The sequence below is a fragment of the Babylonia areolata genome, chromosome 28 (assembly GCF_041734735.1).
Source record: "Babylonia areolata isolate BAREFJ2019XMU chromosome 28, ASM4173473v1, whole genome shotgun sequence".
Lineage (NCBI taxonomy): Eukaryota > Metazoa > Mollusca > Gastropoda > Neogastropoda > Buccinidae > Babylonia > Babylonia areolata.
Genome location: NC_134903.1, coordinates 21490798 through 21562886, shown reverse-complemented (window position 1 = coordinate 21562886; position 72089 = coordinate 21490798). Strand labels below are relative to the sequence as shown.

Below are 72089 nucleotides of genomic sequence, written 5' to 3'. Positions count from 1 at the left end.
ACTTACGACACAAATAGTTCCAGAAGTTAAAGGTTTAAGGAGAAGACTTATGACACAAATGATTCTGGAAGTGAAAGGTTTAGGGAGGAGATTTATGTCACAAATAGTTCCAGAAGTGAAAGGGTTGAGGAGGAGACTTATGACACAAATAGTTCTGAAAGTGAAAGGGGTTGAGGAGGAGGAGAGAGGGTTCCTTGACTGAGGACACAGATCCTACTGCCCCTGTTCAGCGCCAACTTCATCGGCATGTGCTTCAGTCGCTCACTGCACTACCAGTTCTACGTCTGGTACTTCCACAGCCTGCACCTGCTGCTGTGGTGCACCTCCCTGCCAGTCGTGTCCAGGTGAGGGTGGCAGAGGGATTTCAGGAGGGTGTGGGGGTGGGAGGGATGGGGGTTGGTTCGGGGGGGGGTGGGGGGGAAGGGGGGGGGGTGCAGTTTTTATCCACAATTCTTCCCCTGAAGACAGAATGAGCAGTGTTCACAGAGGATTGGAGGGGAAGAAATGTGGATATTGCTGTTGTGTGTGTGTGTGTGTGTATGTGCTACCTGTTGGGTCCAGGTGAGGGAAGGTAGGTTTGGAGGAGGATTTGGGGGGGGGGATGTGGTGATGGTGGGGGTGTTGTGTGTGTTGTGTTTATGCTACCTGTTGTGTCCAGGTGAGGGTAGGTAGGATTGGGGGAGGGGGGGGTGATGGGTGGGAGTGTTGTGTGGGTGTGGTGTTATGTGTTTGTGTGCTACCTGTTGTGTCCAGGTGAAGGTAGGTAGGGTTTGGGGGTGGAGGTGGGGGGGGTGTAGGGATGGTGGGGTGTTGTGTGTGTGTGTAGTGTGTTCGTGTGTTTGTTACCTGTTGTGTGGGTGTGGTATGTATATGTGTGTGCGTTCTCACTTGTGTCCAGGTGAGGGAAGGTAGGATTTGGGGTTGGGGTGGGAGTGTTGTGTGTATGTTTTGTGTGTGTGCGCTACCTGTTGTGTCCAGGTGAAGGAAGGTAGGATTTGGGGTTGGGGTGGGAGTGTTGTGTGTATGTTTTGTGTGTGTGCGCTACCTGTTGTGTCCAGGTGAAGGAAGGTAGGGGTTGGGGTGGGAGTGTTGTGTGTATGTTTTGTGTGTGTGTGCTGCCTGTTGTGTCCAGGTGAGGGAATGTAGGGTGAGTGGGTGGGTAGGGGTGTGGGAATGGGTGGGAGTGTTGTGTGTATGTTGTGTTGTTTTTTGTGTGTGATGTTTGTGTGTGTGTGTGTGTGTGTGCTGCCTGTTGTGTGCAGGTGAGGTGAGGTAGGATTTCGGGGCAGTGGTGGCGGTAGGGGGCAGGGATAGGGTGGTGGTGTGTGTCTGTGTCTGTGTGTGTTAATGCAAGTGGTACACTTATGTGCAGATTCTCTCTCTCTCACTGCTCTCTCTCTCCATCTCACTCTCTCTCTCCCTCACACACACACATACACACACACACACACACACACACACTGATCAAAAATCAAAGTTCATCCAGCACATACACATGCAAACACTCTTTCTCTCTGTGCTTCCCCCCCCCCCCCCCCATTATCTCTCAATCTCTTTTGCTCTCTCTTTCTCCGTCTCTCACACACACATATCACACACTGTACTCATGAAATAAATCACAGTTCTTCCAGTGAATCCTGTACACACTGCTGTCTACCCTGTCATTCCAGGGTGCTGATTCTGGAACTGCTGGATCTCCGTTGGAACACCTACCTGTCTTCATACACACACACACACACACACACACACACACACACACACACACACACACACTGTATATAAACAGCTGTCTACCCTGTTGTTCCAGGGTGCTGATTCTGGGACTGCTGGAGCTCAGCTGGAACACCTACCTGTCTTCATACACACACACACACACACATACACATACACACACACACACACACACACACACACTGTATATAAACTGCTGTCTACCCTGTTGTTCCAGGGTGCTGATTCTGGAACTGCTGGATCTCAGTTGGAACACCTACCTGTCTTCATACACACACACACACACACACACACACACACACACACACACACACACACACACACACACACACACACACACACACACACACACACGCTGTATATAAACTGCCCTGTCATTCCAGGGTGCTGATTCTGGGACTGCTGGATCTCAGTTGGAACACATACCTGTCTTCATACACACACACACACACACACACACGCACACACACTCACACACACACACACTGTATAGAAACTGCTGTCTACCCTGTTGTTCCAGGGTGCTGATTCTGGGACTGCTGGAGCTCAGCTGGAACACCTACCCGTCGACGGTCAGCAGCAGCTCCGTCCTGCACGTCTGTCACGGGGTGCTGCTGATGGCCCTGTGGTCGAGCCCCCACTTCTCGCTTTCTCCTCCTCGTTCCTCGCAGCTTAAGGCGGACATGGGTACCGGCACTGGTGGTGGTGCTGCAAAGGATCATCATCATCACTGTCATCATCATCATGAGACGACAGTGGAGGCGCGGAAAATGAAGTGACTCTGATGTGTGTTTGTGTAGGGGGAAGTGTTGGGGGGCGTTGTGTAGTGTGTGTGTCGGTATGGTGTGTGTGTTTGTGGGAGTGGGGAGGGTGTGTGTTTTGTGTGTATGTGTGTGTTTGTGTAGTGGATTGTGTGTTTGTGTGTAATGTATTGTGTGCTTGTTTGTATGTAGTAGGAAGGTGAGGGAGAAAGTTACGGAGTTGGTGTGGGCGTGGGTGTTGAGCAGTGTGTTGTGTGTGTGCATGTGTGTGTGTCAAAGGATGTAGCAAGCAGTGAAGTAACATAAGACTGGGTGTGAACCATGTGTATATGTGTGTGTGTGTGCATGTGTGTGTGTGTGTGTCTGTATGTGTAATGTGTTTGAGTATATGTGTGTGTGTGTGTTTTTCTGTTGTATGGTTTTTGTGTGTGGATGTATTTATCTGCGCATGAGCTCAGAATTTTGTCTCTGACCTAAGTTGGTGTTGTGCATGTACAGGTGCATTGTGTTTGAGTGTGAATGTGTATGCACACATGTGTGTGTGTGTGTGTGTGTGTGTGTGTGTGTTCATTGCAGCAGAAGATTAGAGGGCAGAGTATGTTAATGATAACGAGAGCCGACCATCGACTTTACCGTGAGAGATAACCGGTTGGAACATAATTCATGCAGGTAATAGAACCCATAGCAATGACAGAGTTGTCCCTGGCAAAAATTTTGGTGGTAAAATCCACTCGAAATGTACACAGTGTGTATGGGCATGACTAAATCCTACCTGAATGACACAGGAAACCAATGATGAGTGCGTAGAGGCAGCTGGTGCAAATGACTCCGTGTTTGTAAAGCGATCAGAGCCTGGTTTCTGACTGAAGATTGTGGCTGTATCAGAATGGATAGTCATGATTGTGGCATGCGAGGAAGAGAAGTTACCTGCCGGCATGCGCTCTGAAATAATGTTCTGTTGTGTTTTTAGTCAGCCGATGGATGGGAGGCCATAGACCTTTTTACTGTGGGTGTGTCGTTGGCTGGGACATGTAGTTAGGGGAGAGGAACGAGAACGATGAGCATGTTTGGTTTGTCTTCCCCTGTAAGATTATTCACACACACACACACACACACACACACACACACACACACACATTGGGTGTGACAAATAGAAATAAGTGTGTTGATTTTTTTGTATTGGAATGTTAAATGTTTGATTCTTGTTCCTTTTCGTCTTCTTTTATTTATTTTTTTTTCCCCTTATGTAGCAGATGTGGTGTTACATATTATTCGGATCTGTCAGCACACTCTTAACATGTCCTCGAAACTGAAACTGAATCACACACACGCACGCGCGTGCACACGTGCACACACACACACACACACACACAACACAACACAACACAACACAACACTCACTCACTCACTCACTCACTCACTCACACACACACACACACACAACACACACACACACACACACATACACACGCACATGTGTGTGCGCGCGCGCACACACACACACACACACACACACAGCATATACTGACCCAAACTTTCCAGTGTAATGGTTCAGTGAACACCTGTGGCTGGTCCCTGCCATACACCTCTCTGTTCCTGGCTGTGTGACACTGGCCAGTGATGAAGAACAGCGTAGTACAGTGGATCACCAGTCTGACGAGTTTAGTCACAAACACTTAGCCCCCGATCCCCACCCACCTCTCTCTCTCTCTCTCTCTCTCTCTCTCTCTCACTCGCTGTGTCACTCATTCTGTCTGCCTGTGTGTCTGTCTGTCTGTCTGTCTCTCTCTCTCTCTCTCTCTCTCTCTCACACTGGCTGTGTCACTCATTCTGTCTGCCTGTGTGTCTGTCTGTCTGTCTGTCTGTCTCTCTCTCTCTCACACTGGCTGTGTCACTCATTCTCTGTCTGCCTGTGTGTCTGTCTGTCTGTCTCTCTCTCTCATTCTCTGTGTCTTTTCTCTGTCTCTCTCAGGGCTCTCTCTTTCTCACTCTTTGTCTCTTTCTCTGTCTTTCTCTCTTTCTCTGTCTGTCTGTCTCTCTCTCTGTCTCAGTCTGTCTGTCTCTCTCAGAGCTCTCTCTTTCTCACTCTCTGTGTCTCTCTTTTTCTGTCTGCCTCTCTCTCTCTCTCTCTCTCTCTCTCTCACTGTCTGTCTCTCTTTCTCTGTGTCTGTGTCTCTGTCACTTTCTGTCTGTCTGTCTGCCCTGACATATGAGCTGATTTATGACAGTGTTTTGACAGATTTCAACTTCACTGTAGGTTCATTGCACTATAAGGCACATGGGGTCTGTCATTTTCACCACCTTTTAACGTCAAACTTCTGGATTTGGAGTTGTCCCAGATACAGTTCTGTTTTGTGACAGTGTGTCAGCAGATTTTAACTACACATTTGGCACAGTTGTACCATAAAGGGACATGGGTTGAAGTTGAAAAAAGTATTGCCTTATATTGTCCATGAAATATGGAACTGAATACAAAAGCGCAGTGTAAACAACAGTTAAGTCATGCCAGTCGTTGCGATGGCTTTATTGAAGTAATTGATAGATGTCACTTGGTTGTACTGAAGTGAGAGAGAGTGGGAGCTTTGATTTTTTTTTTTTTAATATCTATTGATATTGTAGGAATGTTTGATTGTCAGTTTATGCAGTCCCTGCAGTGCTGGGTTCCTTTGTGGTGATTTTTTTTTTTTTTTTTTTTTTTTTTAATTGATCCATTTGATATTATTACCCACTTTGTGATTTATCACTTTGTATTATGATTCGTTCATTGTTTGTGTCACTGATTTTAGGGAATTCAGATGAAAGACAATGAATGTGTACTTGAGGGTAATATGTTTGTAGATCTGTGTTGTAAATGAGTGATGGGTTTTATTATTTCATAGATTAATGTCTTTCTTTTTTCTTTTTTTGTTTGTTTGTTAATATATATATGATTGTGTTCACATTCATGACAGACAAAGTGCAATATCAAACCCCTCTCCCCACCCTTCCACCACCACCCCAAGCTGCCACCCTCTTTCCAAACAAAAGCAAAAAACACACACACACAACACAAAAAGAAAAAAAGAATGAAAGATAAAGATTTGAGCTGGTATCAGATTTATGTTTGTTTGTTGCCAGGTTGGGGAAGGGAGGGGGTTGGGGGTGGGGGGTGGGGTATATGTTTTAATTCCTTTCAGAACAGTCTCTCCCAAAATGCAGGCATGTCAGCTGGTTTATTCACTTGAGGGGTCCATGGCAGGGTCAGTTATGGTTTGGGAAATTTGATCCAGTGTTCACTGATGATCAGGTCAGAGAGATTTTTTTCCGTTCTTCCAGGTTGACATGTGTTGCAGACCTGCTGGTACCAGAACTCTCCTTCCTGCTCATACACAAGCGTGTTAAACATCCTGTAACTCCTGCCACCCCACCACCCCCCCACCTTCCAAACTCCCCATTCTCTCCACCACCACCCCCCCCCACCACCCCACTCCCACCACCCCCACCTACTGAAAATGCCAAGTCTGTGGAGACAGTGGAGGAGAGTAGATAGCGGGTTGAAGGACCGTTGTGTCACTAGATATTTTGTGGACAGCACATTGTCTTTGTTTTTCTCCCCGATTTTGTGCCACTAAAAAACCGTGTCAGCAGCTTTAACTGAGTATGCTTAACAGCAGTCATATTTGTGTGTGATTGAGAGCGAGGGAGAGGCAGCCCTGATGTGGCCTTATGGGTCAGCTGGGCTATAAACAACATGATTTGATTCAGAGAGGGGGAGAATCATTGTGTGTGTGATTACTCATGCATAGACATGCGTCTGTCTGCACTCCTGTGCATGCCCATACTCGTGTGTGTCTGTTTGTGTGTATGTATCAGTGTGGGTTCTTTTGTCACTGGCTTGAATAATGATTGTAATTATTTTTATAGACCAGGATTTCTACTGCCACCCTGCCCCCCACCCTCCCCCCCAGCCTCCCTCACTCTCCCTCCACTACACCTGGATGCTTGTCCTTTGGGTGACAGGATGAACCGAGGTCTCGTCTACAGCATGCACTTTGTAAAAGAACCAATGGCATTAAAAGGGGTTATCCCTGGTAAGATTCTGTAGAAATATCCAAGCACTTTGAAAGTAAAATCTTGCAGACAGAAGAAGAAAAAAAGAAAGAACAAAAAAAAAGGTTGGCACTGCATTTCTCCAGGGAGAGCAATTCAAATTCCAAACTGAGAAATCTGTTGTGACAAAAAGTAATACAATACAATACAATACAATACAATACAATACAATACAATGCTATAAAACACACAACTCAACACAACATAGTAATCTAGAAATGTGACGACTCAACTGACTGGTGTGTTGAATAAACATCGAAACAGGAACTGAACACATGCTGTTTGTTTATGGTGAGTGAGTGTGTGTTGTGTGTGAACAAATGAGAACAATGATGATGATGAATCATTTTTAAGACGCAAAATCTTGCAAGCAACTTTTACTCCAGGGACCGTGATCCTTTCACACAGTTCATGCTGCGCACACGCACACACTCGCACGCATGCACACAAACACACACACACACAAGTTTTAACAAAATGAAATTTCATTCTGAAAAAGATTCCACCAACACTGTTGATATTAAACGCTTGGTAAAGGGACTTAACTATACAGGAACAAAGTGCCTTTTAAAATAGAAATAATTCTTAAACATTAAAAGACAGATAATGTTACTGTTCCAGAAACTCATTTGTAAAAGGGGGTAAGCAGAAACAGAAGAAGGGTCTCAGGAATGGGGCAGGTGCACACTCACTCCTCATACCACAAGCAAGGTCATTTCAGAAGATTATAAGATGTTCAGTAATCCCTTCACCACCGGTAAGATGTTCAGTAATCCCTTCACTACCAACAAGATGTTCAGTAATCCCTTCACAACCAGTAAGATGTTTTGTAATCCCTTCACCACCAGTAAGATGTTCAGAAATCCCTTCACCACCAGTAAGATGTTTTGTAATCCCTTCACCACCAGTAAGATGTTCAGTAATCCCTTCACCACCAATGAGATAGCCAGTAATCCCTTCACCACCAGTAAGAAGTTCAGTAATCCCTTCACCAACAACAAGATGTTTAGTAATCCCTTCACCACCAACAAGATGTTCAGTAATCCCTTCACCACCAGTAAGATGTTCAGTAATCCCTTCACCACCAGTGAGATGGCCAGTAATCCCGTCACCACCAACAAGATGTTCAGTAATCCCTTCACCACCAGTAAGATGTTCAGTAATCCCTCCACCTCCAACAAGATGTTCAGTAATCCCTTCACCACCAGTAAGATGTTTTGTAATCCCTTCACCACCAATAAGATGTTCAGTAATCCCTTCAACACCAGTAAGATGTTCAGTAATCCCTCCACCTCCAACAAGATGTTCAGTAATCCCTTCACCACCAACAAGATGTTCAGTAATCCCTTCACCACCAATAAGATGTTTTGTAATCTCTTCACCACCAGTAAGATGTTCAGTAATCCCTTCACCACCAATAAGATGTTCAGTAATCACTCCACCTCCAACAAGATGTTCAGTAATCCCTTCACCACCAATAAGATGTTCAGTAATCACTTCACCACCAGTAAGATGTTTTGTAATCCCTTCACCACCAATCTGATGTTCAGTAATCCCTTCACCACCAACAAAATGTTCAGTAATTCCTTCACCACCAGTAAGATGTTCAGTAATCCCTTCACCACCAGTAAGGTGTTCAGTAATCCCTCCACCTCCAACAAGATGTTCAGTAATTCCTTCACCACCAACAAGATGTTCAGTAATCCCTTCACCACCAATAAGATGTTCAGTAATCACTCCACCTCCAACAAGATGTTCAGTAATCCCTTCACCACCAATAAGATGTTCAGTAATCCCTTCACCACCAGTAAGATGTTCAGTAATCACTCCACCTCCAACAAGATGTTCAGTAATCCCTTCACCACCAGTAAGATGTTCAGTAATCCCTTCACCACCAGTAAGGTGTTCAGTAATCCCTCCACCTCCAACAAGATGTTCAGTAATCCCTTCACCACCAACAAGATGTTCAATAATCCCTTCACCACCAATAAGATGTTCAGTAATCCCTTCACTCCCAATGATCCCTTCACCACCAATCTGATGTTCAGTAATCCCTTCACCACCAATAAGATGTTTAGTAATCCCTACAACACCAAAAAGATGTTCGGTAACCCCTTCACCACCAATTAATTCATAGTGCAACACTCTCTGTCACCAGAAGCATGGAACAGATTTTTTTGTATTTTGTATTTCTTTTTATCACAACAAATTACTCTGTGTGAAATTCGGGCTGCTCTCCCCAGGGAGAGCGCGTCGCTATACTACAGCGCCACCCTTTTTTTTTCTTCTTCTTTTTTTCTTTTCTTTTTTTTTTGTTGTATTTTTCCTGCATGCAGTTTTTATTTGTTTTTTCCTATTGACGTGGATTTTTCTACAGAATTTTGCCAGGAACAACCCTTTTGTTGCCGTGGGTTCTTTTACGTGCGCTAAGTGCGTGCTGCACACGGGACCTCGGTTTATCGTCTCATCCGAATGACTATCGTCCAGACCACCACTCAAGGTCTAGTGGAGGGGGAGAAAATATCGGCGGCTGAGCCGTGATTCGAACCAGAGCGCTCAGATTCTCTCGCTTCCTAGGCAGACGCGTTACCTCTAGGCCATCACTCCACTATATGGCGTCGAGCAACAGTTGAGGATTCTCCTGTGATGTGTGTACAAAATATGATGAAGAGCAGTAGGTTTGCAGATGACCGACCCATGATCTGGTTACATTTCAATGACGTGGGTGCTCTACCTGGGTGGTGCCGAAATGTGACATAGGAAGTGAAAGGGTTAAACCTAGGCAGTACACATGGAACACACACATGCAAAAAAGCCAAAACCCAGGTCAAGAGCAAACACAAATTATATGCTGGACATTACTGCCATGAAAGGTTTGAACAACATACAAACATCAATGTGATGGGCACAACAGCCAAGTGGTTAAAGCGTTGGACTTTAAATCTGGGGTTCAAATCTCGGTAACAGCGCCCGGTGGGTAAAGGGTGGAGATTTTTTCCGATCATCAGACCAAAACAAGTCATTATTTATAGCAACACCCTTCACTGCGTGTCCAGCACTCTTCTCAAAACGATCTCTGTAAAGAAAACAAGCCCCCATTTACACCATCCACTCTCAACAATCAGTGACATAGAAAAAAAAATGTGCACCAAACATACGATGGGCTAATTCTTCACTCCTCAGTGTTCATCAACACCCGTAAATGGGTGTCTCCATTATGACCCAACAGATTACTCTGTGGTTCCACAAAATATCCCACTGGCAGAATTACATGAGAGTCATATATGCCAAGTTGAATCTGTCTCTGGTAAATCTTCAGCAACTCATCTGCATCAAACATAGGACTGACTCTCAGTGCTTACCAAACCAAACCACAGTTCAGTTTTGTGTGTTTCCACTTTGATGAACAAAGTATCCCATTGGTGCATAATCCAACCACCTCACTTGGGAACCACAACTTCCGAGTCAAATTTGTGTCCCATAACAATTTGCTGTTGAACCCATGCATGTACTCTTCCACAATGCAGCCTGTAAGCTGCGTCAGGTTCCAGTTTCTTCAAGGAATAATTAAAAGTGTGTACCCTTGCTTTATTCTTTCCTCCAAACACATTCTGCGCATACTAAATTAATCCAAAGCCTCTCTCATCCCCCCAATGGAAGTGGAGGGGGCGGGGAAGGTGTTGTGATTTGGGACGTTACATTTCGTACGTTTTTCCTTTGACACGGATTTTTAAGAGGCAGACCAGCATCACATTTCGCCTGCGCGAAGTATGGGAAACCGCCACTCGTTCGTCTGATTTAACCTGCCATTCTCGAAAGGGTTAGTTTTTGCTCGAGTGTGAAAAAACACACTTTTTTTTTCTCTTTTTTTTTTCTTTTTTTCTTTCTTTCTTTTTTTTTTTAAAGGAAAAAAAAGGCACTCTGCAACAATATTTTCGCAGAGTGAGTTCCCTTGCGTTGATATGCACGCGCAAGTTCTGTCGAGCTCGTGAAAAGGGTGTCGACGAACAGAAATCTCTTCCATGTTTTCGCCATGGTTTGTAAAATCGACGAAACTGTAGCTAAATTAGCGACTTTCAGTTTGTCATCCTAAGGCCAAGAAGACCTAAGAAAACGCTTTGTCAGAATTGATGTTCCGTGTTAAAATATCTATTGCCTAAAATACGATATCAAGTGCGTTGTCATCTTTTGCAGATTATTACACCGTTGCTTACATTCCAACACTGTAGTGTATGGGTTTTAAGAATATATTTTCACTGCAAAAAGCAAGATGTGGAAAGATCTTTAGGAGAACCATTTGTTAAAGCATACGCAGATGAATAACTAACTTATACATCGCACTGACTTTCGCACAGAGTAGTAGAACACACACACACGCGCGCGCGCGCGCGCACACACACACACACACACACACACACACACACACACACACACTGTCAGATTAAGTGGAAAGACATTAAACTGAAGACTACAGCTAGTATTACGTGTACAACAACTTCTTGTTCTTCTATTTCTACAGCTACTACCACAAGCAGCATGTGACAGCAGTGGATTTCATTCTCATTCTTTACATGGGCAGTATACCATGCATGAAGGAAATGAATTTTGAATGACTCCTATTCAGGATATGATAACAACAGTTATGATATTCCTAAATAGTATGGAATATATCACGGCTATATTAGTAGTCTTTTGTCAGTTATGGTGATAAGTTTTTTGTGCACACACACACACACACACACACACACACACAGAGAAAACTAATTTCTTATTTTGGAACTGAGATGATTTAGGTACAAAAATAGTTAAGGGTTAAGATTGATTAGTTGTTGAAGAATTGACTGGTGCATAACACTGGTGTATAACAGCTATAAAAATCTATACATATTGCCAGCTGCTATGTGTTGAGCATAGTATGCTACAACCAGCTTCAGATTGCTGTGCCTGAAACACTAACAGTAAATAATGCTATGTTGAAGTTGCAGAAATCAAAAAGTAATTAAGAATATCTTGATGTATAATGATGCATAAAGATCAACACTAGGAGTGGACTGCCATGAAAGGCAGATTATCTGTATATGGTGTTAGTGGCACATAAACATCAACCAATGAGAGTTTGCCCCAAAAGTCATCAGCACCCATGCATTCAACTGATTTGGCCTTTTTCATACAATATTTTCATTGCCAGCCATTATTATAAATATAATAAATATGTATTATTGAATCTTACTTTTGGTGTGGTGAGTGTTGGTGCTGTTACTGTCAGACATGGTTTTGCTTTTCTCAAAGAAAGAAAATGCTAAGGTTTTGTAGGTCTGATCATATTAATATATACGTGTTTGTCAGTTTTTGTCGTTCTTGTCAGTTTTTGCTGTTCTTAAAATGATGCTTGTTTGGCAGTTTTTACCACTGTTAAAATAATGGAAATGCCACTTTCAGGTCTAGATAGGGGTTGGCAGGTTTGATCAGATTTGCATGTTGCATGTTTGTCAGTCTCTACTTCTTTGAAAACAATTAAAATGCTACTCTTATGTCAAATTAGGGGTTGGCACAACTCAGCATGTTCAAGTTTTAATAAAGTTTTAACTATGCTGGAGCATGGAGGATTGCATCAGTTTTGAAACAACTTGACCAACGTTAATTTACGCAGATAGAAAAAAAAAAGGTAGAAAAAAGTTGTCAAACAAAATCAAACAACATTTCCCAAAGCAAAGTTAGAAACAAGTTGTCAAACAGAATTAAACAACATTTCTCAAAACTTAATATACTTGATTAGTTTCAACTGTGCATTTTACTGCCATTGAGTGAAATGCAAAAACTGGAAAAGTTTTTGGAACAACTTTTTTTTTCTTCTTCTTCTTCTTCTTCTTTTTTTCTTCTCTCTCTTTTTTTTTTTTTCTTCTTTTTTTCTTCTCTCTCTTTTTTTTTTTTTTTTTTTTTGCTTCTTTTTTTTTCTTCTCTTTTTTTTTTTTTTTTTGTTGTTGTTGTTTGTTTCATAAATCAGCATACTTTCTAGTAACTGTATGCAAGTTTGTCTGTTTTCGCCCCATGGACAGTTACGACCAGGAAGCGCCAGAGGGAATGAAAGCAGCGAATCAGAGTCTGACTGGGACACGATGGAAGCCCCACCCCCATCGCAAGGTGGCTTTAAATCCGCCGTGCCTCCACCGGTTCCAGAGCGAGAATTCTACGAGACACCATCTCCCAGAACTCGTGCAGTGGTGACAGTTACAGGTTAGGAATCATGTCAGTGCACGTTTCGGTTTCTCATGGAGGGTGTCACTATATTTGGACAAAGCCTTATACGCTGCACCACTTCTTCTGCTATAGGCAGATGTCTGACTGAGGGCACCATAACCAACCGCTGTCAGTCAGGCCTTGAGTGCATGCATGCATATTCATGTACCTATCATGGGTTCTCTTTAATTGTGCCAAGTGTGTGCTGCACATCAGACCTTGGTTTATCATCTCATCTGAATGACTGAGTCGCTCAGACTGATCTTCCAGTCAAACTCAGGAGAAAGGGCAAGACCGCGATTCAAACCCAGATCCTCACAGACACCCTGTTGGTAGATAAGCATTTTAACCATTCTCCACCTTCCTTCCCCAGAACAAGATAGCACAGATGTTTGAGATTTTTTTTTAATAGTATTAAAGGAATTTGTTTAAAAAAAGAAAAAAGATCTTGAAAAGTCCAGATTCTGTCAGTCATGGTCATAAAAGAAAGAAGATGATTTGTCATGTAGGATTTGTTGCAGGTAAGAAACTTTACATTTTCCTTATATGAGAACTCAATATTTGGGATTGGGTTTTAGTGTTGGTTCAGTTTTGGGATAGATAGAGAGATAGATAGATCGACAGATTGTTTCCACTCAATTTCTGCATAATATATATATATATATATATATAGAGAGAGAGAGAGAGATGTATGTATGTACACACACACACACACACACACACACACACACACACACACACACACATATGTGTATGTGTGTGTGGTGGGGTTTTTTTTTGTTTTTTTTTTACACTCAGTTTCTATATGCAACATGCAGGATCAGAAGGACAGGACCTCACAGGGGACGGTGCGCCGACAGGCTACGGGGAAGAGGAGACCCAGCAACGCCCATCCAGCGCCCGAATGGAGGGTGGGAGACTGCCTTCCTCCTCCTCCTATCTGTCTCAAGGGTGAGCGGTTTTTGGTGGTGGCGTTTTGTGGTGGGGTTTTTCACACACACACACACACACCACACACACACATGTTAGCATGTACATATAAGTGCACACACACACACACTCGCATGCTAGCATATACATGTTTGTGTATGTGCACACACACTCACACACACACACACACACACACACACACACACACACATGTTAGCATATACATATGTATGCAGGTGCAGTCTCTCTTTGTTTTGCCTTTATATCTCCCTTTCTCTGTTAATCTATCAATTTTTTTCCTCCCATGTTATTTGGGGGGCAGGGTGGTTATGGTATCCTCCTCAAATTTTTTTATGTTTTTGTTTCTTCCAGTAATTTGTTCATTACATTTTCATATATATATATATATATATATATATATATATATATATATATATATATATATATATATATACATATATATATATATATATATATATATATATATATATATATATATATATATATATATATATATACGTTTCAGTAATTTGTTTTTTGTGTGTGTGTGTTTTTCCCCTAGTAATTTTTTTTGTTATGTTTTCCTCCTGTTATGTTTTATGTTTTCATTTCTTCCAGTAATTTTTTATTTATTTAAATAATCTTTAATTGTTCAACAGTACACATGAATACAATGCAAACTAAGACAAAAGAGCATCAACAAAGCTTAAAGCTTATACTGTGCCCACAACATTGCTCTTCAATTTTAACATGACGGTTGATGAACCATATTAACATTTGTATCAGATAACTTATTCATAAGCAGTAAGTAAAGAAATAAAACAGATAACTGCATGATATAGTAAAAGTAATGCTACTATCAATATCAACATGAGATTAGATTCATAGTCACCAGAGGTATAGTTTGTTATGTTTTCCTTTTTCTTTTTTTTCTTTTTTGTTGTTTCTGTTTGCTCCTTTAAATATGTTTTCCTCCTGTAAGTTTTGTGTTTGGTGTCATATACTGTACCATGTCAAACTGATGCAAACTAGGCCTATCGGTTTGCTCTGCTTGGCCAAATTTCGCGCGGCTAACAGTGAAAAGACCAGCAGTCTTGGCCCGGTCCGCTCTCAGCCAATCAAACGCCTCTGAAAGCTATAAGCGCTGAATCATTTCCTTTGGCCACGGCTCTCCACGCCATCTTGTCAGGTTTACGCTCTGTCTCATCTTACGCTTTATTTGGCTATTAAGCGTATTCATTTTGTTATGTTTTTCTCTATGTGTTGTTGGTTTTTTTGTTGTTGTTTTTTGCAGCGAATCTGGATCAAGAAACCCAAGCCCTGTGCCTCCCTACACGACAGGTTTCCGAGACGCCTTAAGAAGTGGTAGGTCTCCTGCTAATGATAATCTTCTTCTTCTTCTGCGTTCACTCTTATGCACACGAGTGGGCTTTTACGTGTATGACCGTTTTTACCCCGCCATTTAGGCAGCCATACTCCGTTTTCGGGGGTGTGCATGCTGGGTATGTTCTTGTTTCCATAACCCACCGAACGCTGACATAGATTACAGGATCTTTAACGTGCGTATTTGATCTTCTGCTTGCATATACACATGAAAGGGGTTCAGGCACTAGCAGGTCAGCACATATGTTGACCTGGGAGATCGTAAAAATCTCCACCCTTTACCCACCAGGCACCGTCACCGTGATTCGAACCCGGGACCCTCAGATTGACAGTCCAACGCTTTAACCACTCAGCTATTGCGCCCATCGCTAATGATAATAATAATGATAATAATGATAGTATTTATATAGCGCTGAATCTTGTGCAGAGACAAATGTAAGCGCTTTCACACCAGTCATTCACACGCATGCATTAACTCTAAAACTGAAGAAACTGAAGACAAGGAAGAGGCAGGGAAGGGAGGCTATCTTTGAAGAGGTGGGTTTTAAGGCTAGACTTGAAAGAGCTGAGTGCAGAGACCTGACGAAGCGAAAGAGGAAGTTCATTCCAAATACAAGGTCCAGAGACAGAGAAAGAACGGCGTCCAACAGTGGAGTAAACGGGGTATGTGTAAACAGTGGATCCGAAGCTGATTGCTACGCTTGGTTCATTCATTCTGACGTCCTTTTTGTTGTTGTTTGTTTTTTGCCCATGTCCTGTGTTCAGTTTATATTGTATTGTGTTCGGCTTTTGTCACAACAGAATTTTCTGTGTAACAACTCAGGGCTGCTGTCCACAAGGGAGAGCGCGTGGCTACAGTGTGGAGCTACCTTTTATTTATTTTTCTTCTCTCTCTCTTTTTTTTTTAAATTTCTGCCTGCATATGTAACTTGTTTTAATAATAATAATGATAATGCACATTTATATAGCGCCCTTTCTCTCTAAGAGCTCAGGGCGATTTACATGAAAGAAAAATATTACAAGTTACATAAAACATTCATGACCACTGTTTCTCAAAAATCCCTCCCCCTTCCTCCCCCACCCACGCTCTCCCTTTCCCACTCTACATTCATCCAAGGTGAGCTGGCATGGGTGGTGTTGGAGAACAAGGAAGCTGAGAGTACTTATAGATAGGTTTTAAAAAGATGAGTTTTTCGTGATGAGCGAAAAGCAGAAATAGAATCCGATGCACAGATATGATGAGGAAGGTTGTTCCAGATGTGAGGAGCAGCAAAGAAGAAAGAACGTTCACCATAGGTTCTTGTATTGACACGAGGAAGTTTCAAAAGGTAACAGTCAGAGGAAGAGAGGTGGATCAAAGTGGATTTTTCTACAGAATTTTGCCACTGAGAACCCTTTTGTTGCCGTGGGTTCTTTCACATGCGCTAAGTGCATGCTGCAGTACAGGATCTGGTTTTTTGCTTTGTCGTCCACATGACTAACGTCCAGACCACCACTCAAAGTCTGGTGGAGAGGGAGAAATACTAGTGCGAGTGTGAGATTCTTCTTCTTCTTCTGCGTTCGTGGGCTGCAACTCCCACGTTCACTCATATGTACACGAGTGGGCTTTTACATGTATGATTGTTTTTACCCTGCCATGTAGGCAGCCATACTCCGCTTTCGGGGGTGTGCATGCTGGATATGTTCTTGTTTCCATAACCCACCGAACGCTGACATGGATCACAACAGGGGCCTGAAACCCTGATCACTGGTGAAGCGCTAGATCAGAAGTCCAGTGTCTGAATGATCCTGCCATGACGCCTCTGGCGGAGGAAGCAGAGAGCTGAGGCATGCCTTGCTGTGCCAGTGCAAAGCTCCAGACTTGTGTTGATGTGAATTCACTGACTTGTGTGGATGTGAATTCACTGACTTGTGTGGATGTCACTGACTTGTGTGGATGTCACTGACTTGTGTGGATGTGAATTCACTGACTTGTGTGGATGTCACTGACTTGTGTGGATGTCACTGACTTGTGTGGATGTGAATTCACTGACTTGTGTGGATGTGAATTCACTGACCCTGATGGCTGTAAAAAAAAACAACTATGGGCACCTTTAACCTTTAAGCACAGGAAACGGCCAGTGATGGGTTTTGTTTGCTTTGTTTGTTTGTTCTTTTAAGGAGTGGGTTTTGTGGGTTACTGCATGTGCAGACTCGTTTGTGCCTTTGCTCCAGGGGTGTGCACATACAGAGGATCGCATGAAGATTGCTGAAGATCTGTTTTTGTGCAGCTGAGTTATGAAAACATGAACTTACCCTACCTCCTGAAATCATGTCACGGCTGCCTTAATGGTGAGCTACAAGCGGTCATTTAATGAAAGTGAGCCTTGCAGCCCATGACTGTGGAAGATGTTTACTTACATGTAGTGACTTGTTCTTATGTGTGATTTGCCTCTGATCCATTGTGGATAAAACTTAGATTGTTCGTATGATTCACATGCCTCTGATCCGTCGTAGATAAAACTTAGATTGTTCGTATGATTCACATGCCTCTGATCCGTCGTAGATAAAACTTAGATTGTTCGTATGATTCACATGCCTCTGATCCATCGTAGATAAAACTTAGATTTGCTTCAGATCAGCGTCATTCATTTCTGTATGTTGTGTGTGCATGCAGATGGTGATGACGTCAGCAAAAGGGACCCACCCTCACTGTCCAGGAGGGACAATAAAAATGGCAGGTATGAGCCGTCCCCCTCACCACGGCGAACTATCCCAGTTGACGGTAAGTAAAAGCGTTTGTTCGTTATTTAGTTCGGAAACATCAGAAAGAGAAAGGGTAACTGCTCTGAAGGTGTGGGGGGGGGGAGGGGGGCAGAGGAACATCATATGTTGTTTTGGTAGGTTATTGATTGAATGTCTATTCACCTTAGTGATTTACGAGGGAGTGGGGTGGGGGTGGGGGCAGAAATTATGAGGGTGTGTGTGCGTGAAATGATAAACCGAGGTCCAATGTGTAGCACGCACTTGGCGCACAGAAAAAGAACCAATGGCAATGAGAGTGTTGCCCTCTGGCAAAGTTATGTAAAAAGAAAACCTCTCTGATAGGTACACAAATATATAAGCATGCATGCAAGGCCTGACTAAGCGCGTTGGGGGTTACGCTGCTGGTCAGGCATCTGCCTGGAAGATGTGGGTAGTGTTTATGGATTTGTCCGAATGCAGTGACGCCTCTTGAGAAACTGAAACTGAAACTCTGGCTGCCTGACTCGTCCTCAGAAAGAAAAAATCTGAGCACATCACTCCTCTTTTGCATCATCTCCACTGGCTCCCTGTCTCACACAGAATAAAGTACCAAAGTTATAAATGTATTCACAAATCTGCCCCTTCCTATCTCTGCGGCTGCCTTCACCTCTATACTCCATCTCATTCACTACAATCGGCGTCGGATCCACTCTGTTTACGCATACCCAGATTCAAACACTCGACTGTTGGCCGCTGTTCTTTCTCTGTCTCTGGACCTTGCAGTTGGAATGAACTTCCTCTTTCGCTTCGTCAAGTCTCCGCACTCAGCTCTTTCAAGTCTGGCCTTAAAACTCACCTCTTCCCAAAATACCCTCCCTTCCCTGCCTCTTCCTTGTCTTCAGTTTCTCCAGTTTTAGAGATACGCATGCATGTGAATGACTGGTGTGAAAGCGCTTTGTCTCTGCACAAGATTCAGCTCTATATAGATACCATTATTATTATTATTATAATTATTATATTATTATTATTCGTGCAGCGGAGACGATTCCTCACTGGGACGATTCTGACGCTGAGCAGCAGACTCTTCGCGAGGTGCACACCACTTTCAAGAAGGAGAAGACGCGGGAAATCGAGAGCGAGTCAGCTCGACGACAGAACCTGGGTAATATTTGTGTTTCTTCTTCTTCTTCTGCGTTCGTGGGGTTCAACTCCCACGTTCACTCGTATATACGCGAGTGGGCTTTTTACGTGTATGACCGTTTTTACCCCGCCATGTAGGCAGCCATACTCCGCTTTCGGGGGTGTGCTTGCTGGGTATGTTCTTGTTTCCATAACCCACCAAACGCTGACATGGATTACAGGATCTTTAACGTGCGTATTTGATCTTATGCTTGCGTATACACACGAAGGGGGTTCAGGCACTGGCAGGTCTGCACATATGTTGACCTGGGAGATCGTAAAAATCTCCACCCTTTACCTACCAGGCGCCGTCACCGTGATTCAAACCCGGGACCCTCAGATCGAAAGTCCAATGCTTTAACCATTCGGCTATGGCGCCCGTCATATTTGTGTTTCATAACTCTGCATTCCACACAATCTGCAGGTGTGAGAAGAGGTGTTTTTTTTGTGGATTTTTTTTTTTTTTTTTTTGTATTGTCAACTTTCATTGTGATATTCAGAATTTTAGGTTATTTTGATTTATTTAAATCATTAATTTGATGACTTATTTGTTTATTTGTGAAGGTATCCTTTTCGGGGGGTTGTAGTCAAGGCCAGACTAAGCACGCTGGGTTACACTGCTGGACAGGCACCTGCTTAGCAGGTGTGGTGTAGCGTATATATCATCAATACTGTTGGTATTTTCTTCTTCTTCTTCTTCTTTCTCTTCTCCTCCTCCTCCTCCTCCTTCTTCTTCTTCTTTTTCTTCTTCTTCTCTTTCTTCTTCTTCTACTTCTTCTTCTTCTGCTTCTTCTTCTTCTTATGCTTCTGCTTCTGCGTCGTCTTCTCCTCCTCCTTTTTCTTTTCCTTCTTCTTCTCCTGTGTTTTCTTCTTCTACATCTCCTTCTCCTCCTCCTCCTTCTTCTTTTCCTTCTTCTACTTCTCCTTCTTCTTCTCCCTCTTCTCCTCCTTCTTCTTCTTTTCCTTCTTCTTCTTCTGCATTGTCTTCTTCTACTTCTCCTTCTTCTTCTCCTCCTCCTCCTTGTTCTTCTGCTTCTTCATCATCTTCTTCTCCCTCTTCTTCTCCTCCTCCTCCTTCTTCTTCTTCTTCTTTTTCTTCTTCTTCTTCTTCTCCTCCTTCGTGATGGGGAGACTTCATTAACCCCTGGATTGCTGAACCCTGGTGAGATGAGGTCAGTGTGGCTGGAGTCTGAAGAGCACATACTACTTTTGTGTGTGTGTACGTACGTACAATTTTAACTCTCTCCATACGAACGGCAAAAGAGAAGACGTTAACAGCGTTTCACCCCAATTACCACCATCAAAATATTGCAAGTGGAAGGCTCTCATACTAAAGAAGTGAATGTTGACAAAGAATACCACAATTTTGACAACGGAAGCTAAAGGTTCGGTCATTGAGACACCCACTGGACATCCGAGGGGTCTGTGTAGAGGAGAAGAGAGGACTGGCCGTACAAAGTGAGTTAAGTTGTGAAATTTGATTTCAATGAAGAAAAGTAGTGCAATCCATAAGAGGAAGAATTCAAAATAGTACTGAATTTGGTATTAGTGGTATCATCAATATTGTTATCATTTTCATCCTTCTGCTTCTTTTGCTTTTCCTTCTCCTTCTTCTTCATCATCATCTTCTTCTTATTATTATTATTATTATTACTGTTATTATTCTTATCAGTATTACAATACAATACATCTTTATTGATTCAGTTGGAAATTACATGTGCATTCAAAGGCTCATCACTCTCATCACACAGTCTCTCAGCCCGAAGTCAAGTTTAACGTGTATATGGACATAGCACACACACAAAAATAACTTAAAAGTGAAAAGGATGAATTGAAATATGAGAGTGATGAAAACGTAGCACAGCTTGATTTATGCCACAGTAAAAAAACAACAACAACAACAAACCCCCCCAAAAAAAACATGTAATTTAAGAAACACTAAGAAGTACTATTTATGGTAAAACAAACAAACAAAAAAAGATATCTATATATCTATCTAGATAATGATTATTATCATTATCATTATTATTATTATTATTATTATCACCTTCATCATCATCATCATTAACACTATGATCTCTATCTCTTTTTTTTCTTCTTTTTTTTTCACGGTGTCACCTTTATTTTTCAATGACACATTGACATGTTGTGCAGGCGTTCTGTTCTTTATCTCGACATTAAGAATCTGCGCTGCTTTGTAAAGCAACATGATCACAAATAGCGAACAGTTATTATTTGTTCATTATCTGTATATTGTTGTTGTTTTTTCGTTTTTTTGTGGGTTTTTTTACAATATGGGGATGGGTGTTTTTGTTTTTACTCTATGTACAGTTTTTAACCCAGTGTGTGTGTGTGGGGGGGGGGGGGTTACTTGGTACTGGACTTTTGCAAGGTAGTTTGCAGTATACAGAGAAATAGTTATAGAGATATACATGTATGCTGTGATCTCTGTCTGATCCACCAGGGGACAGGAACCAGGGAAGCCACTCCGGCGGACAGAACACGTCCGTCCTGGAGAAATGGATGGAGGCACAAGAGAATAAAAAGCGGATGAAAAATGCTCAGGTGACGATGAGCGATGTGGATACTTAACTTATACAGTGCCAATCTTCAGTCACAGGACCAAGCTCTAAGCACTTCACAAACACGGGATCATTCACACAACAGGCTGCCTACCTGGGTAGAGCCGACTGACAGCTGCCACTGAGCGCTCATCATTCGTTTCCTGTGTCATTCAGTCCGGTTTCAGTCATGCACACACACACACACACACTCTCACACAGACATGTAATGTTTTATGTGTGTGACCGTTTGTGTTTATTTTCCCTGCCATGTAAGCACCCATACTTCATTTTCTGAGGGGGGGCAGGGAGGGGTGGGGGTATGTTGGGTGTGTTCTTGTTTCCATAACCCACCGATCGCTGACAAGGATTACAGCATTTATAACATGTGTATTTGATCTTCTGCATGCGTATACACACAAAGGGGGTTCAGGCACAAGCAGGTCTGCACATAAGTTGACCTGGGAGACAGGGAAAAATCTCCACCCTTTACCCACCAGGTGCCGTTACCGAGATTCGAACCTTGGGACCCTCAGGTTGAAGGTCCAACGTTTTGACCACTTGGCTATTTGCTTCATTGTTACTTCCTTCTGTCTGTGGCCCTGACAGGACTCGTTGAAAACCCGGAAGACAGGAGTGAGTTCCCCTCCGGGCGGGTGGTCAAGGGGAGGCGATCTTGCTGTCCCTGATGGAGCCAGCGCCGCTTATCACCCCTTTGTCATCAAAGACCAGGACGGCAGGAGGTGAGGTCAATGATGAAGAGATGGAGTGAGTTTCGTCACTGCCTGTTTTGGATTTCGTACCCATGACCTGATTCATAAACCTGTTTCATGCTGTTCTTGCCATTGAAGGCCATGAAGGTGTAAGATGTTCGGTGCGGTTAAAAGATTTTGATCGTTCACTCAGTCACTTTGTACCCTCTTTTATTCATCCACTTGCTGTTGTTCATCAGTCCTGTGCTGTTCATCAATCTGACATCCTGTTCATCAGTCTGATATCCTGTTCATCAGATGTTCATCAATCTGACATCCTGTTCATCAGTCCGACATCCTGTTCATCAGTCTGATATCCTGTTCATCAGATGTTCATCAGTCTGACATCCTGTTCATCAGTCTTACATCCTGTTCATTAGTCTGATATCCTGTTCATCAGTCTGACATCCTGTTCATCAATCTGACATCCTGTTCATCAGTCTGACATCCTGTTCATCAGTCTGACATCCTGTTCATTCAGTCTGACATCCTGTTCATCAGTCTGACATCCTGTTCATCAGTCCAACATCTGACATCCTGTTCATCAGTCTGACATCCTGTTCATCAGTCCAACATCTGACATCCTGTTCATCAGTCTGACATCCTGTTCATCAGTCTGACATCCCTGTTCATCAGTCTGACACGTCTGCATAGGAAGCAAGAGAATCTGAGCGCACCGATTCAATTCCCACACTTGCAAGTATTTTCTCCCCCTCCACTGGACCTTGAGTGGTGGTCTGGACGCCAGTCATTCAGATGAGGCAATGATCCAAGGTCCCGTCTACAGCATGCATTAAGCGCACGTAAAAGAAGCCGTGGCAGCAAAATGGCTGTCCCAAAATTCTGTAGAAAAATCCACTTTGATAGGAAAACAGATACACTTGCAGGCAGACAACAAAGAAAGTGGGGGGGAGGGGTGTCACTCTCATTGCAGTGACGCTCTCTCCCAGGGGAGAGCAGCCTGAATTTCACACAGGGAAGTCTGTTGTGACAAATAGAGTCATACGTTGATACATTAATACAATCAGTTGATAAAAGTGTGGGTAATATTAAACAGAAAAAAGGGAGGGGGTACAGGGGGAGTGGGATGGAAATGGGAAGGAGGGGAGAGGGGGGTGATGTTGTGAATAAGATACAGGAAGAGTAGCCTGAGTGTATATGCTGTGTGTGTGGGTGGGTGGGGGTGAGGGGTGCATGTGTGTGTGTTTGTATGTATGTGTGTGTGAGTGTGAGCATGCATGTGTGCATGCACACATGTATATGATGCTTTATTAATGCTTTGGTATTTTTCCAATTATTCTGATTTTTTATTTATTGTTTTATTTGAAACAACAAAAAGAAAAACAAAGGGTACATCTAGAAGCACTTGCTCATGGGACTGTTAGATAGGAAACCCCAAAAAATCATAGATTATGGCTGATGAGTCAAAATTGTTTTGAACAAATGTTTCAAAAGTACTGGGATCTATTACTTACTGACATCACAGGTAAAGATATCTTCAGTATTAACTCTATGGAGATGTAGTTAAATAGTTCATGTAGTTCTGCTGTGATGGGCAAATATTGGCATATTAAAAAAATTAAACACACTTTTACACAGAGACAAAGACATACAAATTATATATCAGTTGAAAGTTTACTGTCTCTTCTTTTAACATTTTGAAACAGTTTTCTCATTAAATGCTGCTAAATATTTTTTTTAATATTTTAAATTATGTCACTAAATACTGAAAAACAAAAAAACAAAATTGAAAAATAGGTATACTGTACTCACCAGGCATGTCATATCCATCAGCTTATCCACAAGGCAGCATATGATGATTTTCTCACTCAGTAAGGTTCCCTGATTCTCATGAATCAGTTTGAAGTCAAATGTTGCACAACAAACTGTTAAAAAAATAAATAAATAAAAGATCACAACACTGGAAAAACAGAAAACGCAAAACCATGCGAATCCATCACTTGAAAAAAAAACGAAGGAAAAAACCTATTTACACATTTCTGCTGTAGCTAGATTATTATTTGCTGTAGTCCTTGACTGTGTGGAACACCTCAAAGCATGGAACAGCACAGAGGGGCACTTTACACTGTTTGCACATGATTGTGGTGGCTCTTTTTGCGTTTTTCACCTCTTGACGTGACACTCCTTGTGCTTTGTGTTTGGCGTAACACACCTTGCACCCTCTCTGTGTTTTCCTGATCTGCTGCTCCTTGGTGGGTGGAATGTTAGCAGGCCAGTGACTGCCTGGCCTCAGTCTCCCCATGTCTGCTCCTGTGTCTGGCAGATCTCCTCCTCATGCGTGTAAAGTGTTTTGTATTTCTGTAACAGACAATGCTGTCATAAGAGAAAAAGAAGAAAAGCTTTTGCATGAAGAAAAAAAGAAGAAAAATAGAAGAAAAGCTTTTGCAAGTATTGCAAATATTGGGGGGAAAAAAGCAAAATAAACATCAATAATATTACACAGCATATACACATGCATAATAATTCAGGAGTGACAGAATAAATAACACACATGCACAGACACGCCCACGCATAATACACTGACACACCCATTGCACAGATACACCCCCACACAGTTTAGTAAGCGCACACACATAAAATGACAATTTTACATTAATCTATACAAATTATTCATCAAAAATTGTAGAAATCAACATTATTTACACAAGAAATAAATTAGCAGCAATATCAAATTGTAAACACACTCACCTCAACAGGAGTGGGCGTGTCTGGAAAGTCAGTGAGAGTCCTGGGGTCCCAGTGAAAGGTGCAGCCAGTGGGAAGTTTGTCAGGTCTTTTATCTACTTATACAAGTACTCTTGTTCCTCCTCGTCAATATCTACAGTCATCAAGTCATCTTGTCTTGCAGTATGGCCGTCACTAGTGTTACTGTCGATTTCTGTCTCAGCGTCGTAGGGGTCAGTCAGCAAAGTTTCGTCGTCACTTTCAAAATCATCATCTGGTACTAACTGAATGTCATCATCATCAGAAAAATCATCAGAGAATTCGTCACCAGTGTCTAGGAGGTCACGTTCAATGTCTAATCCTTCTGTCACAGTTTCGACAGCCTCACGCAAGGAGTACGTCCGCTAGTGCGCCATGTTTGTTGCATGAGCATTGTGACCTCTGACCAGGTCAAGAAAATTCCAGAATAAAGGCCTTTTATGCAGTTAATGGTCAAGGAGAAATAACTCAGTTTTTCCTAGACTGGTCCCTCAAGAAAGCCTGATTAGTTTCCCTTTAATTGAACACTGCTGAGTGTATGAAAAAAAAAATTCAGCGATCCATCGAATCCTACACTACGGCACGTCATTCTGAGCGGGCGGAGCGCCGGCGCCAGTGAGTTAATACTTTGTTCACAAGTGCGTATGATATTTCTGGTATATTTGGTTTTGGAAGCTTTTTAAAAATTTTTACATGTAAGCATAAAGGATGCGCCTCAGACAACTGTGGATGAAAGAAATGCAGGCATGGTGCGGTGTATATGGATCAGTCTGCACTCTGTGGGGCCTCCTTGAAACCAAAGCTGAAACTGAAACTGAAACTTATCCATCCATCCATTCATCACCCATCCAGTTGTTCATTAAAAGACAGAGAAATCTGTTGTGATAAAAAGAAATACAAAATACAAAAAAATACCAATACAAAAACATTTCCTGCGTATGTGGAGTGATGGCCTTGTGGTAACGCGTCCATGTACGAAGCGAGAGAATCTGAGCGCACTGGTTCGAATCACGGCTCAGCCGCTGATGTTTTCTCCCCCTCCACTAGACTTTGAGTGGTGGTCTGGACGCTAGTCATTCGGATGAGACAATAAACCGAGGTCCCATGTGCAGCATGCACTTAGTGCACATAAAAGAAACCACAGCAACAAAAGGGTCGTTCCTGGCAAAATTCTGGAGAAAAGTCCACTTTGATAGGAAAAACAAATAAAATTGCACGCAGGAAAAAATACCAAAAAAAAAAGGGGTGGCGCTGTAGTGTAATGACACGCTCTCCCTGGGGAGAGCAGCCTGAATTTCACACAGAGAAATCTGTTGTGATAAAAAGAAATACAAAATACAAAATAATTTGTTCATTTATCTGTATACATTGGACAGAATCCTGTACGTCTTCAACGAAGGCAGCACGTCGTTTTATGAGGTGGAGGAGGAGCAAGAACAAGTGGCCTTCATGACTTCAGTGGCTGAAAAGTGAGTTTTGGACATTATGTGTGGTTGGTTTGTTGTTTTGTTAAAGATGAGATTTATTTTATGTGCACAGTGTGTATGTAGGTCATCTCAATTTTGTTTTTATTTGTTTTTCGCTATTGATTCTATATGTTGTTTTTTTTTAGCTTTATAGGTAGATTTATTGGTCTTGTTGGTGGTGGTGGTGGTGGTGGTGTTTATGTGTGTGTCTGTGATGTGCCATTTTTTGTGCTGTGAATGATATGTGGGTGGTGAATCGTTCTTATCTCATTTTTATTATTGTGTTTTATAATGTTATTTATCTGTTTTTTCTTTTTACTGTAAAGCACGGTGAGGCTGCTCTTGAAAGCAGGGAACTGCGCTATATAAGGCTCCACATTATTGTTATTAAAGCTCTTTGGACATTTTATATTTGTACCCTTTCCTTCCTTAACAGCTCAATCCTTTTCACCTCCACTTCTTCATTTTATAAAAAGAATTTTTTTTTTTTTTATTTCTAAAAATTTCAAAGGGAATAGAAACAAGTCTGCTAGTTCATTAACTTGAATTAAACATCAAAGGTCACACAGCCTTTGTGTGTGTGTGTGTGTGCCTTCATATTTTCACCAAGTGATAAGAAACTCTAGGGAGAGCTGGACACTACAAGGTCTTCCAAGAAGAGGCCCCCCTCAGTCAAGTTTTTCAGCCCTTAACTCCTTACACTCTAAGGGGGCCGGGCCGCACCCAAGTCATGACTCCTGGATGCCCTTGTATTGCTGCCTTTTTTCTTTTTTTTTCCCCTGGTCCTCAGCAGGTTCGAATCCGCAATACTGGACAAAAAAAAACAAAAAAAAACAATTTGAAATGGTTGGAGGGAGGATGCAAGGGAATAAGGGGCAGGTGGGAGATGGGGTGGTGGGGCTGGGGGAGGGGGGACAGATAGAGAAGATGATGGAATGAATGGGATGTGTGATGTGTGTATGTGTGTGTGTGTGCATGCTGTGTGTGTGCATGTTGTGTGTGTGTGTGTGTGTGTGTTCATGTATTGTGTTTGTGTGCATCTTTTGTGTGGATGTGTGCACATACACATTCTTTTGATGGACAGCCCAAGGATCACACACAAGAGTGTGGGACTTTCAGTCTGAGGGTCCCGGGTTTGAATCTCGATAATGGCACTTGGTGGGTAAAGGATGGAGATTTTTTCCGATCTTTGAGGCCAAATACCCAGGCGGGGTAAATAAACAAAACAGTCATACACGTAAAATGTTACATGTCTGTCTGAGTGTGTGCGTGCCTGGTATCTGATTGAATGACACAGGAAACGAATGATGAGTGCCCAGTGGCTAGTCGTCAGTCAGCTCTATCCAGGTAGGCAGCCTGTTGTGCAAATGACCCCAAGTTGGTAAAGCGCTTAGAGCTTGGTCTCCAACGAAGGATAGGCGATATATAAGAATCCATATCAAATCATCTTCTTCGTTCATGGGCTGCAACTTCCATGTTCACTTGTATGTACACAAGTTGGTTTTTACGTGTATGACCATTGTTACCCCGCCATGTAGGCAGCCATACTCCATTTTTGGGGGTGTGCATGCTGTGTATGAACGCTGACATGGATTACAGGATCTTTCTTGTGTGCATTTGATCCTCAGCTTGTGTATACACATGAAGGGGGTTCAGGCACTAGCAGGTCATGTGTTAACCTGGGAGATCGGAAAAATCTCCACCCTTTACCCACCAAGTGCCGTTTACTGAGATTCAAACCTGAGACCCTCAGATTGAAAGTCCAACGCTTTAACCACTCGACTATAGTGCCTGTCACACACAAGAACAAAAACAAAACACTGTTTTCTCTCTTCCCCACACCAGAGCAGAGGCCATCATGCAGCGCGGCTGGCGTGAGTTTTTTGGCCTCCTTCGCATTTTGACCTCAGTGGTGATCCTGCTTGTCATCGAAGCCGTCAACTTTCTGACCGACCATGTGGCTCGCCCACTGCTGCTTGCGCTGTTGGTCACCGTGGGCAACAACTTCCTCAAGCCGGTGCTCGCCGGGCTCTTCAACCTGCTCCTCCAGCCGATCTTCATCTTCTCCTGGAATGTTCTGTCCGGCGTCAGAAACGCCCTGCACCCGCTGGTCGACCTTTTCGGCTCGGTCATGGCCAAAGGCGCAATCCTGCTGCAGTCGTTCCGATTGGTGGAGGTGAACACAGGGCGTTGCCACCGCAGTGACGGCAACAACGATAGTGATGGTTTCCGGGTGGTGGGGCTTGGTCAAGGGGTGAGGAACGATAGTGAGATTGTGTGAGCATTTTTCCTCCTCTTTTTTTTTCTTTTCTTCTTTTTTTTAAATATTTTTTTATTTTTTATATATATTTTTTTAACTGTTCAGATGTCCACAGATTTTCGAAGAATCATACAGTACCTCATCTATTATCTTGGTCAAATTGTTGCGGTTTGTTTTTTGTTGTTTTTGTTGTTGTTGTTTTTTTGGGGGGGTTTGTCTTCAAAGTTCCAGTAACCTTCAGCCTCTTGAAGAATCGCTTCATTGAATCCCTGAACTGGGTTTTTTGTTGTTGATTTTGTTGTTTTTTTTTTTTCAGTTTCAGGAGGTTAAGTACCTTTGCTGACTCCTTTCAGCTCTTGATTTGCTGTTTCGCTGAATGAATGTTGACGACGAGTTTGCTTTAACCCTTTCACCGCCATGCTCGCATTTATGCACAGGCGTGATAGAGGACCCATGTCACAGAAAGGTGACCATTCATTGGTCTGTTATCCATGAACCTACTGCTCTTGATGTTCGGTGGAAGGATAGGCCATATTTTCTTTACGTCGCAGAGGGAATCCCCAGCTATTCCTAGCCACTGTCTTTTCTGTGTTTATACCACAAGGGAATTTTGTACTCTAAATTGACTGGCGGTAAAAGGGTTAACTCTTTCAGCCCTTGAAGGTTTTCTGCCTTCCCAGCCTCACAGTTTTTGGCCTGGCTGCATCAATGGGAAGGGGTGCTTCACTTCAGGCACAAATTTATAGCAACCGCTCAACCAACAGCTGCCGAACTTCACATCATGACTGAAATGTAATTTTGAAACAAATTGCTGAAGTCTCAAGACAAAGGATGTAACAGTATACTTGTAACTTTAAATCACAAACAGAGATAGTAAAATGTCAACTTCTGTTGATGTTGAAGGTCTTTGTCTACACTGGTTGCTGATTTCATCTCCTTCACTTTCCCATCAATTATCGAAAGAGTCATTAGACAAATTGTCATTATGTGGGTTGAATTCGCTGCAAGAGTCCGTCACAATTTCATTGAGCTCTAAACTGTGCAGTAAGCTTTTGATGTTTTACCATATCGATGCGAAAAAAACGGATAAAAAAACACACTAATCGTTCGATTTTTGGAGCAAAACTTCGGGTGCCAGTGAGGAAGGAAGTTAAGTTGGAGTTACTTCCCTTACCTAGCAGTTCTATGCATAATGATGAGCTGATGAACCGGTTTAGATAAACGGGTTTCTTCGCATGCCTGTCAGGCGGGCTCAGGCGGAGAACGGCGATCAGCAGTGCACACCTCTCAGGCAGGTGCAGGGTTGAATGTGTTAACCCTTTCACTGCCAGTCAATTTAGAGTGCAAAATTCCCTTGTGGTATAAACACAGAAAGGACAGTGGCTAAATATAGCTGGGGATTCTCCCTGCGATGTATAGAAAATATGGCCTATCCTACCACCGAACATTAAGAGCAGTAGGTTCATGGATAACAGACCAATGAATGGTCACCTTTCAGTGACATGGGTCCTCTACCACGCCTGTGTATAAATGCAAGCTTGGTGGTGAAAGGGTTAAGAAATGACAATGCCTGCATCGATCAGTTATGTCCCTTGTTTCAACCTGCGGGGGGGGGGGGGGGGGGTTATTGTTTTTTTTTTTTCTCACTCTCTGTTTACTCTGCTGATTTATGTTTTTAGGGGGGAAAAAAGATATAAGTAATCAGAAAGATCACACATGCTCAGGGAACAGGTTGGTTGGTTTTTCTTTCTTTTTTTTTTCTCTTTTTTTTTTCTTTTTCTTTTTTTGTTTCTTTGTTTCGTTTGCTTTTCTTTTCTTTTTTTTTTCTTCTTCTTTTTTCCATTTTTTACAACAGATCTGCGCAGCTTTTGATTCTATTTCTATTAAAAAAAAAAAAATTAAATAAAAATTTAACTGGAGTAAAATAGAACCTGTACTGCATGATTTGGGTATCAGTTTTACCAGTTTTGTTCGGATAAGCAGAGAATAGGACAGGAGGGGGAGTGAGGGGAGGCAGGGGAGATAATGCTTTGTTTCTTTTGCCAGGCAGTATAATGATAAACATTTGTCATGAAAAATCACATTGATGACTGAAGTTATAGTTAGGGGTAGCGGTGTTGCTGTTGTTGTTGGTTTTTTGGGGTTTAAAAAAAAAAATTTATCAGCATTGCTCCCAGTAACGTGAAAGGATTCGTTATCAGTGGATAATTATTTGTTGAACTGATTTTGCCTTAGTGGGAAAATAATCCATTTTGTGGGGTGATGAAATAGTTTTGTTACCTGACAAATATTTAAGAAAGAAAACTCTGGCTTGAATCATTTTCACAGTTTCATTATATCATTCTATCGTCCTCATATTTCTTCTCTGTCTCTCTCTGTGTCTCTCTCTGTCTGTCTCTCCTGTGTGTGTGCCGGTGTGTGTGCCGTGTGTGTGTGTGTGTGTGTGTGTGTGTGTGTAGCTTGCAAGTGAAAATAGCAATAGAAAATAATGATTGTTTAATGCCTGTGGGAAATTTTGAATCTCTGCATTATTCTCTAATTCTCTACAGCTGAATGAGTTGCTTTGGTGGGTAGAATCCTTGCATTTTGTTTTGAGCAAACTATGGATTTGGAAGATTTTTTTGTTTTGTTTTACATCATTTAATGTTTATATGACAAAATTTAACTGCATTTATACAAGCATGTGAAAATAAGCTGTGTCTCAACATGTATGCGTGTGTGCGTGTGTGTGTATGCGTGATTCTCTCTCTCTCTCTCTCTCTCTCTCTCTCTCTCTCTCTCTCTCTCTCTCTCTCTCTCTGTGAGTGTGTGTGTGTGTTTAAGCAATAATGACCATTTGACTGCAATCTGTGATATCAATTTTATATTCAAGCAGCTATGATACTATCTTCAGCTCTTCAATTTTGTCAAAATTATTACAAGTGTGCATGAAGACACACTGATTATGGCATGTGTTTAATTGAGTGAATGAATATCAGTGCATGCATGTGTGTGCATGCATGATAGTGTGTGTGTGTGTGTGTGTGTGTGTGTGTACAATAATTTTGTGTGTATGTGTGTTTTACCGATGAAATCTTAAAAGAAGCCAGCATTTCCACATTTTATTTTGCTTTTGTGGTGTTTTTCTGCTTAGGAAAATGTTTTTCCTACAGGGTTTTTTTTTTAATAGAATTTCAGGACCACCACTTTTTTTTTTCTTTTTTTTTTTTTTTTTTTTTTTTTTTTTGGTAAATAGGTAAATAGAGCTTTTTCTGCTTTTGATGATGACTGAAAAATCAAAATGAGTTTGGACAGAAAAAAATATCTGGGGTATATATTTATTTGCTATGTTTGATTTTTGTTGTCGTTGTTAATGTTGGTTTTTGATGTTAATCAGATGTATTGAAATTTATGACAAATTTATCAAATCAAAATCTTTCTTCTTTTTTTTTTTTTCTAATGATTAATCCAAGTTCATGATTTTTTTTATCCAGTTACTGGTTGATGTTATTGTTTTAATTTTTTGATATGTCATGATAACGTACTGTAGAATGACCACAGTTTTCAGAAATCTTGTTTTCTTAGCAAGATATATATATATATATATGCATATATATGTTTGTATGTGTGTTTTGCTAAGAATATTTGTACCTGCCACATTATATGGTATGCTCGAATTGTACACAAGGGGTGAAAACTCATAATTGAACCTGTGAGCAGTTTGTTTCAGGAAAACTAGACTGATGTCATAAAATAAAAATGAAAAAGACTCATTTGAAACAAGATGCAAATTGGATTCGTTTTTCTGTTCAAATGTTTTTGGTTATATGATGGAGCGTTGGCTCAGTGATAACGCGTCTGCCTAGGAAGCAAGAGAATCTGAGTGCGCTGAGATGTTTTTGGTTATATGGGGTGGTGTTGGCTTAGTGATAACGTGTCTGCCTAGGAAGCAAGAGAATCTGAGCGCGCTGAGATGTTTTTGGTTATATGGGGGGGTGTTGGCTTAGTGATAACGCGTCTGCCAAGGAAGTAAGAGAATCTGAGCGCGCTGAGATGTTTTTGGTTATATGGGGGAGTGTTGGCTTAGTGATAACGCGTCTGCCTAGGACGCAAGAGAATCTGAGCGCGCTGAGATGTTTTTGGTTATATGGTGGAGCGTTGGCTTAGTGATAACGCGTCTGCCAAGGAAGCAAGAGAATCTGAGCGCGCTGAGATGTTTTTGGTTATATGGGGGAGTGTTGGCTTAGCAATAACGCGTCTGCCAAGGACGCAAGAGAATCTGAGCGCGCTGAGATGTTTTTGGTTATATGGGGGAGTGTTGGCTTAGTGATAACGCGTCTGCCAAGGAAGTAAGAGAATCTGAGCACGCTGGTTCAAATCCCACTCTCACCTGTATTTTCTCCCCCTCCACTAGACCTTGAGTGTGGTCTGGATGCTAGTCATTTGGATGAGACAATAAACTGAGGTCCCGTGTGCAGCACACACTTAGCCCACGTAAAAGAACCTATAGCAACAAAAGGGTTGTCCCTGGCAAAATTAGGTAAAAAAAAAAAAAAATCCACTTTGATAGGAAAACAAATAAAATTGCAGGCAGGGAAAAAAGGAGAGAAAAAAGGGGAGGCACTCTCAGTGTAACAATGTGCTCTCCCTGAGCAGAGCAGCCCAAATTCATGCAGAGAAATCTATTATGACAAAAGAGTGATACAATACAATACAATATTTAAAATTTTTCAACCCTGATAGGCCCCTGTAATAGCAGCTGGGCTTCAACAACAAAACAGAACAATAGATATTTAGTGTGTGATAAGTGAAGTAATTGTGCTGTTGTTGTTGTTTTTTTGGTTTTTTTGTTTTTTGTTTTGTTTTTTTTTTTGTTTTTTTTTTGGGGGGGCGGTTTTTTTTTCTTTTGTTTGTTTGGAGGGTTTTGTTTTGTTTTGTTTTTTTAGTAAAGATGTGTACAGTTATGAAATTTTTTATGAGTCTCTTCTTGTGACTGCCATGATTATTTGTTAATCGAATTATATTTGCCGTTACTTGTTAGTTTTGTCTTTGATGTCTTTTCTTCTGTACGTATCTCTGTCTTTTAACTGCCTTTATTATTATATGTCTTTTTTTGGTGTTTGTGTTTGTATTTGTATTTCTTTTTATCACAACAGATTTCTCTGTGTGAAATTGGGCTGCTCTCCCCAGGGAGAGTGCGTCGCTACACTACAGCACCACCCTTTTTTTTTTTCTTTTTTTTTTTAGTAATTTTTCCTGCGTACAGTTTTATTTGTTTTTCCTATCAGAGTGGATTTTTCTACAGAATTTTGCCAGGAACAACCCTTTTGTTGCCGTGGGTTAGTGTACGTGCGCTAAGTGTGTGCTGCACACAGGACCTCAGTTTATCGTCTCGTCCGAATGATTAATGTATATTTGTTATTGGTGTACTTTTGTTTGTTTTTTATTATATCCTTTTTCTCCTTGCTTGCAAGTTGCCTTTGATTGTTCCCAAGTTGTTGTTGTTGTTGTTGTTTTTGATGTAGTTATCCTTTTTCTGACAAGCTGGCATTCATAATGTATGCGTAGGTTTTTATGTGTATGACCATTTTTGCCCTGCCATGTAGGCAGCTATACTCCATTTTTGGGCTGGGTATGTTCTTGTCTCCATAACCCATTGAACACTGACATGAATTACAGGATCTTTAATGTATGTATTAATCTTTCACATGCGTATATACATGAAGGGGGTTCAGGCTTTTAACAGGTCTGCACATATAAGTCTGTGGTTCATGGGGGGCTGATGTTTGAGGGACGTGGTGGCAGTCTCCACTTTGGGAGAGACGCTCACTCAGTCTGGCTCCGCGACTAAGCCATTATTTTCGTTTTTATTTATACAGTCCCGCTATATGGTAACATTTGATATGATCTGTGTCATTTTATTCTAAACAGCTGCATGTACATTTTTTTTTTTCATTTTCATTTATACAATCCCATTATATACCAAGTATTTTGATTTAGGAACCAGCTTTTAAGCAATATATATGTATTTTTATTCATCAAATCTCTTTACACAGTTTTATGTTTTGCTGTTAACTTTATTTAGATCAAATTTCTGTTACTTCTGAATGATACATATACATTTATTTTTTTAAATGGAAGGACAGCTTGAGTTTTTTAAATAAAATGATTTGCGCATAAATGTATTTTGTATTAGAAGTTTCACCATATTTTGGAGGGGGGGGCGGGTTGAAATCATATAAGAATTTTCAATTTCTCTGTAATATCTACAGACACTCATCACCTATATGTGTGTCTTTATATACAATCTATAGATACTTATCCCCAATATGTGTGTCTTTATACGCAAGCTTTCTTGCTGATAGAAAATATGATAATCATTTAAAAATATGTTGTATGTATTGACCACAGAAGAGAAATTAGTGAAATTTTTAAAAGCAAGGATTCAAGGGCCAGCCAATTATTATTAGTTTTTTTGTTTCAGTATTTAGAGCCAATCACTGCTTTGGTCCATTATGGACTGAATGAATGCTGAACTGTATTTTGTCCTGTTTCTTCTTCATCCTCCAGGTAAACACCTTTTATAATCATGTCACAAGGTGAAGGAAAGGTATACCATTGAAAACAAGTCGACTACCACACAAAAAGATTGTTTAGACTGCAACCACAAATGGCAACTTTGCATTATGATAGATTGGATGTAAAATGAGTACCATATGATGTCAACACGTTAGTTGTGTTTGTTATATGTCTGGCCATAGTTTGCTTTTTTAACTAGTTTTCGATGGGGGTTTTTTTTCCATCAATATTTCAATGGAACCTAATGGGTAATGGTGCCTTTTTCTTGGATTATGTTTCTTTTCAAATGTGGATATGCCTTTTCACATAAAAGCACAGTATTCATTTGTATTGAAAAAACAAAATTATGGTTGCTGATCACACTTTAAGTTTTTGCCTTTTCTTTAAAGTATATACATATTTTATCCCCTTTTTTCTTCTTTTTCTTTTTTTAGAGACAGAGTGTTTGCTTATTCTGAAACTTACCAAAACAAACAAACAAACAACAACAACAACAACAGCTCTGAGTTAGGGTATTATATTGCATTTTGAAATGAAAATTTCATTCAAGTAAATGTTTAGATTCTTTTCTTTGTTGTTTTTTTTTGTTTTTGTTTTTGTTTTTTTTTGTTTTGTTGTTGTTGTTTTTTTGGGGGGGTGTTTGTTTTTTGTTTCCATTTCACATATTTTTACATTGATAGGTAGAGTTCATCAAAATGCAGCAAACTTAGAAATGGCATTTTCAGAAGTGTGTGCTGAACAGCATCACTGCATTTGTTTTATTTTTTTCAGTTTTTGTCGTATTCATAACAGGTTGCAGTTTCTAGGTAATTGTGTATTGAAATATTTGTTCAATGAATAACATGTAGTTTGTTTGGGGTTTTTTCTTTTTGTTTTCTTTGGTTTTTTTCTTGTTATTTTTCCCAACAAACTTTCTGAATTGCAGCAAACTCAATTAGAAATGGCTTTTAAAACTGCAGAACCAATTTATACTCTATTTTGTGCTTTTATTTATAATTCTGTGTGTTAAACTTACGAATGTATTCAGTATATTTGATATTTTTAAACAGGTTTTTGATATATTTTTTTAATGAAAAGGGATGCCTTAATTGGGTCGTATTTATATTTGTATTTGGAAAATGACATTTGAAGTTTCATTTACACATTCCAACGACGTTATTTTATTAAACTATACACATTCAGGCTTTCTGTCTGTGATATGTTTTACAGTTGTATTCAGTCTTGTATACTGTGTCATATAATGCCCCACATAACATTCCCTGTGCTATATACTGTTTGAGAGCTTTGATGTTTATAGTAAATAAAATCTTCTGTGTACAGTTTGTGTGTGTGGTACTGTATGTGTGTTTTGGGGGCGTCTTCTTGGAGGGGCAGGAGGGATGCTGTGAGAAGGGTTTATTTGATTATTTATTTCCTTTGTTTGACAATAATGATAGAAATGTCTTAAAAACATTCAATAAAGCCAAGGAGAGAGGGGGGATACACAGGAGAATCTATCGGAAGATTAAATAAGGACTTGACCAACTGAGTTTTACAGCTGTTGGTCAAATTTCAACTTCAAGGTGGGAATGTGTGTGTGCGTGTGTGTGTATTGTTGTTGTTGTGCGTATGTGTGTGTGTGTGCATGTGTGTGTGTGTGTCTTATTGTTGTCGTTGTGAGAGAGAGAGGGAGAGGCTGTTGTAGTATGTTCTTGCGTATGGTTGTTCCCAGAATTATTTTGATAAATGTTTATCTTGTCACTCCTTTCAATGTTTATAAGTTGGGGCTTCTTTTGGGGTGTTGTTTTTTTTTTTTGGGGGGGGGTTTTCGTTCCAGACCTGATATGCAGCACATATTTTGTGTGGGTGCAATAGCCAAATGGTTTAAGCATTGGACTTTAGATCTGAGGGTCCCGGGTTCGAATCACGTTGACGGCGCCTGGTGGGTTAAAGGGTGGAGATTTTTCCAATCTCCCAGGTCAACATATGTACAGACCTGCTGGTGCCTAAACCCCCTTCGTGTGTATGCGCATGCGGAAGATCAAATACGCGCGTTAAAGATCCTCTAATCCATGTCAGCGTTCTATGGGTTATGGAAACGAGAACATACCCAGCATGTACCCCACACCCCCACCCCCAAAAACGGAGTATGGCTGCCTACATGGCGGGGTAAATAAACAAAACGGTCATACACATAAAATGTTAAATGTTACATGTTTGTCAGAGTGTGTATATGTGCATGCCTGAAATTGGATTGACACAGGAAACGAATGATGAGTGCCCAGTGGCAGCCGTCAGTCGGCTCTACCCATGTAGGCAGCCTGTTGTGCAAATGACCCCGTGTTTGTAAAGCGCTTAGAGCTTGGTCTCTGACCGAGGATAAGCTCTATATAAGTATCCATATCAATCAGTCAATTTTCTGTTCTGGTGACTGCTCTTCTATCATGGGACATGCACAGATGGCTTGTGCAAGCACACACACATGTGCATACACACATGTATGTACAGACGAACACAAACACATGCATGTACACACACACACACACACAAATGTTTACGTGTGTATGTACATATAACATGCTTAAGGATACACACACACACACACACACACACGCACATGCACAAGCACATATTTCATGTGCACGTAAAAAACTAAATATATATATATATATATATATGCTTTCCAAACTGGAGGGAAGGAAAAACAACATTTCATCCTTCTAAGTGCAGGGGTCTTGGCAAAATGGGAGTGATTGTTAGCACATTAAAACCACAGCAGGAATTTGTCCCACGATTGGATGGTGGACATGAGTACCTTGCGTGTTATTCAGATCAGTTGTATTTTCAGTTTGGGTATTTGTTTGGGTTGTTAACTTCTGAAATAATCTGCCCAGTAACATTGTCATTGCAGGAACACTTAACAAATTTAAGAATTTATTAGATGATTACTGGAAGGATTGTGGCTTCCAAGTAAATTTCTCCATAGGAAGCTAGCCATGACAGTAGTAATTGCCCACTCTTTTTTTCTTTTTCTTTTTTTTTTAAGAAAGGAGAGGCAAGAGGCTGATAATGCCAAAAAGCTGTGACACATGATATGATACCACAGTTTCTGTTTCAATTTCAGTTTCAGTAGCTCAAGGAGGCGTCACTGCGTTCGGACAAATCCATATATGCTACACCACATCTGCCAAGCAGATGCCTGACCAGCAGCGTAACCCAATGCGCTTAGTCAGGCCTTGAGAAAAAACAAAAACAAAACCATTTCAGTTGCCTCTTCTGCTGTTCTGATACTGTGATAGTCAGCGTCGGACACGACTGACTGCACTAAAAAGTTTTTGTTTTGTTTTGTTTTGTTTTTTCTTCTTCTTCTTCTTTTATTTATTTTATTTATTTATTTATTTATTTTAATAGATCACTGGACTATCATACATTATGCGTAGTGAATGTTCATTCTGCGACAATTGGGTAATTAGACAACTCATGGGACACCACTCTCCACAACTCTCCACACGTGCGAAGGAAAAACATGGCAGCTCCAGTGGAACTGGAAGGTGCCGCTCTGGCAGAAAACACGAAAAAGCGAAAGCTTTCTGATGAAGAAACCGACAAGACATCGCTAAATGTTTTCCAGGGATTTAGATTAGAAAAGGTCCTGAGACAGGATCATAAACACAAGTTGGTGACTTTGCTTGGGAAGTTCGCAGACGATAAGGAAAAGAAAGATGCTGTTGTTTTGCTTGAAAGACTGCCATTCGAGGCGACACAAATTGTCGAGGCGCTTACTTCTGACGACAGTCGGACAAAAGAAACTCTGAAGAATTTCATCTACAGCACCCATTCTGTTTTCACTCCTCGCACAATAGCTGGTAAATCCTTTTGGGACTTAGTTTTTAATAACTGTTTTAATATTATAAACAATCATTGTAAAATCTATTCGCGCTTCTTCAAGTTTCGTTCTTGTTCATCGTCCTGTCAAAAGCACTCACAGTATCGAAAGTCTTAGTGTCTGCAATGACATGCCCTTCTTTCGATGCATCAGTGCACGAATTATAATATATAGATTTATCTGCCTCTGTGTTCAACATTTGCGCGCGCGCACGCGCACGCACACACACACACACACACACACACACACACACACACACACACACACACAAACACACAAATACAAACACAAGTACACATGCAGTGGACATGTAGAAGAACATGCAAACACACACATGAATGCACACATTCACAAATTATGCAGTATTGTTAACAGAAGCAACACACACACACACACATACACACACACGCACACATAAAGCACACTCACACACATAATGTTTTGATAGAATTTGTCAGGACTTGCCCAAAATTATAGTTTTACAATAAATCATAATTCCTGGCATATGTTTGTCACTTTGTGTTCACTGTCATCACATGCCATTCGTTAAGTATGCAAGAGACCAGTTCATGCTATTTCATCATGTAATAAATGACTTATCAGTGTTTTAAAAAAAATATATGTATAAAGCTGAAGTGCTACTGTTATGCCTGTTGTTGAGGTTGATGGAAATAGGTGTGTAACTTATGCAACAAAATAAACCTTATACAATCAGTGTGAAATGCACAAGAGAAGAAGATTTCATCCAGCTGTAATCCAAACAAAGGTCAGCACTTCTCCAGTCATATGTTACCCCTCCCCTCATCCATTGTTCTTCTTTGTGTAAAGATTCTTCTTCGTTCGTGGGCTGGTATACATGTTCATGAGTGGACTGTTGCGTGTATCATGACTGTTTTTACCCCACCATGTTGGCAGCCATACTCCATTTTCAGGGGGTGTCCATTGTGCACTTGTTCTCCTGCAGCTGTGAGTCTCTGTTTACATGAATGAAGTTAATACTGGAAACAAACGTCAGAATTTCTAAATCTAAGATTTGTTTTATCATATGTACTTTATAGGCCTGCATGAGTGGAGCAATAATCAGTCACACAGTGGCACAGATACTTCTCTGGTAGGTGGCTTCATGGTAGTTGCATCAGTTATATCAGACAACAACAAAAATGTTAACACATTGTGTTGTTAATTTCACCCCCAACTCTGCACTGTTGTGTGTAAATTGTGTTCTCTAGATTTAACTCTTCAGTTCCAAAATGCACCACCATATACAGTATACCATGACTTTTTCTTTCTTTTTTTTTTTTTTTTTTTTTTTAACCCTTTAACTACAGTGTTCACATACAGCAGACACAAGAGCCAGTGCTGTATTTGCACGCTTTTTACATCCAAATTCCAAAAACATTACTGTTTAACTCAGCATGGCAGAAAAGTTGTCTGTGTTACACATGGATCCACTGATTTAATTTTTCTGGGTTTTCTGTTGGATGGTGGTGAAACATAAAGTGTGTGTGTGGGTATGATACTGATGGTGGGTGGTGAATGGGATGAGGTGCTTGGTAAACCTGTTTTGTATACATGTGTGTGTGTGTGTGTGTGTGTGTGCGTGCGTGTGTTATAGGAGTATTGTCATGGCTCGTGGCGTTTGTTGTGCATGTGTTCATGTGCACTTCTTTTCTCCTTCCCTTCTCCACCTTTCTCTCTCCCTTCTCCCCTCCCCCCTCTCTCTCTCTTTCCCCCTCTCTCTCTTCCTGTCTCCTTCACCACCCTCTCTTTCACCACCCTCTCACCTTTGTGTGTATGTTTAGCTTAACGCCGGGCTTACGCGCAAGCTTTCCTTGTGTGTGGCATGTTTCAGTTCTTGAATATTTTGACATCAGAGCAGAATTCAAGAACTTATGTAGTTGGGGGAGAAAGAGTTCCCTTTGCTGTTGATGCCAAGCTCTCTCAAGAGACGGGTCGTTATTCCAGCTTGTGAGCTGTTGAGTGCCGTCTGTGAAGTCATGGGGCGTTTCCCTTGTTACCCCCTTCTTCTTCAATGTGTCTGTGTCTTTGGTCTATGTGGGTCTGTGTTTTCACCCTGGGCCAGTGGTGTGCTTATTAACCTGGTGACAAATTTCCCTGTGACTTTTCCCCTCGGGCTACTGCCTTCAGCGGAACTCCAGGATCAACAGTCTTCGTTCCCCCTTCTAGTTTGTCCTCCTTGGATTTTCCTCACGCCCACTCCCACTCCTACTCCACACTTCCAGCGCCCCTTTCCCATTTTCCCTCTCTCCCAGTCCTACCTTAACTTTCGATTCTTTGTATGACATGGATCTTCAACTGTTGTGGGAAGTTTGCACCAGGTGGACTCTGTCAGTGTCATTGAGATGAACTGGTGCCGCGATTGACTACATAAAATTATGAAGTGTTGAAACTGAAATGGAATTGTGCTTTTGTTAGAAGGGGTTAATCTTTGTGTGTTTGATTTATTAAGGGTGATCACAAGTAAAGAACTGAGCTATGGGGTTTTTGTTGTTGTTGTTTGTTTGGTTGGTTTTTTGTTGGTTTTTTGTTTTATCAAACAACAGCGCTGTGCTGACCTTCCAGTTGAATTCCTAAACAGCATTATTACAATTATATATAATTATATATGAAAATAATCTTCTTTGAACTGAGTTTTAAAGTTTCTGTTATGATCTTCCACTGGTTCCAGTTGAGTTCCTAACCAGCATCATGACAATGAATGAATGATATAAAGATTGTCATCTTTGAACTTAATTTTGAAGTTCCTGTTCCTGTTGTTTGTTTTTTGTTTGGGAGGGGGGAGGGGGGATTGTTTTGTTTGGTTTGGTTTGTTTTGTTATTGTTATTTTTCGCAGTTAACAGAACTACTGTGATCTTCCAGTTGAATTCCCAAACAGTGTTATGACAAAGACATATAAAGATTGTCTTCTTTGAACTGAAATATGAACCTCCTGTTCTTAGTGTTTGTGTGTGTTTGGCTTTGTTTTGTTTTTGTTTTTTAATTGTTGTTGTTATTGTTGTTTTGTTTTGTTTTCAAGGAGCAAGGTTGCAGAATGGTTAACACACTCAGCTGCCAATACATTGAGTCTGTGAGGGTGTGGGTTTGAATTCCGCTATCGCCCTTTCTCCCGAGTTTGACTGGAAAATCAAACTGATTGTCTGGCCATTCGGGTAAGATAACCAAGGCCCCTTGAAAAAAACTCACGGCAATGAGAGTGTTGTCCTCTGGCAAAATACTGTAGAAGGAATCCACTGATAGGTACAGAAATATATACATATATATATATATATATATATATATATATAAGCATGTGCTCAAGGCCTGACTAAGTGCATGGGGTTATGCTCTGGTCAGACATCTGCTCACTAGATGTGGTGGAGAGTATAATGGATTTGTCTGAATGCCGTGAAGCTTCCTTGAGAGACTGAAACTGAAACTGGCTCATTTCAGACAGCAAAGCCACGCTGATTTTCCCAGCAACCAGCAAGCACATAGACAAGTACAGTGACCATGAGGCCTTCGTGGTGCGAGAAACACCTGAGCTGTACCGGTCTGTCACACAGCCCTGTGTTGATGCCAGCCAGTTCAGCATTCAGGTAAAGGGGACGAGGTCGAAAAACAACATCTTATTATACCATATTATATATCTATATAATTCAATCATGCACAGGGAGCAGTTAAAAGTCCATAATGCATTGATAGCCGCTTGAGAAAAAAACATGAGAGTTGTTTTTTGGCTATGGTTTAACAGATGATAATGATACACGAATGTCAGTGTACGTGTGAAACCAGTGCAGTAGTGAGCATGGAGAACTTGGCTGTTTGATGCAGTCCCTGTGTGTGTGTGCGTGTGCGTGCGTGTGTGTGTATGTCTATATATATATATATATACATGCTATCCCTGAAACTTAATGTAATGTGAAAATTGATGGTTGTTTTTATTAGGGGGACAACCTTTTTTTCTCTCTTTTTTTCTTTCTTTCCAGTGGGTGCACAACATCTTAGAAAAGAAGACAGAAGCGGAGCGCATCGTGTTTGAAGACCCGAACCCCGAGACAGGCTTCATCCTTCTGCCGGACATGAAGTGGAACCGCTCGGACCTGAGCTCTCTCTACCTGGTGGCCATCGTTCATCAGCGTGGTTTGAACTCCTTGCGAGACCTGCGCTCAGACCATCTGCCTTTGCTCAGAAACATTCTGGAGAAAGGAAAGGTAGGGTAGTGTGTTGTGTGGTCTTCAGTTTGTACATCTTTCCGCTTGAAGTGGTGTTTGATGGATTTAAAAACAACAACCACCAAACTTAGCAAAACAAAAACAAAAAAAAGTGTGGGTGTTGCAACAGATTTAATGACGTTGGAGAATGGATACACACATGTATATATACACACATGTGCATGCACGGTCATGCTTGCATCCGTATGCTTTCAGGCACGCACAACACAACACACACACACACACACACACACACACACACACACACACAGTCACCACCACCACAATGAAATGTGTGGTTATGGGTGTGTGTGAATGACTGGCATGAAAGCGCTTTCATTTGTCTCTGCAAGAGATTCAGTGCTTTGAAAATGCTCTTCTTGTTCTTCTCTCAAAGAAAGCCACTCTGGATCAGTCCAACAAATACTTTTCTTCTTCTTCTTCATCTTAGTATTATTATAATCATTGATTAAACAGGAGGGTTTGCAGGCCTGCAGGGGACCTTTCATTGCTTGCAGAGCAAGAAGTAGGTCATAGGACATCGTGGACAGCCCACCACCGTAACTAGTTTTTCTGAATTTGCGCTGCCTTTGTTTGGACAACTTTTTGGCAGAGTTTATAAATGGGTCAGTTTGAATACATGATGGCAGAGATGTGACAAGAGACATACTCAAAGTAATCATAGAAGACTAAAGCAAATAATTTCATAAAACCAAATGTGTCTTGCAAACCTGCAAAAATAGTCACCAGAATTGTTCAAAATCCTTTCACCAGGACAGCGACTTCCACAGTGAAATTTTAGCCTTTCTGTGATCCAGGGGGGAAAAAAAGGAAATGGAGACATGTGCATACGCGGTTCTCACTAAAAAAATAACCAGGGAATCTCCATGGAAATCAGACAAAAGTGGGTCTGTTACTCTTTCACAGAAAGCCATACTGGACCAGTTCAACATTCTGTCCCACCAGCTGCGCATCTTTTTTCTTCTTCACATTCTTCTTCGTATTTTTCTTCTTCTTTTATTATAATCATGACTGTTTCACAGACAGCCATTCTGGACCAGTTAGCATTAGTATGATTATTACTCTGTCACAGAAAACCACACTGGAATAGTTAGTATTATTGTAATTATTATTCTTTCACAGAAATCCGTACTGGAACAGTTCTTATTAGTATTTCTGTATTTGTATTTCTTTTTTTATCGCAACAGATTTCTCTGTGTGAAATTCGGGCTGCTCTCCCCAGGGAGAGTGCGTCACTACACTACAGCGCCACCCTTTTTTTTTGTATTTTTTCCTGCCTGCAGTTTCATTTGTTTTTCCTATCAAAGTGGATTTTTCTACAGAATTTTGCCAGGAACAACCCTTCTGTTGCTGTGGGTTCTTTTACATGCGCTGAGTGCATGCTGCACACGGGACCTCGGTTTATCATCTCATCCAAATGACTTGCGTCCAGACCAACACTCAAGGTCTATTGGAGGGGGAGAAAATATTGGCGGCTGAGCCGTGATTCAAACCAGCACGCTCAGATACTCTCGCTTCCTAGGCAGACGCATTTACCTCTAGGCCATCACTCCACATATTTATTACTCTTTCACAGAAAGCCATACTGGACCAGTTATTATTGATATTTCTGTATTTATTACTCTTTCACAAAAAGCCATACTGGACCAGTTATTACTGATATTTCTGTATTTATTACTCTTTCACAGAAAGCCATACCAGACCAGTTATTACTGATATTTCTGTATTTATTACTCTTTCACAGAAAGCCATACTGGACCAGTTATTACTGATATTTCTGTATTTATTACTCTTTCACAGAAAGCCATACTGGACCAGTTATTACTGATATTTCTGTATTTATTACTCTTTCACAGAAAGCCATACTGGACCAGTATTTATTGATATTTCTGTATTTATTACACTTTCACAGAAAGCCATACTGGACCAGTTATTATTGATATTTCTGTATTTATTACTCTTCACAGAAAGCCATACTGGACCAGTTCAGCATTCCGTCCCACCAACTGCGCATCTACCTGCACTACCAGCCATCCTACACCCACCTGCACGTTCACTTCACTCACCTGCAGTTTGAGGCCCCGGGGTCGGACTGCCTGCGAGCTCACGTCTTGGAGGACGTCATCGATAACCTGGAGCTGGACGGGGAGTTCTACTCGAAGAAGACGCTGGTGTACACTGTGAGAGATAGCGATGCCCTGTACAAGGCGTACAAGGCGTCGGGGTATTTTGACGAGTGATTTGTGAGAGACAGTGATGCCCTGTATAAGGCGTAGATTTCAGGTTACTTTGATCAGAGGTCTGTGAGAGATAGGGATGCCCTGTATAAGGCGTACACAGCGTCAGGAGTATTTTGATGAGTGATCTGTGAGAGATAGCGATGCCCTGTGTAAGGCGTTCAGGGCATTGTGGTATTTCGATGAGTTGTCTATGAAAGAGTGATGCATTGTGTGAGATGTAGACCAGATATTTTGTTCAGTGATCTTCAGCATTTGTGGGCTGCTGCTCCCACACTTGTGTACATGTACGAGTGGGCTTTTATTGATTGATTGTTATTGATACAATGTATTGATTGATACTGATATGTATTGATTGATATTGATACTATGTATTGATTGATATTGATACTTATTGGGCCTGTCCTCGGTCAGAGGCCAAGGTCCAGGTACTTCACAAGCATGGAGTCACTTGCACATCAGGCTGCCTACCTGGATAGGGCCCACTGACAGCTGTCTTTAGGAAGGTGCTCATCGTCTGTTTCCTGTGTCATTCTTTCATGGCTGTTTTTATCTCACCATGTGGATGTGGGCAGCTGTACTTAATTTTTAAAGGGTGCGCATTCTGGGTATATGTTCTTGTTTCCATGTGTGTGGTTCGTCCGTCGGGATCGACGAGGGCCATCTAGTCATCCTGGGGGTGGGTGGGTTGGGCTCTGTGGGTACGCAGATGACTGGTCAGGCCAATCCGCGATCGGAAGGTTCTGACGCAGTGTGGACGGGATGGTGGTGGCTGTCGGGGACTTGCTGGCACTGCTTTTCCTAGCCTGTCTGCGTTGCTCTGCTGCAGCAATTCTGTTGGCCTCACAGGATTTGGCGCCTTTGTGGACAGCTGAACGCCACTTTGGTCTGTCCATTGCATTCAGCTCCCATGTGTCGTGGCTGATGTTGAAGGCCTTCAGAGAAGCTTTCAGAGTGTCTTGTTTCCATTACCCACGAGTGGATGACAGGGTTTTTCTGCCTGTATGTTCACTAAAGGGGATTCAGGCACTGGGCAGGTCTGCAAAATCTTTTGACTGGGGGGGGGGAAATGTCAACCCTTAACCCACCAGGCAGGAGCTGTGACCAGGATTCAGGATTCGAACCCAGGACCCTCAGGTTGAAAGTCCAAGACTTTGACCGCTCGGCCTGTTGCGCCTCATCATCTTCAGGCTGTGGACTGGACACTTCCTGTTTATAGCTTACCTCTACAAGATCAACATCTTCTGCAGAGACGATAAAGGGAGAGTTGTTCGTTCGTTCTTTAGTTTGTCTTTTCACTGTGATATTAGATATAGGGAGAATGTCTCTGTTTCAATGATCCATCAATGGATGATGTTGAAACAAGTATCATCAAGAGGTAACTGTTGACAGGTTCATCAGAAACAGTTCTTTGCAAAAGAGTTAGGCTGGGGTGGGGTAGTTGAAGATTGTGATCTGTGTGACTGAGACTGTTAATGAGAACTTATTTACTTGTCATTATTGTTGTTGTTATCATTGATATTATTATTACTGGTTGTTGTTGTTGAGACTTTTAACCTTTGGAAAAAAAAGAAGAAGATAAAAACCAGTAGTTTACATTGTAGGAACTGGAAGTAATGTGCAGAGCACAACCGGGCCAATGTTGAACCCGTTTCCTCCCAAGCATATCTGATATACTTGTATTACTTCCCCTTGTCCATGTAGATCAGAGGGGTACTGCCAGATTTGAGTCTTTTTCCAGAGTTCCTTGTCAGTCCACCAATTTGAACAGATATTAAATGTAGATGGAAATGTGTTATATTACTTTTTTTTATCACAGCAGATTTCCTGATAGAGTTTGTGTCACCAGATTTCCTGATAGAGTTTGTGTCACCAGATTTGAGTTTGTGTCACCAGATTTCCTGATAGAGTTTGTTTGTGTCACCAGATTTCCTGATAGAGATTGTGTCACCAGATTTCCTGATAGAGTTTGTGTCACCAGATTTCCTGATAGAGTTTGTGTCACCAGGTTTGAGTTTGTGTCACCAGATTTCCTGATAGAGTTTGTGTCACCACAATGCAATGCCTCCCTTTCTTATCTTTTTTTTTATTTTTTTTTTTTAATCAATTTTGATTGAAGTTTGTTTTTTACAATGAAAGCAGATTTATCTGCAGAAGTTTGCCAGTTTGTCAAACCTTTTTTGTCACTGGGTTCCAAACTGCACTTCATCCATACTGCACACAGGACTTGGGGTTTATCGTCTCATCCTTCTTTTTCTTCGCTCGTAGGCTGCAACTCCCACGTTCACTCATACGTACACGAGTGGACTTTTACGTGTATGATTTGTATCATTTAAATCTGAGTGTTTGTGTTTGTTCTTGTTAACCTTTTTTTCTTTTACTTTTTTTTTCTTTTCTTTTTAATCAAGTTTGTCCTATTTTTTGACAAATGCCTTATGATGGGGGAATCACTGATTATATACTTTTGACTTTGAGGTACGTTTTTGTTTGAGATTACACATGTTTGTTTTTAATTGGCTAACTATACAGGCTAGGTCACTGGGCATTGCATAACATGGATTATATGAATTAATTTGTGTTAAAGCATACATTTAATATGAACAAGTGTTCTTTTGGAATGTAGAAACATGGTCAAACATAATGTTGTTCTGTGGAGCGAATGCATATATTGCCTAATTGTCAGCGAATGTGTCGACCGTTTCTCTTTTAGTGATAATAAAGTATTCTTGTATCTTGTGTGAGGACTCTGTGTATCATTTCATGATGAATAAGACAAGTGCTTGGACAGAATGCTTCCCTGTGATTCCATTCCAGCCCCGAGCAGCACTCTTGGTTTGGGACGGAGTATTGGAGCCAACAAAATCTCACATTACAGTTTACCTAGATTTAAGACTGTGGAAGAGATTAAAACTCGGTAACATGCAAAAAGAAATAAACAGACGAAACATGTTTATTTCAATGGAATGTTACCAGGAAATAAGATTATACTCCTCTCAATCAGGCAGAGACTGTAGCTAAAAATATGATAAAATAAATAATGATAGTAATAACAGAAAATTTAAAAGTTTTAAAACTAATAATAACATTAATATCATTTGTTATAAACTCTCTAGTTTTTCAAGTCTTTCAAACAGTTCAAACTAACCCTGAAAGGGTTGAAAGTGAAAAGATACTCAGAATGGTTTAATCATGTAATACACCGACCAGTCTGCAACTTGTGTGTATTAATTTTGTCAGTTTTTTTTTTTTTTAATCAAGTATGACATCATTAAGATACAACAAAACAACAAAAACAAACAAACAGAAGATGAAATAGAGCAATAGCTCATCTGCCATATGTCAGCTTCCCACAAAAAGTGAACATTAGACATTTAGAAAAAAGGAGTGCACGACCCTGTGGTGGCATTTCATTTGAACTTTGGAGCGGATTGTTTGAACTTTGATCAAATTACCATGGTTTATTTTTTATTTTTTAATAACTCATGTGTATTGGAGAGATTTGTATTCATGTTTTTGTTTGCATATACAAAGATGCCAACTGTTACAATTCCGCCGTATTTTGTTACACTTGATTGCAGTTTTTTCCCCACATTATGCCAACATCAAAATTGTTCGGACGAGTCCATTTTCGACTACATAGCATGGTCACATGCTTTCCTGTTGTAACATTACCCAGATGCTCTAGACTTACCGATCACCAGGCCAGGGCAGTCACTACTAACCTTGGTCTCAGGTGATGCTGCTCAGCTAACTGCATGCGTGTTTACATTGAAACAGCATAGACCAGTCGGCTTAATCATTAGCCCCAACAAGAGAGAACATAGCTAAATCAAGTTGCGTCTCAGTCATACAGTGTTTGTACCCATTTGCTGATGTTGCTTGGAGTTCCGAGTGTTCCTACCAAACTCGGATTGTTACTTCCAAACTTTCCTGATTGTTCCTACAAACGTTTGACAGGGGTTGGCATCTCTGAATATATTACATTTTTTTTAAAGTATTGGGGGCTTTTGTAGTTGGTTTTTGTAATGTCTGAAAGCTTGGACACTTGACAGAGTGACAGTAAGAGGTGAAGGTTCAAGTTAACATTTAAACAGAAGTTCCATTATTTTGCCAATTTATGTGGAGTACACTTTTTTTTCTTCTTTTTTTTTTTCCTGCAAGTTGACTTACGAACTCAATACAGATGTTAGGGAAGATATGTTCGCTTTCACTCCATGGTTTGAGATAACTGGCAAAGGAAAAAAAAAAAAGATGGTGATTAGTAGCAGATGAAAATTTCTGTAACATAATTTGCCAGGAGATACCCTGGAGTTTGAAGAAGGGTGGAACATTTTCTTCAGTTAGCGTCCTAGCTTCATCAGTCTACAATGTTTTATGTTCACCTTGGCAACTTCTTAACTTCAGGAGATGCCTATTTTCTCTTTCATGTTTCAGGAGTGAGTGAATAATTTCACTCTGACATTTTCATCTGTGAGTGTGATGCATTATGGTTGCCACAACACTGTTGGCAGCTGGTCATCTTGATTAGCCCTTGTGAGGTGCTCACGAGTTTCACCAACAACCAGGCTTGTTATCACCATATGCAGATGTGCAAGAAGATAATCAGGTGGCTTAGTGGCAACACGTTCACCATGGGATCAAACCCCAACATTCACCAGAATTTTCTCCCCCTCCACTAACCCTTGGGTGGTGGTCTGGATGCTAGTCATTCAGATGAGACAACAAACCAAGGTCCTACCTGTAGCATACATTCAGCGCACATAGAAGAACCCACGGCAACAAGACAGTTGTCCCTGGCTAAATTTTGTAGAAAAATCTACTTGGATAGAAAAATACATTTACAGACAGAAAAAAGACCACAAAAAAGGAGAGAGGGAGGGAGGGAGAGGGGCTGCAATGTGTATAAAATGCCCTGTAATGTTACATAATTACATTGAAGTGAACAGTCCAAAATTCACATGGAACAGTATGTCAAGGACCAAAAAAACCTACAAAAAACATGCAGTTTGACTTCTTGAACACAGGTCAAATACTTCAAATACTGTGATTTTCCAACAAGCCGAAGGTCCAGTATTTAGAAAATTACTGTGTCAGTTTATCATTTCAAAGCCCAGATGACCTCACATGACAGTACTAGGACTGACCATTATCCCGTTGAAAAAAAAAAAAAAAAGCTTTGTGAATATCATAACCAAGAGCTTAACTTCTCGTTGTTTTGACAGGGTCATTCATGCAATAATTGCAGTATACTGTGCTTTTATCTTATAATCGATAAATCAAGTTTCCCAGGCCAGCATACATTCAATGTACATAAAAGAACCCATGGCAACAAAATGGTTGCCCATGACAAAATTCTGCTTTGATAGTAAAACTAAACTAGCTGACTTTCAATTAAAAAAAAAAAAAAAAATTTAATGGCATCATAACACAGTGGCAATGCACTCTCCCAAGGGAGAGCAGCCCTAATTTGACACAGGGAAATATGTGTTGTGACAAGATAATGTTGTAGTACAATACAATAAACAAGACTCAAATCAAATAATGGTCAAGTCACCATGAAGTAACTAGAAAAGGATTGGTTTTTTCTCATTCTCCTCAGACCTCTCACAAACCTTGCTCTCCTCACAAGTGTCAAACGCACACACAAGTTCTGACATGCCAGAAAACATTTTTATTCAACTTGAAGCTGTTCGAGAAATTTTGTTTGAACTCTTGAGGAGGGGAAAAAAAAGAAAAAAAAAGGGGGTTCAGTTAACAAGTTTGTAAACTAGCATTAATCAAAACATCCCATTACTTCACACTACACAGAATCAGCACTGGAACGATCAAAATCGTAAATTGGCCAAACACAGCAGGTGGAATTCAAACATGTGTCCAAGATAGAGGGTGCAAGTTTCAGGGAGGGGTGGGGGCTATGGGGTCCTTTGGTGGTGTGGAAAAAAGGGCAAGAGAGCGAATGGCCACAAAAGCAAAAAAAAAAAGAAAAAAAAGATGCATGTCATTTTGATAAAATTCTATCAAGCATTTTACACTGGACATTTAACTTGTACAAATGTTTCAAGTCGACAGACACTGTCCAATGACTCCAGTACTGTACGGCACCAATACGAAGAGGAAAAGGGGTAGTTGGGGGTGGCACAAAAAAAAGAAAGAAAAAAAAACAAAGAAAAAAAAAGCAGTGCACACACAAATCAAGCCAATGATTTTTTCCCCCCTATGTTCATATTCCTTAAACTCATTTCCAAGGAAAACCGCCCCATTTTTCACATTCACATCCTGAAAACAATGCACCCTTTCTTTCCATTCACATTCGTGCCTTGACATTACATATCTGTGCACTGCTGGAAAGCACCTGGGCAAACTGGTTTTCCCCAGCCTGTCAGACACCAACCCATGGAGGCTTATCAACTGTTACTTTTGCACAATCATGACACTGGGTGGAAGAAATGTGTGGCAATGAGAAAACTCTTAACAACCTGAATAAGTTGAAACGTTTTCTCCATGGCTTAAAAAATATTTTTTTTAATATATATCTTGTACAGCGCAAAACAGTGTGATGATAAATTATGATCAGCATTAAAACAAGTCTGACTTTACTCTTTAGATGTTCACGTAAAGCCCCAACAAAAACTGAATGTTATCTAGCAATGAAAAATAACAACAAAAATTACTAACTTCTATCTCCTCTTTTCTACTTGCACTGTATCAATGTGATTCTGATGAAAACTATTTTAATCACCTACCATTTAACTCTAATGCCATGCTTTCCAGTCTTTTCAAAACCCACTGTAAAATGTAACAGATAAAAAGTATTTAAAAAAAAAAAAAAAAAAAAAAAAAGGAAACGCCTCCTATCCCAATTAAGTTTGGTGTTCTGCATTTCCATCTTTCTCCATAATCAGTAACTGAACACCATATTCCTAACTACCAGTGCCAGGCCAGAAAATAAGTTCTGCTTCCTAACCAATACTTCATTGGGGTTTTGTTGCAGTTTTTTGTCCAAGGTCACACAGCTTACTGTACAATATGATGGATGCAACATTACATCACATTTCAATTTACCAACACATGATAAACACATAAACAGTATGTTTTCTACACACTGGATGAAAACACACACAGCCTTTACTTGGGGACAGACTGGGCAGGGAATGAGATAGAAACGCTTGACGATGAGAACGCGTGTCTAGACACACATAGACTAGAAGACTAATATACTGCACTAAAATCGGTCTGGAAACTATCTTCTCCATGCGAGTCACTGTTCTTTTAAAATGGTGCATCTATCTGAGTACAAGAGACAGCAGAGGAATGGAGGAAACTTTAACATTAGGCAGACAAAGCTAAGCAGTTCAATTATAATGTTGCATACACATTATTATAAATTTATATATAGAAAAGCAACCATTCATAGAAAAGTTTACAATTAAAAAAGAAAAATTTTTTTTGCTTTTAAAGTCCATGGATTACAGAAAAACAGCAAGCTGACAGTGCCATAAATTTTATACAGGTCTCAATGAAGCAACAGCTGCTCCTGTACAGTTCCTGAAGAAAGTCCCATTCTGATTGACCAAACCCACTCCTACCCTCCACAGCACACGTGCACTCTCTCAAATGCTGTCTAAACTAGGAAACCTTGAAATTCTCTTTGGAAGCAGCAGTTAACCTTTTACAGCAAGTGTCAACAGCATACACACAGTGATGTAGCTGAATGAACAGCATCTGATAAGCTTTTAAACCCAAAACAAAAAGTTTGAAAGGAAGTGACCTCCAGTCAAAGAATTAACACTGAAACCACATGTACTTTAAAACAAAAGTTTAAATATTTGTTGTAGCCTGAAAAATGGGGTGGATTTTTTTTTTTTTTTTTTTTACAAGGAAACTATTTTCTGTGCTTCAAAACTTAATTCTCCATGATTAAGGGCATATGGCAGATGTTATAAATCATTATCATGGATTACCATATATTAAACACTGTGAACAATGCCAGCACAACCACCATTATTAGGGTATACTACGACAACCCATGCACTGGTCTCCTTCCAAAGCTGTGGCCTCTCACGTTGGATTCGTCACCTTGTAATGTTCAGAGTTCATCACCATAATGAAGATGAAAACAACACAACAAAGCTCTCCTCCAGCTTGAATTAAACGTACTACATATGTGCAGCTGCATAAAATCAACTTACAAAACTTGTGCTAGCACACATTGTGGGTCAATACAAGCAGCAACAATTCTGAATGACTTCCTGGAACACAGTGACACACACACACACACTGAAGTGACTAGGGTCAACTGTCTGAGGTCAACTGCATGGGTTTCACTACCTTCACTTCAAGCATTCAGCATGAAGCCTCTCTGAGCGTTAAGTCAAAGAGCCATCACAAGCATTTTCTCCAACCCTCCCCTATCCCCTCTCACAATTCATGTACGCTGATCAATACATTCTGGACGCATTACACCTTCTGCGAGCACGAGACGGGGAAATGTCATCCATCCGAGATTTGTCAGAGGAAGCCTTGAATTTTTCAACTATGTAAACACTGTGCAAGCTATGGCACCACAATTTATACTATACAACCTCTTTATCATTTTACTCACACCCCAGAGTGCTTATCAAATGTACAATATTCCAGTGTCTTTTCAACGGAATGACAAAGGTAGCTGTTTTGGGTTTTTTGGGGGGAGAGGGGGAGTGTGCGTGTGTGAGGGGGGTCAGGGGGGTCTTCTGGTGCCACACACCTCCTTTCAACTGTGTCGATGATTTAAAAATCCTTAAGCCAAAGTTTCCAAATCCAATGCTTCATTTACAGTTTTATCTTTCAGTTTCACCCTCTGCTAACATCAATTTGCCTATGGACAGTTGGTAATTCATCAGATACAAAAAGAAAAGGGGAGGGGGTGGGGGGATTTAAAAATGGCCACAAGACTGAACACATCACACAATCTTCATTCCCATTGCCTAGGCCCTTGTCTTCAACAGCAAAATCTTCCAACTCAAGCAGACCATATGAATATCAGTAAGCACAGAACTGAAACTCCTTAATTTTATATTGAAGGACCAGAGCAGCAGAATTTCTGGTCCTTCAGTTTTATGAGAAAACAAAGCGGACTGTCCATGGCGTTAGTCTATCAAAATAGTTTGCACAGATTTTAAACAGACTGAAACTGAACACCGCACGCACGCACACACACGCACACACACACACCATGGGATTCGAGAAAGATTTTAATTTAACAGTTTCATATATATTCACTGTGTGAAGTTTTCAAACTGGCCTACCTACAGTGAGTCAAAGCATCGAAACTGCCACAATCTCCTTTGGGCAAAATTATGGTTTTAATCACTACCTAGATCGTTACACATTATCATGCAAGTATACACACCATAGGAACCACACTTAGTGTTAATACCCCTCTACTTGACATTTTGATCTAACCACACCAACTAGTCAGCTACATATTACTAGTCCTCTATTCAGAACACTTTGACCCATCTCCACCAAGCATACCCATTGTTCACTATCATGTTTCATGTGGTACAATTTTATACTGAAATGAACAGACGTGCTATCTAAAAGAACAATAAATGCTGAGTAACCATGATGGCAGTATTGGCACAATGCCTAGTTTGGGGGCTCTTGCTAACAGCATTGTGTTGCTGCACACTTGTAACATGAATATCAGGATGTGCTAATTTTGTTGGGCAAGTCCTTGGGATAAAATGCTTGGCCCATTAACCTTTTCAATTAAAATATCAACATAGCTTAAAACTGCTAAATCATTTGTGAAACTGTACACATGTACAGGCCTCTATCTTGAGAAGTGCGACCTTCACCCGCACATTTTACGTTTATGTCAAAATAAATTCTAGCTAAACCTTTTCCTTAGAATAAATAGGTCTATGATACATTCACAATAGCATACTAGTATTTGGCTGTCATTTCACATCTCTGCACAATTAATGCTAATCAGCTGATTACTTCACAGCAGCAACAGGTATCGATGCATCACACAGTCACTCCTGAGAAGGCCACATCCAAGACAAATCAACTGTAAGTGAAAAGGATCTGCAACATCTTATGATCTGAGAAATAACTCAGAACACAAACTATCTAAAGACTCTCAAGCCTGGGCCTAATCCAAGTACTGACAGCTGAAATGCAGTGTTAACAAAATGGTAAAATAATGCAATTAAATTAAAGTCCTGTGCAATGTTTCTTGGACTGAAAAAAAAAAAACAGAAAAAAACAAAAACTGGGCACAGATATGTCAAATATCATTGTCACATTCACAGTCTGACTCACTCTCACTTCATGAAGTTCAGGAACACCCTAAAAACAGTGTGCTGTATATATATGCAACTTCAGGAGCAATGCAGTCCACTCAGAAATAGGGGGTCCTTGGAAGTCACACTATGGAGTGTGAAGATTCTTTTTGTTCAATATTTTTTCAGCAAACAGTCACATTTAGAAAGGGGTAAAAGTCTAATGAGCACAATGTTCAGTCCTGCGCGTCGCCACCGTTCTCCGCACTCGTGTCCGACGTCCACAGGGTCAGGTTGTCTCGAAGAAGCTGCATGATCAGGGTACTGTCTTTGCATTCCTCCGGTTTCAGGTGGTCAAGCTCACTAATAGCGTCATCAAATGCCTGCTTGGCAAGATTGCACGCCTTATCTGGATCATTGAGAATCTCGTAGTAGAAAACGGAGTAGTTGAGGGCGAGTCCAAGGCGGTTGGGGTGTGTTGGTGACATAAGTGCCACCCCATCCTTGTCTTTCGATTCCTTAGCAACCGTCATGGCTTTTTCGTAAGCATCTTTGGCTTCATTCCTCGGATCCTCATTACTTGTCTGGTACTCTGCCATGTACCTGCAATAGTCACCCTTCATCTTCAAATAGAAAACTTCCTCTTCAGCAGCACACTGTCCACCGAGTAAGATCTCCAGCTTGTTGAGCACTTCAACACATGTCGTATTCAGTTCTTTTTCGACGCGCTCACGCATTTCTACCGACAGCTTTTTGCGGGCTTCAGTTTCAGCTTTATTCTCGATCATGTGGATCACACGCCAAGAAGAACGCCGAGCTCCAACAACATTCTTGTATGCCACTGAGAACAGGTTCCGACACTCCGGTGACAGTTTCTTTTCGGTTTCAGTCAGTTTTGCCATGGCTTTGGCCATATCATCATACCTCTCCGCTTGTTCGGCAAGCTTGGCGAAGGTAACAAAATCGTCGAATGTTTTCAGTTTGTCGATTAGCTTGTCTGCTGCCATGGCTGTAGAATACTCCCGTTAACAGGCCGATATCAGCAGTGTCTCAACGATTGCAGTTCGATGGACTTGGTTGGTCACCGTTCCTCACGTCAATGGAATATATGACGGTGAAAGCCTGACTGCTGTTGTGCTGCAGGGTCCAAAATTTTGCTCCAACTGGGGTCAAACCCGAGGTCAAACTGTTTGCGCCTGTACACGACTGTTGGCCCAGACTCGAATATTTTGTTCATGGTTCTGTGCTTCATTCTAGACACATTTTGTCTTGAACCAGTTTGAAAATAAAGAGGGAATATGGAATATATATATATGTGTGTGTGTATGTGTGTGTGTGTTTGTGTGTGTGTAAAGAGAGGCGTGTGCTGGAGGGTTTTTTTGTTGTTTGTTTTCTTTCTTTTTCTTTTCTTTTCTTTTTTTTTATTTTTTATTAAATAGCTCGATATTGATATACTGCATGAGTAGCACGACAAATTAGATGCGCGGCACAGCGCTCGATCTGTTTTTATATCTCTCCAGGCTGATTACATACAAAGCTTTGAAAATAAGGATGTCTCGGAAGGGCAAACGATAAATTATGACAAAATAGTTAATTCTTTTTATGAACATTTTGCTCCAACTAAGGTTTTCAGAAGAATGTTCAGAATCGATACATGTTTAACAAATTAAAAATAAAAATAAAATGATACAGTGAAGATCTTCCCAAATAAAATCAAACTCAGACAAAAGCCTATCAGAGTAGAGATAATAACCGGCTGGACAATTTCGTTCTCATTGGTTTGTATTGGTTTGTCTATTCAGATGCAACAACTGAGGTTTCTGGAAACCGCGTGTACCCATTCATCATTTTCAGCACACGTACACGTCTTGAACACGGCACAATTCCCGGGTGTGGGTGGGGAATGGGTGCGGGACTGGGCGTCCGAAGATGGGGTCAGGGGTTTTTATTTGTTCGCTGTTGTTGTTTTGTTTTTTTAGAAAAAGAGACAAAAAACCACTGAGCTATCAGTAGTACGCACGTACCGTGGGGGCATTATTTGTTTTACAATCAGCAGGTCACCATTTTGGTTCCGACATTTCTCATGATTATTTACAGACAGCTTTATTTGACTGCGCCGATTTCATCATGTGATTTTTATCAAGTCAGCTAAACACAGCAAAGTCTTTCAAATGTTTCGTTTGCACTGAGTGTTTGTTTGCAGTTCAGTTGTTTTTCAATACCAGTCGTAAACATTCACTTCCGGGTTACAGCCATTGAAAAATTTTCATCTACCTGGCTGAGGCTGAAGTCAGCCTGAGAGTAACTCATACCCGGCCGGCGGTAAATAGTTATAAAAACCGACGAAATATGCGCATCATTTAAAGAAACCATCAGTGAAAATAATATCATGTTTTTAAAAAACTTATATTTATTTTAGTATAAAAATAACTAAATAACTGACAAACTATGAAATAGATAAAGAATACATTTACATCAATCTAAAAATTAAAAAAAAGAATTAAAAAAAAAGAAAGAAACATGCATGGGGCTTTGAATCCATGGCAGCTGATTTTTTTTTCCTTATTTTTTTAATTTGTTCAAAACTGCGGTTTAAAACGAGAAGAACTGAATACAACCAATGCCAGCCGGCTATTGTGTACAGTATCCACTCAGTCACCATGTGTTGCACTGAGGCATTTACCTCTTAAATTATTTAGCTTTGAATCGAAGTAAAGTATTATGAGAATGACTGATGCGATTTTGGAGAGTCAGATAAAGCCGCTGACAAGTAGATCTAACTGAATAGGTAAAACACATGGTGGGCTTTCGCATACTACTCAGCCGCCGGGTTTTAATTGCATCATGATGTCAGTCTCAGTGATTTATTGCCGCCGAATATCATGATTTTGTAGTATTTGATGATTCATATATTTTATAGATTGTTCAGTGTCATCGGCTTAATTTTGACGTTAAAGATAACTATTCTGTCTGATGGTTTACACCCCTGGTCACGGTGTCAGTGGCCGGTGATTCAGCCTCTCCGTCGGAGTCTATAATTATTATAGTTTGTAGAATCGCCCTGCGCCGGAACTGACTCGTCAGGGATACCATGCAGTTATGTCAGTCTACTAAACTAACTCGCCGTGAGTTTCAACCGTGAATACTGAATTGAAGACTGTTATTCAACCCGTAAATTCAGCGGCTGACTGGAGCTGAGAAAGACCGTACATGATGGCGATCAAGTTCAGTTCCTCATCCTCAGTCTCAGAAGTCAGTCATTCCACTGAGGACTGATAAATTTTGTGAATTTATATTTCGACTCTCTTGCACCTGCTGACAAACTAAAGTGCCGACTGTTCATGTGTTTTAAATCTTCTGTCTTATGCATTATTTCGTCTGTGTGTTTTCAGTTTTTACTAGAGTCTCTGTCGGATCTTTTCTTTTTCCTTGGAACTGTGGAACTCTCACTCTCAGGCTCTCTCTCTCTCAGGCTCTTCCTCTCTCTCTCTCTCTCTCTCTCTCTCTCTCAGGCTCACCTGGCACACACACACACACACACACACAGCCGAGAGAGAGTCTCTCTCTTTCTAATATATATATATATATGTATATATGTGTGTGTGTGTGTGTCTTATAATCTCTCTCTCTCTCTCTCTCTCTCTCTCTCTCTCTCTCTCTCTCTCTCTCTCTCTCTCTATATATATATATATATATATTGGGGGTGGGGGGGGGGGGGGGCTCTGAAGTGCGCGTTCAGTGCCGCGGTCCCGGCCGCCGAGCGCGGCGGGCGTCACTGAGTTAATCTTCATTCTCAGCCCCGGCGGCTGTGGGTCTGCATATATCTCTGTACAGTGACTTGAAATCACTGAGTTACTGCAGTGACTCACTGGCACGTACAGGTGCACTCAGTTGCCACGGCGCCACACGCCATGAACAATGCCTGCATGGGCTTTGAGCTGGAACTGAATCAAATACAGGTCCGCAAAGCCGCGCCGGCGAAAAATCCCTGAGATCCCACTTAAAATGCAGGCTGGCAGTTAGAGAGGGTTTGTTGTTGTTGTTGCCTGACCACTCCTGCTCTCGCTTCACTGACAGGCTGTCATGTGAGGGGGCGTGAGGTAGGGAAGAACCATCAGCCGAGCCCTATAGTCCCTTTCAGCTCAGTTGGGGGAACCTATTGCTCGCTGCGGCAAAACTGACATGGGAGTCTGGTCTATTGATATTGTTTACACTGATCAGACTCAGTTTAAGAAAGAGACGGAGGAATAAGTGTCACAAGATGAACTGAAACACTCACTCAGTGGGGACAAAAGATCTTTTTACTGGTAGTACGTCCTCAGTCTCTATCATCAAGAAACCATCTTTGGCTCATGATTGTTCGAAAATTATCTCAAATATGTCATTTTTATTAAAATTGATAGAAAAGGTTGTATATTGTCTAAGCTCTTAACTCATCTCAGTGGAGCAATATTGTTAATTCCAAGCTCACCAGTCAAATATACACGTGGTCATAGCTGCGAAACAGCCTATCTTAGAAAGGTCAATGATTTGCTTTCTAGGTTTGATGATGATAAGATATGTTCTCACTCTTTTAGACTTGTCAGCAGCCTTTGACACCATCGACCACTCAATCCTCTTGGGAAAACTTAAAACTTCCTTTGGTATTCGTGACACCGTGACTGCACTAGTATGGGACAGATTGTACACATAAAGTGTGTGTAAATGGCAGATACTCAATCCTTGTATCTGCCTTGAGATCCATTGGTGTCCCACAGGGGTCCGTACTAGGTCTCGTTCTTTTCGTGCTGTATGCTGCTCGATCCAGTGTTGGATGTCATCACGGCTGAGTCATAATGCGATCAGTGTCAAAGACTGAAATTATAATAGCCTGTCAACTGAAAAGAGTTTCGTCAACATCCTTCCTTTTCTGACTCTGTTCTGATTAGTAGCATACCTGTCACGTTTCACTTTCTCCTTCTGTTCCACCACAGCGCAGTCTTGGTGTAATCCTAGGCCAGTCTCTTTCCTTCCAACTGACCGCACTGAGCACATTCGAATGTCTGCAAATTTGTCTTAAGTTCTGGAACTGCGTGGAATCAGTTATATCCGCCACTATGGCTACTGATGCAACCAAAACACTTGTATGTACTTTTGTTCTCCCAAGATTGGATTACTGCAATTCGTTTCTTTTGGCCGACCTTCCCAAACATCTGTACGACAGACTTCAACGAATTCAGAATAACTGTACGCTGCCAGACTCATTCGCAGAGCGGCTTCTAAATTTGACTGACCAAGTTTTTTTTTGTTTTTGGGGGTTTTTTTTGGTCAGTTTATCCTCTCCTTCAGTCTCTCCACTGGTTGCCTGTTTCTGATCAAATAGACTTGAAGCTATCCACTCTGACCGGCTTTTTCTGCAGTCAGCGGGTCTGCCGGGCCCAGAGTATGAGTCGTTCTCGGTCAGTGAACTCCACTGATATCAAAAGCGGTCCGTCTCACCAGCTCCGTTCTTCCTCTGATACTCGACTTCTCAGGATACCTCACATCGGAAAGACTGACATTTTCAGCCGGACACAGATCATTTTCTTTCCACTCGCCATTGAAATAAGTGGAACAGGCTCAGTCTCTGCGCATAACTTCCGACATTCTGACTCCTGACATCAGTCTTTCATATCTGGTTTTCAAACTCACCTCTTCCCACAGCGGCAATTATTTTCCAAGTGGCACTCCTTTGCATCAGTGTGGTGTGCTTGACTATGTGTGTATACATAATTATGTATGTGTACAAACTGAATTGACTGGATGCGCCGGCATGCATGTGTATGACTGACGATGTGTTTGCATGTGTTCGTATGCGTGTCAGTGTGCGCCGGCGGTGCGCACGACCGCCTACGCCGGAGTGTGTGTGTCACGGTGTGTGTGTGTGTGTGTCAGTGTGTGCCAGTGCCTGTGTGTGTGTGTGTGTGTGTGTGCGTGCCAGTGGGTGTGTGTGTGTGTGTGTGACATATGTACATATGTATGTTTAAATGTATGTGATATCATCAGTGTATGCAGTGCCGTCAATGTGTGTGCAGTTGTGTCGCCGGCCGGTGTGTCAGTCTCTCAATGTGTGTGTGTGTGTGCGTGTGTGTGTGTGTGTGCGTGTGTGTGTGACGTCACGTTGTGCCGGTGTGTTTGTGTAGTAGTAGTAGTAGTAGCACTGAGTAGCAGTAGCAGTACTATCCGGAATCGAGACCACCCAAAATATTTTAGCCAGTTTGTTTATCATTCGAAAGATGAACAGTGAAATGCACAGTATGTGGAGCTCGGGTTCTCATCCATGATATTCAGTATAGCCAGATTTGAGTCACGAGCCAGTTGAACTTCAGCCACACGCACCGGGCCAACCCAGTGAAGCGACCGACAAACCCCGGCACAGCAGTGACCGCGCTGCATGATACCGTGACACACACACGTGACCGCGCACGCGCGCAGTGCACGCACGCACAGACACGTGACAGCCGCCTAATTATCCGTCAGTTTTTTTGGTTTCTTTTGTTTTTTTTTAAAGATATAAATAATTATGTATCGTCCTGCTGTTGTATGCATATATTCAAGTTAAATGAGAAGAATATGAACGGCGGATTTTTAAAGTATGTTTCAGTTCTGTGCTTTATTTTATTCTTCTTCTTCTTTTTTTTCTTCCATCGTTTTGTTAGCTGTATATCCGTCCGTGTCTGTTGCGATGGAATAGTAACAACTGTAATCACTGATTAAGCATCACTTTGTTCTGTTATATAGTATATATATATATATATATATATATATATAATATATATGCTGCCTGGCTTGCATTGTTACTTGCGCAAGTGCAAGCTGATCATGTTTCATCATCATTGTCTGCACACACACACACATATATGTATTCATATATATATATATATATATATCTTGCATGTATATAATCATAGCCTATATGTTGCAATCGCGGGAGGGGGACAGGGGGGAGGGGGGAGGGACGCACTGAGCTTAAGATGTGCAACAGCGAAGTTTTGCAGCATCATTGCTCAGAGAGAAGGGAGGAGTAAAACTTACTTATCAGCGCGGTAAACGAGGTCAAATTCCTACGTTGAAACGTGCGGAATCTGTCTGCCGGGAACAAACTTTCGCCAAGTGCAACAACGGATGCATGCCGGGACTCTATATGCATTGCGAGGTTGCAATATCGACACTCCACACCTCCCCCCACCCCGCCACTTTTTTTTAAATTTTTAATCCCGTCATTCCCGCCCAGACATAAACATAATCATGCACGTGTCGTGCAAGAGTGACTCGAAAATATCCCCCACATGATCCCGTTTGCCGGGAGAAAAATAAAAGAAAGGAAAAAAAAAAAAAAAGCCGGGCTCGACTCATGAACCGGAGAGTAGTCATACGTAGACCTGCAGCTCAAGCCTACAGGAGTAGTTGACCTATTACCTCTGAACGGTAAAAAGTGCACGACCGTGAAATCTGTCTCCAATGACGGTTTCCTCATCCCTGCAAAACCCAGACCCTTGCGTGAGAGGTCGAGGTCAGCACAAAAATCGATCAGACATGCACTTCGATTCGGCGTTCGGGGTTGCAAAGCATTTCGCGGTGACTCATGAATGAGGCTGATATGTGCGAGGGAGTGACCAGGGAGGGTGGGTGAATCTGGCGAGGTAGAGAGTGGTCTCCCTTGACTCAAAATTTTGTTCCGTGCAGCATAGCCGCACCACCAGGATTACACATTTGTGACTCACTGTGCTGAACACGCCTCCGGTTCCCAAGAAAACAACACGGACTTGTCACATGCTCCGCGATTGGTCCGTGACCGATCGGTATTTGAGCCCACGAAGGCTTTGATAGGTTTTCACAGGGGGAGTCCCGACTGTCCACCATGATATCATCTTTTTCTGTAGAAAACGATTTGTATTTTTAGGGCGGCGGACATAACGTAGCTGAGTGATGAATCATGACCCACAAAGCGGAAATGTAGTGGCTGTAAATGACGAAGTCATGTCCTGAGAGCATGTTGGACAGGAAACGCCCCTCTGAACACGCTGAAACGAAGGTTACCACGTTGGTTCTAGTAGTTTGATGATTAATTAATTTAATGATTATGCGGTTTCCGGCAAGTGTGCATGGAGTGTGGGAGAGTGTGTGTGTTCCTGTAGAATATAGTTGTAATTCTCCTCTCATCCTGTTCGATTTTTGTCACGACCACCTATATTTTTGTTGAAAAGATTCTGCCCGTTAGTACAGCCTACTACCAGTGACGTACTCCACCGAAATACGATTGATAAGATTAAGAAACAAAGAACTTGCTATCATATAACACGTCAATCGGTCAGTGATTCACAGTACGTTTAGATTTCGTTGAGGTGAAGATTATGATGACCTGATGACCTTATTAGAGGAAAACAGAAGGTTGAAACGTTTTCACGATTGGGTCAGAGGAGTCGAGATCATGTCAGATACTGTAATAGGAGTGCAGCATTTGTTTCAATTTGTGAAGCTGACTCAGTGAATTTCACCAATCTGCACCCTAGCCCCATGCCCTCCCTACCCTCCCTCCACCCCCACACCCCACATCTGTACTCCCAAGTGTGAAGTCCCCATGAACAGTTTAGACTTTAATTTGTTCATAAATAACTGAAACACCCATTAAAAAAAACAAAAAACCACCCACCAACAACAGAAAAATAACTGCCTCTTGAGCATTAAAAATCAAACCACTGGATTATGACAGTTCTTGATTGGTGGGAAAGCAACTTACAAATGTTTTGAACTGTAAATGCAGTTTATTATTAGCAAACAGTATTGAACAGATCAACATGAATAACATGAACATCACAACTGTCAAATTTAATTGTTATTTGAAAGATCAGTTACACTGTTACAAGTTAAGTGGAAATACACACACATATACACACTATACATATATATATATATATATATAGAGAGAGAGAGAGAGAGAGAGGTGATTCATTCAAGCACATTTCACTTCACCATGCACAGAGAAACATGTACATGTATATAAACATACATAAATGTTCACATACATGTAAACAGTGACCACACACACACACACACACACACACACACATGTATGATGGCATATCATACCGGATGCAGAATTTAATGTGAATGACATAACTGCATATTGAAATTCAATAACAGAAGTGAAATCAACTGACACTTAGTTAAAATGGCAATATTTGTTTTTAAACAGGCCTGTAAATGAAAACAACAACAGATTAAAAAAATGTTTTATATAATCTGTAAAAAAATAAAAATAAAAAGCTGATGAAAAAAACAAAGGAAAGCAGAGATATATAAATTATATTGCTTTTAAAGTGTACAAAAATTCAGTTGTTAATGACTCATTCATTGCAGACAGTGGCACTTAATTTGTAGAAGAAAATAGTGAATTACATAATGGATGAGTGAGAAGTTACCACAATTCCACCATCGTAATGTTTAGTCCACCGCCCCTCCTCTCCCCACCCGGTACCCGTAATGTTTAGTCCACCGCCCCTCCTCTCCCCACCCGGTACCCGTAATGTTTAGTCCACCGCCCCTCCTCTCCCCACCCGGTACCCGTAATGTTTAGTCCACCGCCCCTCCTCTCCCCACCCGGTACCCGTAATGTTTAGTCCACTGCCCCTCCCCTCCCCACCCGGTACCCGCCCCCCTGATCCTTTAACATCCCCCTCCTTTACCCTGCAGTTCTCTATCTGTTACACTCTACCAATATACGCCACACACCCATCTGATATTGACTGTATCATACTTGATGCCCCAACCCTGCACCCCAACTTGATCTCTTCTGATAATCTTGTATCATAGATTATTGCCTGTATTGTGTAGTTAATGCCCCCTCTCTTGATCTTTTACTTGGATAACCCATGAAAAGATTTGCTGTATGAATTATTGACTGTATTACTATTTTTTTGTGAATACCCACATCCTTATCCTTGATCAGATTACTTCTGACGATCTTGTATCATAAATCATGGCCTGTTAATACACCCACTCTTGAGCTTTACTCAGATTACTTGTGATAGTCTTGGCTTATGAATCATTGCCTGTATTGCATTTAATACCTCAATCCATGATTCTCAGATTACTTGTGATGATCTTGTATTATAAATAATTGTCTATGAATAATCCCACTCTTGAGCTTTACTGATATTTCTTGTGATTGTCTTGTCTTATGAGTCATTGCATGTATTACAGTTAATAAATCCCATCTTGATCCTGAAACAGATTACTTATGACAATCTTGTGTCATAGATTATTGTCTGTATTTTTATTAATGCTCCCACACTTGAAAACATTATTCAGATTACTTGTGATAGCCTTGTCTGAGAATTATTGCCTGTATTATTTATGGTTAATGTCCCCACCCCCAACCCTCACAAAGTTTACTTCTGATAATATTGCCATGTTGCATGTATAACAGTTAATACCCTCACTCATCATCTTGACTCAAATTACTTGTGATAGTCTTGTCTTATACAAGTTACAGATTTTAGTTGATATCCTCATTACTTCTGATGATCTTGTCCTAGACCAAGAAACAGCTGTTACAAACTTAGCTTCCTGTACTCTGTTGGAAATTTATGGAATGATCCCCCGCTCACTAGGGATTAAAAACATGTTCATGAAAAAAAAAAGAGCAGCTCATTAACTATCTGCAACATGCACATTAGTTCCAACATACATCAACTTCTTCATTCATTATTTGTGACGTGTGTGCACATTGTACTGTGTTATATGTGAGAATGTGTGTGTGTGTGTGTGTGTGTGTGTGTGTGTGTGTGCAATGGGCTGAGTGAGGTATGTGAGCATCTGTCATACATATGCATATGTAAGATATATATATATATATGTGTGTGTGTGTGTGTGTGTGTGTGTGCAACTGCATATTTCATTATAACACCACTGTTGTACACAAAATGTGTGTACTGTTCTTCTTTTCAGATCTACATTTTCTTTTCTGTATAGATGGTGTGATGAAGAAAAGTAAGAAAAATCAAAAGCAGTTGTAGCTTATTCAGTGTACCACCTGGAGAAAAACAATATTGACTCGCCTTGATGTGGGAAGATGGACCAGTACCGAGAGAAATGAGTTTAATCGACATAATTTGGCCATTTACTGGTTATTTAGTGAATGTTGTTGAATATTGCACTAGCTGCTCTGGGTGGATTTGTGACATTGATATGTTTAGTCATGGTGCAAGCAGTTGCAGGCTTTACCTTGCATTATATATATACTATAGTATAAATGTATAGATCTCTGTCTCTGTATACATCTCTCTCTGTCTATCTCTCTCCTTCATAGTATAGATGTGTACATCTCTCTCTGTCTTACCATCTCTCTGTCTTTCGTCTCTCTCCCATAGTACAGATGTGTAGATCTCTCTCTGTCTCTCCCTCTTTCTCTGTCTCTCCCTCTCTCTCTCACACACTCTCCTCATAGGAAAGATGTATAGATCTCTCTCTCTCTCTCCCTCTCTCTCCCTCCCTCCCTCTCCCTCCCTCCCTCCCTCCCTCTCTCTCTTTCATAGTGAAATGTACATATCTCTCTCTCTCTCTCCCTCTGTGTGTGTGTGTGTTGTGTTGTGCTGTGTGTGTGGTATGTGTGTGTTATGTGTGTGTGAAAATGATTATATATATATATATATATATATATATATATATATATATTATATATATATACACACATATATATATTAGATTTATTTTTGTAGTAAAGGAAGGAGAGTCACAGTTGAGATGAAATGAAAACAGAAAAATCAATAAGTTAATAAGGAATGAAAATTTCAATAAGAATGATAAAGATAATAACAGGTGTTCTGCCTCCACAGCACAGCACAGAAGCCCAAAGCACTGAATTCAGTGTCAGTATCAGTATCAGTAGCTCAAGGAGGCTTCACTGCGTTTGGGCAAATCCATATACGCTACACCACATCTGCTAAGCAGATGCCTTACCATCAGCAGAACCGAATGCACTTAGTCAGGCCTTGAGAAAAAAAAAATTATATGATATATATATGTAATAAAAATAAAAATGAAAAAAAAAGATTTTTAAAAATGATAATAAAAATCAGTATATAATTTTTTGGGGGAAGAAAACAAAGAAGTAGTAATAATTCAGTGTCAGTGAGTGAGGGAAAGAATGCTAATGTTCATGATTTGATTCGCCATTGCATCCATGTTTCTCCTCTCCTTCAGTCTCTCCACTGGTTGCCTGTTTCTGATCGAATAGACTATAAGCTATCCACTCTGACCTTTTCTGCAGTCAACGGATCTGGCCCCAAGTATCTTTCTGAACTCATCCATATCTATACCCCGTCTCGCCAGCTCCATTCTTCCTCTGATACTCAACTTCTCAGGATACCTCACGTCAGAAGTAAGACCTATGGACACAGATCGTTTTCTTTTCAGTCGCCAAAGACGTGGAACAAGCTCCCTGATAACCTCCGTCATTCTGATTCCCTCGTATCTTTTAAATCTCGTCTCAAAACTCACCTTTTCCCTCAGCAATAAGTTCAATTGTGGCAGGTCCACTTCCTTTGCGTTAGCTGTGCTTGACTATGTTAGTATGTGTGTATACATATGTATGTATGAGGAACAGCGTGGACAGGTCAGACACAGCAACGACCTTTCGGAGCCCTTCCCAATTGGAAATGGAGTGAAACAAGGTTGTGTCCTCGCGCCGACCCTCTTCACGATCTTCTTCAGCATGATGCTCCAACAGGCCACTGAAGATCTTGGCGACGACGACGGTATCTTCATCAGATACCGCACTGATGGCAGCCTATTCAACCTGAGGCGGCTACAGGCCCACACCAAGACACTGGAGCAACTCATCAGAGAGCTTCTGTTTGCCGACGATGCTGCCCTCGTCGCCCATACAGAAGCGGCCCTGCAGCGTATAACGTCCTGCTTCGCAGAGGCTGCGCAGCTCTTCGGCCTAGAAGTCAGTCTGAAAAAGACGGAAGTTCTCCACCAGCCTGCCCCACAGGAAGAATTCCACGCTCCTCACATCAACATCGGTGAGACAGAGCTGAAGTCGGTCCACCAGTTCAGCTACCTAGGCTGCACCATCTCGTCTGACGCCAAGATTGACAAGGAGATCGACAACAGACTTGCAAAGGCAAACAGCGCATTCGGCAGGCTGTACAAGAGAGTGTGGAACAACAAACACCTGAAGAAAGACACAAAGATCAGCGTGTACAGAGCTGTTGTACTGCCCACCCTGTTGTATGGTTCCGAAACCTGGGTCACCTACCGGCACCACATACGACTGCTTGATCGCTTCCACCAGCGCTGCCTTCGCACCATCCTCAGCATCCACTGGAGTGACTACATCACAAATGTCGAGGTCCTGGAGCAGGCAAAGACTATCAGCATCGAGGCAGTGCTGCTAAAGACCCAGCTACGTTGGGCAGGGCACGTGTCCAGGATGGAGGACCACCGCCTGCCCAAGATCGCGCTGTATGGCGAACTGTCCACTGGCCACCGTGACAGAGGAGCACCCAAGAAGAGATACAAAGACTCCTTGAAGAAAGCTCTCGGTGCCTGTCACATTGACCATCGCCAGTGGTCCGCAGTAGCCGCTGATCGAGAGACCTGGCGACGCACCATCCACCAAGCTGTCTCCTCCTTCGAAAACAACCGCAGGGCCAGCCTTGAGGACAAACGCAGAAGGAGGAAGAACCACGACGCTGCAGCCGCGAACCCAGACCAGACTTTCCCTTGCAACCGCTGCGGCCGACTCTGCTTTTCCCGCATTGGCCTTGTCAGCCATGAGCGTGCCTGCATGAGACGTGGACAACGCCCTTCCTAGATCTTCGTCAGCGAAGCCAGGCCATGATGGTGTACATAACTACATGCATGTATATGAATGTGTATTGTGTGTGCGTGTGTGTGTGTTTTTGTAAGTTTGTGCCTGCCTATGTGTGCGTATGTGTTAGGGTAGCTGTTAGATACACATGTATGTTAAAATGTATGTATGCAGTGTGTGTGTGTGTGTGTGTGTGTGTGTGTGTGTGTGTGTGTGTGTGTAGTCACATTTTGGTGTGTGTATGTAACATAGATATGATGTTTTATGTTAACAAAAGCGTTTTTGTAAAGCACCTAGAGCAGATTTCTGGATAGTGTGCTATATAAGTATCCGTTATTATTATTATTATTGTTATCCATGAATAATTGCATCACAGACTTGTGTGCGTCACAGGTCCTCTGTGCACTTGGGAGTCCTGGGAAAACGATGCAGCGTACGCAAACAGCAGCCGAGTTGAACATCCATGGCATGCAGGTATGAAAGAAGGAAGGCATTCTGTTACAGAATACAGAATACATTATTATCTCCAATGAGAAATTACTTTGTGGTGCAAAGTATGTAAGCAGTATATGAAAAGCACTGTCTTTCAATATTACAACATAACATATAAAAATTTAAAAAAACCCTAAAAGTGAGAATCTCAACTAAAGTGAATAAATGGAGTTATAACGATCTGAATTTTACATAAGATGGTATACATACCAAAAGCTTGTTGAAGGTGATTTTTTTCTGCCCTGGTACTAAGTTTTCCAAAGGAAATGTTGTACCTATAGTACTTGATTCTACCTTGAAAATGTGTGAATTTGCCCTGTTGCCAACACTGTTGCTTTTATATGTGTTCTGACGATTAACACTGCTCCTGTTCAATGTATCATCGTGTGACCTATCAGTAATTTGTATGTTGTTGTTGTTATTGTTGTTTTTTGGTTGGTTTGTGTGTGTGTGTGTGTGTGTGTGTGTGTGCGCGCGCGCGCTTATAGTTATACGATTAGAAAATCAACCGTAACAAAGACAATAATATACTTGTCTATGGCAGTTTCAACGTTGATATTCTCCAGGTCAAGTCAAGTCAAGATTTTATTTCATGATGGTAAATTGAATAAGCAACAATTGCTTTTTTTACATCAAGCCATCAATGAAAATAATAATTTTAAAAAAAATTAGAGAGAAGGGAAAAGAAAGAAAAAAATAGGGGAGAGAGAGAGAGAGAAGAAACAAGCAGATGAAGAGCAACAACAACAACAAAATGCATATATATATATACAAGAATATTGTGATAAAGAAATACAAAACCAAATATGCACATACAAAACCAAATATGCACATTTTCATTATTTTTCTGTTGTTCATCGTATATGCTTCTGTTCTTTGTGCAGTGTAATAATTAAACAAAAGTGTTATTTAAAAAAAAAAAAAAGACGAAATAAATCGCAGGGCACTTACCGTTGAACGTCCCTCACTCCCTGTCACACATGCTGCTGATTGTACACATGATCCAATTTGAGAATTAATGTTCACATGTGAACATCATCTTTTGAAACCAGAAAAGAAAAAGAAAAGATAGGAGAGGTTGGATAGGGGTGGTGTCAGGTTGTGTCCAGGAGAAGGTGGGGGGCGGGGGGAAGGGGGGGGGGTGGATGGAGTTGCATGGTGAGTTGATGGGGGATGGGGGGAAGGGGGGGAAACAGGATCGATGGAGTAGGGAATAGAAGATGAGCATTTGGGATTAATAGAAGTGCAAATGAAAGAAAACTGATTTATGGACTTCTGCAAAAATGGTCTTCATCAACTTAGCAAAAGAAACAACTGATAATGTGACCATAAAAAGTAAATATTAAAGCAAACAAGATCAGTGCTGTCAGTGACAGTAAGTGTAGATGACATATTTCATGAAAGTAAAGCACCTTTAACCAGCAGTGGAAGATGATAAGTTTAATTGTAACGTCACCAAGACAAATGTACTTGATGTTGGGACAATACTTAATCGGTATTGGATTACATAACAGTCTGAAAATTAAACTTAGAGAAAAGGGTCTGAGAATCGGACCAGGGTATGTGAGAAGCCAGAAGATCAGGTGTGATGCACAATTGTTTTTGTGCTGTGACATCACACTGACAGTGTTTATATAGCTACCAGCTTCTCTAGATTAATTTGTTGGGGTTTTTTTGGTCTTTTTTTTTTTTTTTTTGCAGGGGGGTGGGGGGGTGGGGGGGGTGAGCATATGTATATTATCAACAGTTGGTTATCAGTTTGATTTGGTCTTTTCAGCATATGTGTGTGCTGTTCAGGTTTC

General features: G+C 41.2%; 4 protein-coding genes and 2 long non-coding RNA genes across 6 annotated transcripts in view; 5 read left to right on the top strand and 1 right to left on the bottom strand.

The window, feature by feature from the left end:
* Positions 1-3624, top strand: part of LOC143301860 (dol-P-Man:Man(5)GlcNAc(2)-PP-Dol alpha-1,3-mannosyltransferase-like) — an 18753-nt gene extending 15129 nt beyond the window's left edge. The window contains exons 8-9 of the mRNA XM_076616275.1: positions 210-344; positions 2252-3624. Of these exons, the coding sequence (XP_076472390.1) occupies positions 210-344; positions 2252-2510 (394 nt within the window). The 3' untranslated portion in view covers positions 2511-3624. The remainder of the gene's footprint in view (positions 1-209; positions 345-2251) is intronic.
* Positions 3625-12697: 9073 nt separating this feature from the next.
* On the top strand, positions 12698-13773 carry LOC143302018 (uncharacterized). The gene is made up of 2 exons (XR_013057871.1): positions 12698-12815; positions 13637-13773. It is a non-coding gene; the product is annotated as an uncharacterized LOC143302018 (long non-coding RNA).
* Positions 13774-18985: 5212 nt separating this feature from the next.
* Positions 18986-26563, top strand: LOC143301890 (uncharacterized). Its single transcript, XR_013057860.1, has 4 exons — positions 18986-19017; positions 21499-21599; positions 22205-22338; positions 26448-26563. It is a non-coding gene; the product is annotated as an uncharacterized LOC143301890 (long non-coding RNA).
* Positions 26564-38857: 12294 nt separating this feature from the next.
* Positions 38858-47184, top strand: LOC143301826 (m7GpppX diphosphatase-like). The gene is made up of 4 exons (XM_076616231.1): positions 38858-39200; positions 42672-42817; positions 43208-43432; positions 45421-47184. The coding sequence occupies exons 1-4, from the start codon at positions 38861-38863 to the stop codon at positions 45691-45693; spliced, it is 984 nt and encodes a 327-aa protein (XP_076472346.1). The 5' UTR covers positions 38858-38860; the 3' UTR covers positions 45694-47184.
* Positions 47185-51612: 4428 nt separating this feature from the next.
* Positions 51613-57084, bottom strand: LOC143302106 (14-3-3-like protein 1). Its single transcript, XM_076616637.1, has one exon. It carries the CDS (start codon positions 56963-56965, stop codon positions 56195-56197), a length of 771 nt encoding a protein of 256 aa, XP_076472752.1. The 5' UTR covers positions 56966-57084; the 3' UTR covers positions 51613-56194.
* A 6830-nt stretch (positions 57085-63914) lies between these two features.
* Positions 63915-72089, top strand: part of LOC143302017 (GDP-fucose transporter 1-like) — a 22927-nt gene continuing 14752 nt past the window's right edge. The window contains exons 1-2 of the mRNA XM_076616503.1: positions 63915-64011; positions 70189-70269. The gene's annotated coding sequence lies outside the window, so the exon portion shown is untranslated. The remainder of the gene's footprint in view (positions 64012-70188; positions 70270-72089) is intronic.

Excerpts from the sequence above, each read along its gene's own strand:
- LOC143301826 (XM_076616231.1), top strand. The coding sequence starts at position 38,861 with ATGGCAGCTCCAGTGGAACTGGAAGGTGCCGCTCTGGCAGAAAACACG. Across the intron at positions 39,201-42,671 it reads CACTCCTCGCACAATAGCTG|ACAGCAAAGCCACGCTGATT; the intron begins GTAAATCCTTTT and ends GGCTCATTTCAG. Across the intron at positions 43,433-45,420 it reads ACATTCTGGAGAAAGGAAAG|AAAGCCATACTGGACCAGTT; the intron begins GTAGGGTAGTGT and ends TACTCTTCACAG.
- LOC143302106 (XM_076616637.1), bottom strand. The coding sequence starts at position 56,965 with ATGGCAGCAGACAAGCTAATCGACAAACTGAAAACATTCGACGATTTT.